This window comes from Fukomys damarensis, unplaced genomic scaffold (genome assembly GCF_012274545.1).
Source record: "Fukomys damarensis isolate Sample0158 unplaced genomic scaffold, DMR_v1.0_HiC HiC_scaffold_28, whole genome shotgun sequence".
NCBI classification, from domain to species: Eukaryota; Metazoa; Chordata; class Mammalia; order Rodentia; family Bathyergidae; genus Fukomys; species Fukomys damarensis.
Window position 1 is genome coordinate 12,310,484 of NW_022900940.1, and position 72,089 is coordinate 12,382,572.

A 72,089-nucleotide genomic window follows, 5' to 3' on the forward strand; every position below is an offset into this window, starting at 1 on the left:
ATTAGAGCCAAAATCAATGCAATGGAAACTAAGAAAACAATACAAAATATAAATGAATCAAAGAGTTGGTCCTTTGAAAGAATAAATAAAATAGATAAACCCTTAGCTAATCTTATTAAAAAAAAAGGAACGGAAAGGCTCAGATCCATTGATTCAGGAATGAAAAAGGTGAAGTCACAACAGATCCAACAGAAATACAGAGGATCATTAATGCCTTCTTACAGAACCTGTACTGTAATAAATTGGAAAACAGAAGAAATCAACAGATTTCTAGATACTTATAAATTACCAAAGTTGAACACAGATGATAAAAACATTCTAAACATCCCAATTACAGTTAGTGAAATTGAAAATGTAATGAAAAATTTACCAACAAAGAAAAGCGCAGGTCCTGATGGATTCACTGCTGAATTTTACAAGACATTTAGAGGAGAACTACTGCCTTTACTCTTCAAACTTTTCAATGAAATTGAAAGGGAAGCTATACTTCCAAATTCATTCCTGAAAGCAAGTATTACTTTGATTCCCAAACCAAGGAAAGATGCAACTAAAAAGGAGACCTAAAGACCAATTTCCTTAATGAATATAGATAAAAATCCTTTGCAAAAATCCTTAATAAGATACTAGCAAACAGAATACAGAGGATCATCAAGAAGATCATCCATCCTGACCAAGTCGGATTTATTCCAGAGATGCAAGGGTGGTTCAACATACAAAAGTCAATAAATGTAATACATTATATTAACAAAGTCAAGGACAAAAACCATATGATCCTCTCCATAGATGCTGAAAAAGCATTTGACAAAATTCAACACCCATTCATGATAAAAACCCTGAAAAAAATTGGAATAGATGGTCTATACCTCAACTTAATAAAGGTTATCTATGAAAAACCAACAGCCAACATCATATTAAATGCCCAAAAACTGAAAGCCTTCACGTTAAAATCAGGAACAACACAAGGATGCCCACTATCACCACTCCTGTTCGATATAGTTCTGGAAATATTAGCCATAGAAATTAGACAAGAGAAAGAAATTAAAACAATAAAGATCAGAAAGGAAGAAATGAAACTGTCATTATTTGCTGATGATATGATACTCTACATTGAAAACCCAAAAACTCCACCAGAAGACTCCTAGACTTAACTGACACTTTTACCAGAGTAGCTGGACACAAGGTCAACACCCAAAAATCAATAGCCTTCTTATACACAAATAACAGACTCACTGAGAGAGAAATTAGGGAAACAATTCCTTTCAAAATAGCATCTAAAAAAAATGAAGTCTCTAGGAATCAATCTAACAAAAGAAGCAAAAGATCTCCACACTGAAAACTATAGCACTCTGAAAAAGGAGATCAAAGAGAATATAAGAAAATGGAAAGATATCCCCTGCTCCTGGGTAGGAAGAATCAGCATAGTGAAAATGGCCATACTACCAAAACTGCTATAAACATTCAATGCAATGCCAATTGAAATTCCAACACTATATTTCACAGAATTAGAAACAAGAATCCAAAAATTCATTTGGAACCAGAAGAGACCTAGAATAGCAAAAGCCATCCTAGGCAACAGACACATGGCAGAGGGTATAAAAATTCCCAATTTGAAACTATACTACAAAGCCACTGTGATAAATACAGCATGGCACTGGCAAAGAAACATACCTGAGGATCACTTGAACAGACTGGAAGATACAAAAACAACTCCAGATGTACTCAGCTACCTCATCTTGGACAAAGGAGCTGACCATCCTCAGTGGAGGAATGATAGCCTCTTTAATAAATGGTGTTGGAAAACCTGGATCTCAACCTGCCAAAGATTAAAACAGGACCCTTATCTTTCACCATGCACTAAAGTGAAATCCAAGTGGATTAAAGATCTAAATATTAAAGCAGAAACACTAAACTTGCTGGAAGATAAGTTAGGCAGAACTCTTGAAGACATTGACATAGGAAAAGATTTTATGAACAAATCCTCAGTAGCATGGGAAATAACAGAAACAATCAATAACTGTTATCTCATCTTATTAAAAGCTTTTGCACTGCAAAAGAAACCATCAGCAGAACTAAGAGACAACCTACAAGGTGGGAAAAGATTTTTACCAGCTGCTCCTCAGACAAAGGACTATTATCTAGAATATATGAAGAACTCAAAAAAATCAGCCCCCCCAATATAAAGACCCAATTCAAAAATGGGCATCTTAAATGAACAGACATTTCTCAGACAAATCAGCAAGTAAATATTTGAAAAAATGTTCCACATCACTGGTCATTTGAGAGATGCAGATGAAAACAACACTGAGATTCCACCTCACCCCACAAAGAATGGCTGCTATCAAGAAATCACACAATAACAAATGTTGGCGGGGTTGTGGGGAGAAAGGAACCCTTCTCCATTGTTGATGGGAGTGCAGACTGGTGCATCCACTATGGGAATCAATATGGAGATACCTCATAGTGCTGGGACTAGGGGTTCCATTTGACCCAGCCAACGCTCCGCTGGGTATCTTTCCAAAATAATTAAAAGAATCACATCACCGTGATATATGTGCACCTATGTTTATAGCAGCACAGTTTGTAATAGCCAAAACTTGGAAACAGCCCATTTGCCCATCCGTTGGAAACTGGATAAAGAAGATGTGGTTTCTCTATAAAATGGAATACTACTCAGCCATAAAGAACAAGAAATTAGATTCATTCATAGGAAAATGGATACATATTGAGTATATACTCCTAAGTGAAATAAATAAGTCACACATGTGTAAATACCAAATAGTTTCTCTGTTGTGAATAAGCTGTAATAGTACTTAAGATCCTAATGAGATAACTGTCATTGTTAAATGGGAAGAAAAGGGCTAAAGGTTTAGGGAAAGCTGGAACTGTAGGGGAAAGTTAATAAGGGAAAAGAAAAGATGTGAGAAAATGAAAAAATGGAAATAAAGTGTTTGTAAATTGGGAGGGGAGGAGGGGGTGAAGGGAGGGCAGGGACAAGGGGAAAAAATGAGAACCAAGACCTGTCATGTAGAGGGACAAGATCCCAATAATGAATGTAACTGTATTGTACTTCTAAAATGTACCAATAAACTCAATTTTTTAAAAAATGAAGCCAGATCCAGAAAAGAGTCCTGCTCAGTGTTCATCAGGCCTGAGGAGAAAGGTAGCTTCTCCACTGTGTTCTCACAGAGTCACATCAGCATGAGGAAGGGCAACCTCTAAGAGTATCACAGGAGGGAAAATTCAAAATATATGAAGACTGTTATGTAAATTGTGGCTCATAAGTTAACATTCTTCTGAAGTTCAAGAACTGAAAACTTGTAAACTTTGCTATAAATATAGAAAATTTTTTAAAACTTTTTAATCATTAAAGAAGATAAAATTGATAGGCAGTTCTTAAAATACCAGATAGAGAAATCTCCACTACAAAATCTGAATAATATAATCTCCCTTGGAGCTTTTCTTTTGAGCGCAGGGTCAAAAGCAACTTCCCACATTAGACGTGCTTCCAGAGGTGGTGTGTTTTAAGGTAGATCTTTTCTTAACTAACTCTCTGGAATTTATGAAATGTAATTTTCTCCAGTTTTCCTCCCTCTGGCTAGTAACGATAAAAGTGCTTTCTTGGCACTTCCTTTGTGATAGTTGATGCAATGTAAATGTACATTTATGGTCTTGTCTCCACCACACTGTAATCTCTGAGGCCAGTGTCTTTTTATGGGATCACCAAGTCTCAGTTCGCTGACACTGACAAGTTATGGGGAGGGAAGTTAATGGATGCAAGGCTTTTAAGGCTAACACTAAAAAACTCCTGGGAAAACAAAGTAAAATTATCCAAACAACTTCACTGTACAGCGCTGTTTTTAGCGCACCTACTACCATGTCTATAATATAAGCTCAAAAACATGATTTGGATTATTTTGCATTTCCAACTAACCACTGCACCAATTCAAAGTTTCTTTCTGTAGTAATGACCAAGCCTTTTTTTTTTCATTTCAAAGTACACAAAGGACAAATTATACTTGCTTTTTTCCTCTGTTACCAAAATAAGAAAAGAAAAATGAGGGGGGGAAGCACAATGCATAGATGTTTGTATAGTGTATTATAACTCTGAAATAAAATACATAGCTTGAGATTGAAAGAGAACCAGAAAGTCGTTATTTGGTTTCATGGCAGATAGAGTCATAGTTTTCTTTCACAGAGGGACTTTTACATTAAAAATTATTCTTAGTAATTTTTAAGTGGATTTAATGCTGATTCTTTTACATTCCAAGCATGTCTGACTTTCAGAAACCTTCTGGAAAGAAATATTTTTTCCTCTCTGAATTCTTTTACAATTATTGCCCAAGACACTCATTTATCATAATACCATTTTAGTGACTTACAGTTCTCCCTTGCCCCTCCTATATCCTAACTGTCTAGACTCAACACTCCTGGAGGACAGGCATTATGGTTTTTATTACCTGAGCGTCTCCTCTAGTGGCTTCTAAACTCTCTGGCAAACTGCCCCCAGCGACCTCGTGCAGCCCACCTGGGGAGCTGGCACTCTACAATCCAGAAAGCTGAAATTCGCAGCTGTGATCCAACCATTCTGTGAAACTCAGGCCTAGAGTACAAAGGAATTCTCAGGAAAATGGCTGAGCCATTCTTTCTCCATAATCCCTTACTTTAAGAGTCTTTATTGGCCCCAGGACAGCCATTGCGAACATAGTGTCTATAAATCAGTCAGCCAGAGGTGTGCAGAGAGAAGAGTACACTACACACCAGCCTGGCCACAAACGCACTTCTTTTCTGCTCTGAAACAGAACACACATTGAATTTCTAAGCATGGAGAGAAAAAGCAAGATGCTGCCTGGGGAGAAAGCAATGTGTTTGATGGAAGAAACAGAATGTTGTGTCTAAGTGGATGCCAGTTGTAAGATTTAGGCTAATCAAGTTCCAGAAGTTAACCTGCAACTTCAAAAGATGAAAGTGCAATTTCAGAGACCTTTTAAAACATCCATTTTGTTTGTTTTGGTTTGGTTTTTCATTTTATGCGGGAAGCATCTTATGCAAACTTTCAGAGAGGAGAGATCAACCATGGCAAAAACATTTCTTACACCAATGTGACTTTTACACTGTAGTTTAACATCTCTGGAAGCAGGTTAACAGATGTAAATGAGCAAGTAGATCAACATCTCTCCACAGATACACGTATTTGAAACCATCAAGGGAGGAACTTGAAGCAGGAGCAACCTACGGGAGATACGCAGTGCAAACATCTTGCAACTTTTCATTTTCCTATTGGGAAGAAAAGGAAAATCCCTCCATCCAGAAGAGTCAATCAGGCTAAAGTTATGACTTTTTTAAAAATTAAAGAGAAAAAAAAAAGCACTTGAATTGCTTCGTAGATGGCCCTTCTACCCTCAAATCTAAAAACATATTATATACTTTCACTTTGCTCACCTTCATTTAGTTTCTCGTATTTTTCTTTGTCCATGACTAAATATATCACCCTTGCTTTGCGTGAATACTGAATTCAGGAAAACAAAAGCCCCATTTGTCATGCCACAGACTGAACACACCTCCAGTACAATGGGACTCTAGCCTGGGCAACTCTCATTTGTTCAGGTATCTCATCACTTCATTCCACCATTCTGTGCATTCTTCTACTCTTTATGACTCTACACTATTATCTTCACATTACGTAATTAGTACCTTTAAACAAATCCTGCTCTTGCAATTTCCTAAAATGGTTCCAGTTTATTCCTCAATCTTAGCTGAATTAATACACTCTGAGAACAAAGTCATATGCAGAGGGCAGGAATAATCAACAATAACATCCTCAAGTATAGGAGATTACAGAGAGGAGGCAACTCTATCCCAGTACATAGTTGGGTACTATTCCTGATACGTCAGCATTCATGTGTTGCTAAAAATCTCTACACCCAAATCCTTCATAAAATTGAATTACTTATGCAACATAGTACTTCACCTAATCAGATGATGCTGTTTGGGGGGTACAAAGTGGAAGTATTCTGCTTTTATGTTTTTATTTTATCTGTTAGAGCAACTATAATGAAAGTCGCAGTGGTAAAAGTGGATCCTACTGGAGTGTTTTAAACTCTCTGGAATGCCCCCGGCTTCATTTGCTCTCCAGTAATCCTCCCTGTCACTCAATATTCAGTCTCATTCAACCAACATCAGGGAGCATCCCCCTTCCAAGGTTCCAGCGGTTTGTGAGGTTCAGACTTGCTCCCTCTTGCAGATTCATTGTGCTCAGGGGAAGGGACACTGGTTACCTTTTGTGAGGCAAAGAAAAGTATGGAGAACACCCCTGACTAGGAACTCGCAGGTAAACCTAATTCCTAGTATCACTAGTTCTAATTGGATGTGAGATTTTTTAGTAAAACGCCTAGGCGTTATATTAGTCTTGGTTCTCCAGAGAAGAAAACCGTGATTTTGTGTGTGTGTGTGTATGTGTGCATCATGTGTGTGTGTGTGTGTCTGCCTGTCTGTCTATAGAGAGAAAAAGAGAGAGAGAGAGAGATTATAAAAAATGAATATATGTGATTACAGAGGCAAAGTCTCATGATTTATCATCTACAAGCTGGAAATCCAAGTGAATGATATATGTTCCAGTCCAAAGACAATAGAAGAACAATGTCCCAGTGCAAACAGTCAGAGAGAACATTCTCTCTTTTTCTGCATTTTGTTATGTTTAGGTCCTCAATGAACTGGAGGATGCCACCCACACTGGAGAGGGCAATATGTTATACTCAGGCTACCAATTCAAATGCCAACCTTGTCCGGAAACATCCGTATAGACATCCCCAGAAATAAAATTCAATCAAGTATCTGAGTACTCCTTGACTCAGTCAAGCTGACACTTAAATGAACCATTACAGCTTCTATTTGATTCCTTCTTCTGGCAAAGGAAAACTCAGATTAGATCAAAGTTTGCCAAGATGTTCTACTTGTTCCTGGAGAATAACTGGTATTAAATTGTTTTTTAAAAAGTAAGAATTTCTGTGGTGGTAGCGCAGGCCTGTAATGCTAGCCCTCTGGAAGCTGAGGCAGAAGGATTGCTGCAAGTTGGAGGCCAGCCTCTGCTACATACTGAGTTCAGTGCCATCCTGGACTACATAGTGAGACCCTACCTGAAAAAAAACAAAAACCCATAGAAGTAAGAATAGCTCCAAACATCTGCAAATTAAAATTAAAAATTTCCATGAGAAGCATATAATATACATCATTTGCTCAACATATCTGACCACTATATTAGTTAGGGTTCTCTAGAGGAACAGAATCAATATAAAATGCATGTACAATTATACAAAGGGTTTTATTAGGCAGGCTTATAGGCTAAGAAGCCAAAGAGACCCAATGGCTGTCTGCAAAAACAGAGGTAGAACAAGCCATGGTCATCCATGCCTAGGACGGTCAGAGGATCAAGTAGTTGAAGACTGAAGGCCTGTAAGCACATTGCAGTCACCAGGGAGACCCCCTGTCTGAAGGCGGAAGAGTCTGCCCTCAAAGACTGAAAGAACTGAAGACCAATATCCAAAGGCAATGGCAAACACCACAACTTCTCCACAAAGGAAACACTTCCTTCTTCTTTCTCTTTTTATTTTTTCCAAGATACAAGCCCATTTGTTGCTGCCATCCACATCTGAGGTGGCCTACATGTCAGTCATCTGCAGGTAGACCTAGAATTTTTTAATCTGCTAAGCAGATCTTATTCAAGTCAAGTTGACATATCACAATGATCACGACCATGAAACACTTTACAGGGTTGAATGTCTATGGAAAACTTTCCAGAAAATATTCAATCTTAGTCTCTAAGATCTCAAGGGAGGCGGCTTGCCAGTCCTGCAGAGGGATTTAATTTATGCCCTTTTGAACAGTTGTAAATCACGTAACAATGTCTTTTATTATGAATGAGGTGTTTAAATTATTTTCTCAGCTTTCTCTGTACACAGGCAAAAAAGTAAGGGCACTGTTTAATATGTTTAACATACTATAAATTGCAAATGTGGTCATTTCTTAGAGAAAGAAAAATTATTCCCAAAGGGTACTTAAATCAGAAGATTAATTCATCTGCCAAACTGTAAGAATGTGGAGATAAACATAATAGACAGACTTTACACTATTTGAAACTTCATTCACCATGTGATAATTCTCATCTAACCCAGATCAGCAGCACATTTCCTGCCAAAAATTCTTGCTATATTTTCAAGAACATTTTCCTCCTCACCTTCAGCTATAGAAATCTACAAAATATCGCATATATTTCTTAGTTATCCCTAGAAAATGTATTGATGCCTCTGTTAGCTTTCTGTTACTGTTTTTAAAAAATCTAAGATAACTGGCAGTATGGCCATTTTCACTATGCTGATTCTTCCTACCCAGGAGCAGAGGATATCTTTCCATTTTCTTACATTTTCTTCGATCTCTTTTTTCAGAGTGCTATAGTTTTCAGTGTAAAGGTTTTTTGCTTCTTTCGTTAAATTGATTCCTAGAGACTTCATTTTTTTGGATGCTATTGTGAAAGGAATTGTTTCCCTAATTCCTCTCTCAGTAAGTCTGTTATTTGTATACAAGAAGGCTACTGAATTTTGAGTGTTGACCTTGTATCCAGCTACTCTGCTGAAAGTGTCAATTAAGTCTAGGAGTCTTCTGGTGGAGTTTTTTGGGTCTTCAATGTAGCGTATCATATCATCAGCAAATAATGACAGTTTCACTTCTTCCTTTCCTATTTTATTGCTTTAATTTCTTTCTCTTGTCTAATTGCTGTGGCTAATGTTTCCAGAACTATATTGAAGAGGAGTGATGAGACTATAATAGTACATAAGATCCTAATGATATAATGGGCAATATGAAATAGGAAGAAAAGGGCTAAGGATGTAGGGAAAGTGGGAAGGGTAGGAGAAAGGTAATAAGGGAAAAGAAAAAATATAAGAAAATGAAAAAATGGAAATGAAGTGTTTGTAAAGGGGGAGGAGAGGAGGGGTGAAGGGAGGGAAGGTACAAGGGGAAAAAAATGAGAACCAAAACCCGTCATGTAAAGGTACAAGATCCCAATGATGAATGTTACTGTACTGTATACCCAAAACGTACCAATAAACTCAATGAGAGAAAAAAAAATCTAAGATAACTGACTTATAAATAGAAAAGTTTGGTTTTGACTCACAGTTCCAGAAGTTCAGCCCGTGATCAAATTGGCCTCACTGCTTCCGAGGTTGTGGTGAAGCAGCACAGCACGGTGGAGGTGGATGGTGGAGCGAAATGACTCACTTCATAGCTGGGAAGCAGGAGAGAGAATGGAGAGGCTGAGGTCCCAAGGGACAGTAGGGAGGTCTTCAAGGACATATCCTCAAGACCCGAGGGCTCCCAGCTGACCTTACCTCTTAAAGGCTTCACCTGTGCAAATTCTACACATTAATATCCACTTTGGCACCTTGCTTACTAAGCCTTTTTTCTTTTTTTTAATTATTTTTATTAGTACATGTTTGCAGCTCCTGATTATATTTATTGTGGGGAGTTGGCACGTGAATATGTCATGTGCACGTCACGGCACATCTTAGTTCTTTTGATCTTCCGATCTAAATGCCCATAGCCTCGACTGGCCTTTCTTTATTTTACCTCATTTCCCATTAATATATCCATATTTTTCTTATTTTCCAAATAAACTGTATGTCCATGGGAGCAGAGATAGCATCTTACTAATCTCTATTTTCTCATGGTTCTTACTCAGTGTTTGTGGAAATGAACTGAACATATGAGTCCATATCAGTTTCTGGTATGTAACAAAACATCCCAAAGCTCAGTGCTTCAAAACAGTCACTGCAAGTTAAGCAGTTTAAGATTTTTGTGCAACCATTTGGGGCACGATCATCTAGGAAGGTTAGTGTAGCATGGTCTGGGCTTCCTCGTGCATCAGCAGTAGCTACTGGTCAGGATGGCGACTGTGCTGCTAGGGGTAGAGGCTGTCGCTTGGGGTGAGTTGGGGAACTAGGCCACCCATTCCTCATCATCTAGCAAGCTGACTGAGGCTTATTCCTACGAAAGCTGTCCAGGTTCAGAGACAGCAAGTGAAATCATACCAGGCTCCTTGAGGCCAAGACTTTGAATTGGCATATTCACTTGCCTTGCTTAGGCACCACTCAGCATGCCTCTTTCATGAGGCATCAAATCATTCACCAAAGTGTTACCAAAGACAGAGTTACTGGTAATAATGGAACCACTGTGCATGGAAATCTGTGGACACATGACCTACGGACAGTTGTTAGACCTCTCTAATATAGAGTCTAGGTAAACACATTATTTCTCATTGTTTTGTTCAATCACACAACTTAAGGCCAGGAAATCATAAACCATTTAAATCAGTAATAAACTTCAGATCATCTAGTCGAGCAGTTGCAAAATGAAATGCCTCAGGGATGCAATAAGTAAGATAAATGAGTAAAACAATTTAATCAAAATGGAGCAGGAGGGACTGGCTGGTAACTGCCTCAACTAAAGACATCAAAACATTTTGCTTTAGGGGATGGGGATGTAGTTCAGTAGTGCCACAACTGCCTGGCATGCACAAGGTCCTGAGTTCAGTTTTCAGTACTGAAAAAAAAAATTGGCTTTAAAAAAAAAAGAATTGCACAGAGAAAGCAAATAAATATATGTGCAATTAAACTCAGACACTCAAGCCTCCATTTTGTCATTTCAATTTCCGCTCTCACTCAGTTATAATTTGAAAAACTAGAGCCCAGAGAGGTTAATATATTTTATTAAGGGGGCTCATCTGGTCAACAGCAGAAATAAAATCAGAATTCCAAGTCTCTTGCTGCTTGGTGGTGGCATCAACGCTGCCCAGAGTATAATTCTGCAGCTTTTCTTCCTGAAGGGAAGACTAGATTCAATCTCTTCACAAAATAGTTGCCTCATGGGTTTTGTCAGAACAGAAAAAGCTCTTTTGGAAAGTGGTTGTCTCATGGGAGTGACTTCCAGGTCAGACTTATGAAGCAACGACAATTTGATTTGTGGCATTCACCCGTGGGAGCGCAAGTATGCTTGCTGTTTCCTCTCTCTCTGCAGGCAGGAGGCTGAGGGATGCTAAGGTGAAGCAGTCAGCAAGTCCACTCTGATAAATGCCAGCAGACTGGGCATGGGCTGTGCTTGCAGACAGCCCAGGAGCCCTATCTGACTTTGCCCTTTTGGCCTTGTAGAAGGTACTACCAGGCAGAAGTAGAAATGGCAAGGCAAGACAAGAAAAGAGAGAAATCCAACAAAGCTCCAGTCACTCCTGGCTAGAAATTGATATTTTACCTGTCTTTCCCTTGATTCTGTTGGTCTGTTGAGGTTTCAGTTTTAAGAGATCTGGTTTGCTCATCCTTGTCCTCGATGAGAAAACCAACGCTTCATTCAGGGAAGAGCAGGAGATGTAGCCCGTGTGTGAAGAATGAGGAAGGATTTATTACTCAGGAAAACGTTTCCAGCAGAAAAGCACACCCCAAGTAAGTGAAGGAATGCAAGCCACAAGTCAGCCTGTGGCCGGCCTCCCAGGCATTGGTACCTTATGATTCTTTCCAGGGGCTGGCTCACTGCACTTCTTTCCCTGATGGCCACAGATGTCCTTGGTCCAAGCCTGTATGTCACCTCAAAGCTAGCATCTCTGCTCTTGTCCATGGAGAACTCTCAGTGGATATTCAGTGATGAAACTGGTAGATGAGAAATGAAATTGCTTAATTCCAATTTTATATTCTGCATTTTTAAAGAGATATTTTAATAAAACATATGAATATACTAATTAAAAGATTGGATGATGGGTGTATAAAAGTAAAAAAGAAACTGAGTCAACAAATGAATGAGTTTGGAGTCCAGACAGCCAACTGGTTTTAACCCAGACCAGCATAATCAGGAAACCTGACAGACCAAGCCTTTTCATTCTAAATTTTTTTATAGACTCTATTCAAGAAGGAATGAAAGCGTTTGCTTGTGTGGAATCCATCTGATCTAATAAGAAATATTTCAAAAGTAAACCATTTTAGGACAGGCACTGCCCCTGAGTGTTTCTGGAAATGTATACACCCAGATAGTGTCAGTTCCAATTTTTTACCTTTTGGTTGATCAGTATCCTTTAGTTGCATTTTGCTGTTAAAATGTAACCTTTTGGTGCACTTAAATGAAAAGCAGAAATGTGCCAGTGAGATGGTCAGAAGACTTAGGCACTATTCCAGATTTGCTAAGAATTGGGTCTGTGACCTAAGTCTTAGGTTTTACCATTTTTAAAATGAGAAATTTCAGCCAAAATATATTAATTCCTTTACCTTAACAGTATATTCTCATTGATTTTTGAATAGTGTTCATTCATTTACACATTTACTCATTTTTCTCATTCATTTAACAAATTTTATTAAGCCATAATTTACTAGTCCACCATTATAGGGGGAAATATAAAATAGTGAACAAAGAAAACTGAGTCTTTGTCTTCGTGCAGTTTCTATTCGAGACTTTGAGAGAGATGACAAAAAAGAGTCTAATTTGGAAGAAGGATTATTTCAGATATGCTTAAGGGATGATAACCAGGATAAGAGAAAGAACCTAGATATATTATAAATTGATTGAGGTTCTATAGGTGGACAATGCCTACATCAACAGGTAGTCCAAAAAGTCCTGACTATAGCTCCCACATGTACTCATACATTAGGAATGTGACATCAGTCAAATCTCTTTCCCTTTCTCAGCTTATATTTGTTTCCCACTGCTGCTGTAACAAAGTGATACTCATTAAGCAGCTTTAAATGACAAAAATGTCTTTTCAGACATTTCTGTGGTCCGAAATCCAACATGGGACTCACTGACCTGAAGTCAAGGTAGGGTTCTCTCTCTTTCTTAATGCTCTGTTCTGGAGAATATATACCACACTCAATCAGATTGTTATCAGAATTGAGTTCCTTGCTGTTGTAAAACCATGGTTCTTGTTCTCTTGTCCCCTGCAAGCAGAGGACCATTTTTAATACTCACAGGCCTTTATAGTTTTGGGCTCATAGTCCCTTTCTTCCATTTTCAAAGCCAATAACCACAGGTGCTATTCTAACATTGTGTCTCTCTGACCTACTCTTCTGAATTTCTTATTTTTTCTTATATGATTAGTCTGGGCACATCATGGTAATAAAGGATACTCTCCCCATTTGTATGTCCTTAGGCTTAATTACATCAGCAAACTCATTTATCAAGCGAGGCAACATCTTCAGAGGTTCTGGAGATTAGGACATGGATATCTTTGGAGGACCAATGTTCTGCCTACCACAATGCCCCACTTTCCTTTTTAATAAATGAAGTCAATGATCTAAAGTTCTCTCAAACTGATAATGTCATGAGCCTTTCTACTCTCATGTTTTGCCAAAACTGAGAGTCATATTTTTTTCCATAATGACTCATGAAAAAGTTTGTCAGAAGTAAAGACAAAATTTATTGTTTGTTGAGGGTACTTATTAGAATCAAAGATGGAAAGTAAGCTTTCATATGAAGGCTTTTGTAACACTAGACAATCTCAAAGATGGAGCTGGAGCATGTTGAGGGTTGATCTGTGAGATAAGTTCTTACTGGGGCTGCCCTATGTTCCATGACTGCTGATCATCCTCTTTAGCGTGATAAAGTGGAATCACTTTTAGAGTTATATTTACCTTCAAGGAAGCAAGACAATATGATAGACTAAAGTTGCACCTTCAAGGGGTGTACATGCAAAATTTCTCCAAGTAGTTGTCTATTCATGTATCCCAGGTGTGATGACCAGTTTTCACTCCCATGTCCTGAAAAATTAGGCCATCATAGGCTTTACAGTGTCCAGGGATGCACAGGCCCACACATCTGGAAGAATTTAATTCTTCTACTCAATAAAGTCCTGGTTGGCAGCTTTATAATTCTGCTCTTAGATGTTCTAAGAATTCTGACTCTACTGAAAAAAAAAAATTTGTGTGTTTTCTACTATATGTCTTTTTGTCTTTGTAAATTGAGAGAAACCCAAACTGGTGGGAGTGGAAACAACAGGACTTCTGACACATAAGCTGGCTACTGAGGTTAGTGGGGAAAAAAATCCAGATAATTTTTCTGAATTTCAAGTAGATTTTCCTAAGAGCAGTAGTGATCTTGTTAAATTAGGGATGCAATTTCAGTGACCTTCCCTGGCATCCAGAACGTGCTCTTAAGGGAACTGGCTGGGATTAGAACCACCATGTAAAGTTCAGCTAGTTAAGGGCTGGGGATTTAGCTCAGCAGTTAGGTGGCCTGCCTTGCAAACACAAGAACCCAAGTTCAATCCCTGGTACCAAAATAAATAAATAAATAATAAAGTTCAGTTAGTTAAGTAGTCTGCTCAAGGATTGTGGCACAGAGCTTGAGCTCAAAAACACCACTTTCATATAACTTTTGAGAAGCACAGTCACTTTTAGAAGCTTCCAAGTGAATCAGATAATTTCAGAAATTCTGATTTTGCAAACAATTAGAAAGTATATAGAGCATAGAGTTTGGAAATAAAAGATTCTACCTTGAATCTTTTAATAAGATTGCTGTATGAACCTAAATAAGTCATGTAATTTTTCAGCTTCTTCATCTGGGAAGTGGGAATTAATAATATCTACATGACATTACCACTATTAACTTCAAATAAAAGTAAGCACAAGTGTTTTGCAAGAGATAAACACCTTGCACATATTGATAATACTATTATCATTCACAATTCTTCAAGCAAAAGGAAATTGAGGGTGCTCATGAATGTTGCTTAGCTGCCACAGTTTGTAATTGTACATTCATAAGCTTGTTGGATTAATTGGTCCTTTTACTTACAGCCTCGCACCCTACAAACTCTTAAGAGTTGAGACACAGCCTCTTTTGATCATCACTGTTTCCTCAGTCTCTTATCCAGTATCTGGTACATAGTAGGTACTAAGATAGTCAATGAACAAATTCAAGAGATAGAAAGACAGAACAGGGAGAGAAGATAATGGAAGAAAGCAAGGGAGGAAAGGTAGAATTTTTGGAAAACTAGACCGTGCAATTAAAATATTATTCCTTAAATTTTAGTGAAATACTACTTTGTAGCCTAATGCTATTCTAACAATATAATAAAAATAATAATTCACAGTTCTGGTGTAAATTATATATACTTCATTATTATATTTAATTCTTAAAATATTCCCATGTGGTGATACTATTTTGATTGCCATTTTTATAGATGGAAATAGATCAAAGTCAGATTATACAGTCAAACTCTTGTACCAGATTATTCCACACTAACTTTTTTTAAATTCAAAATTTTAAATTCAAATTATCCAGAGTAAATCTGCCATGAAGATTAATGACTGACGGCAGACTATGGGACAGGAAGGAAAAGATTTTCTTTTTTTTTTTTAGTATCAGGGATTGAGCTTCAGTCCTTGTGCTTGTGAGACAGGTGGTGGAACCACTGAGCTAAATCCCCAGCCTGAAAAGGAAAGTTTTGAAGTCCTTCTCCATAATAAGTACATCAGACACTTTGATTCTTGTTTATCATATCAAAGAAACTATTCAGTATTTATAGGTGTGTCCTACTAATTTCACTTAACAGTATGTCCTCAATGTGTATCCATTTAGCTATAAATGTCTCTAGTTTCTCATTCTTTATGGCTGATTAGTCCTCCATTTTATTAAAAAAATCTTTATCCAGTCTCCAGTTTATGGACAATTAAGCTGTTTCCAAGTTTTAGCTATTACAAACTGTGCCACTATACTATAAACATGGTAAGCATATACAATTGTGGCATGATTCTTTTAATTCTTTTGGGAAGATACTCAGCAGAGGAATAGCTGGGTCAAATGGGACTTCTAATCTTATTTGTTTAAGGTTATCTCCATATTGATATTGTGTAATAGGAAAAAAGGTCTAAACATGTAGGGGCAGTGGGAGGGGTAGGGAAAAGGTACAAAGGGAAAAGAAAAATAAGAGAAAAGGAAAAAAATGGAAACAAAGTATTTGTAAATAGGGAAAGGTGGAGGGGGCAAAGGGGAATGGGGAAAAAATAAGAACCAAGATACATCATGTAAAAAGGTACAAGAGCCCAATGATGAATGTAACTGTACTATATATCTAGAATGTACCAATAAAGAAATGGACTTGGAGGAAAAAAAAAGTACATCATACAAAACAGGGAGAAGAGCCGCTTAAGGTCAATGGATAGAAGTTTCTGTAATATGCTGCTAGGCTGTTTTCAGATAAATTCCATAAATAAATTATTTTTCAAATATTCAATAAAAAAGTAGCAGGCATTATTCAAAGACATGACCAGGTAAAATGACAAATGGCATATCATTTCAGTTTCTCTCAAGCGTGCAAGTTTAGCTGAATAAACATAAAAGAAATCAATCCACATGGTGCAAATGTGAGGAAAAAAACTTCTGAAGATCTATGTCAGCAATAATAAAAGACATTTACTATTCTAAAATAGGTAGCTTGCTGAAAATGGATACAGAGACTGGAAGGAGAAATGTATGATGGGAAAGCCAAGAACCTCTCCCCGTCTGTTCTAAACTATTGACATTCAATTAAGGGCATACTCTTTGGGAAAAAAATTCATAAAAAGATTCTGCAAGACCAACTGAAAAGAAAACCCTGATCAAGACAAATTCTGTTTTTGTCTTTCTGTGGGTCACAGCAATTCCAGTTCCTAGCATGGTTTTCAAATATTAATCAGCTCTCAAATATTCCAGGGAACATCTATATTGTGGTAATACAGACAATACCTCTATGGAAAACGGACAGCACCAAACCCTGTAAGCAAAAGTTGACCAAGATATACACTGTGGAAAATCAGAGGTCACTCCAAAATTAATAACATCATTCCCTAGTCTTGGTAATCTTACTTTAGGAAATGCAGCATAAGCAAATCTCTGGTTGCTAAAATCTTTTAAGACGTTCAGTCTAGAGGTAAGCAGATCTGGTCCAGAGAAAGACTTGTTTGACTTTCATGGTGGTGTCATATTTTTGTTTGTTCGTTTTAATTTTGAATTTGTTGCTAACATGAAAATTCCAAAAGTTGAAATCTCTGGGGTTTTTTGAAACTGTGAAAGATCAAACAGTACTAGGCCCTCCTTGAGTGGAAACAATCTGCTAGACAGAGAAGGGGTGATCCTTTCCAAACAGAGCTTGTGTTTTCTGGACTGGCACAATTTCTATCAGCCCCCGGGGTCTCTGTAGCCTAACCTCTCTTACAGATAAAACACTCAGCATTACCATGGTTTGACTGAAATCAAGAAATTGGTACAGTGTTAGGTTTGGGCCTCAGACTCAACACTTCTGGTGTTTTAAACTTGGCTCAGTTTATGTGAACTCGACTCTCTTAGGTTCTTTGGAACCTAACAGTGACCTACAAACACCCAAATTATTCAATTCACTGTAATTCTATTCCTCTTACTTCTAATTTTATAATACAGTTATTTCTATGTGTTCAATTGGCCTTTTATTCATTTACTTACTTAGTAGTTATTGAATATTGACCGTATGCCTAACACTGTGCTGGTACCTGGAGATATAGCAATGAGCACATGTTACACTCCGGTGGAAAAGACAAACAAATCATACTTCCTCAGCTGCCTGGCAAACCTTACAGGCAGAACCAAATCAAACTTATGTATAGGCTATCATTAGTACAATATAAACATGTAAGTGACTAATAACGTACAGAACAAATATCCTCTTCATTTGTTCTTCACAACAACCCTATAAAGGAACCATGGCTGAAACTATCTGTTTAACAGCAAATGAATCATGGCACTGTGATTTAGTTATACGGCCAAAGTTGTAAATGGTAGAGAGATACTTGTTCATATATCACTAAAACAAACACATCTTTCTACAAAGGGTTCTACCAGCAATTCGTGCTAATAGCAATACTCTTTAAAGAACAATAATTCCTGTTAGTATTCATCGTTTTTACCTGTCATATTGGTTTTAGTTCTAGGTCAACTGTTGATTAGCTGTGTGAAATTGGTTAAATCACTTAAGTGACCTCCAGTGTCTTCACTGATAAAGTATGATTTTGGATGAGATGAAACTTGGTGCTCTTCATTTAGTAAAAAGTCTATAATCTCTAGGAAACAAAGACAGACTTTACTCTGCAAATTATAGTAGTATAATGGATTTATTCATTTCTTGTTGGCTAATCATCCTAATAAGTTCTTTGTAGGACCAGTTGTATCCTGTCACTTTAAATAAACTATAGCTAATGCAGCATCATAATCAGGGATTGAACTCAAGACCTGGTGCATGCAAGGCAGGCTTTGGTGCCACTGAGCTAAATTCCCATAGATCAATGATTTTTGACAGACACTCAACAGTCATTCTATTTTAACATAATAATGATTCCAATGTATTGAATGGTTTCATAGGAACATCATTTGAAGGAAAATATCAGTGTCTAATAATATTGTTTTCACCATGTAGATTATGGTTGAAAGCCAAATCATACTTTGACTTTGTATCATAGATAAATGGGAAATGGGAAGAAAAGGTCGAAAGGGGAAGTGGAAGGGGAGATGGGAGGGGTAAGGGGTACAAGGGAAAGGAAAAAATATGAGAGAAGGAAAAAACATAAACAAAGTCTTTGTAAATAGGAAGAGGTGGAGGGGTTAAAGGGAGAGCAGGGACTTGTGGAAAAAATAAGATCATGTAAAGGTACAAATTCCCAATGATGAATGTCATCATACTGTATGCCTAAAATGTACCAATAAAAAATGAATTTAAAAAAACATTTACTAGAGAAAAAAGAAAATCAAATCATAATTTTATTTTCAAATTTCAGAGTATATTTTGACATATAATTACAATGAAAAACCTAAATTAACCAAGTCCCTTTAATTAACTTATTGTGCATGAAGATAACTCTGTTCACTCTGAAGCTCTTGTGTGGTATCTTGAAATGTTGCCAGTTTATTGTGATGGCATCTTTGTTAATTCCCTTGGAAGCACATGAAACCAAACTTCTACTTTAGTTTAAAGCTACTTAATATTAATATTTTATAGTGACATTAGAAGGTTATACAGGCTTTGGAAATCTTAGAATCATTATATTTTACTATGCACGGTGAAACATTGATAGATGGGAAACTAACTGAAGTATCCTTAGGTCATAATTTTAGAAGGCTTTTAACTTCCAGACAATATCTTGGATCAAATCCCACGTATATACATCCCCACCCTGGCTTCTCACATGCATTTTTTCCTCTTGATGTTTCATGGGAAGAGCTTATAGAATCCTTCTAGCAAAAGAACTGATGAACTATGACTGTTGCCAAGATGAAGGTCAAGTGGTAGGAATCTAGGTGGTTTTGTGCAGCTTCTGTAGAAAAAACCAGCTTAAATTCTCCCATATTAAATACTCTATAAACTAGGCTCACAATTTTAGTACTGCTAGTTCGATGGCAGAACCTCTTCTGAACAAAAGCATATTTAAACTTTCTCAGTACCATTTTTTCATTCATTAATAATCCCTTTGACTGTCTTGCATTCTAGACTCTTCTGTTGTAACTCTAGTGAACATCCAGTTCTTTTACCATGTGTTTTGTATATCCTTGATAAAGGTTAATTTCTCTATTTCTTTGAGATTCTATATTTTGAAAATGGACTGCAGGGACCACAGGAATCATTATGAAAACAACTGTGTTCCTCATTCATGAGGTTTTCCAGTCCTGTCACCACTGCCCTAATTGTGTGACAATGTTATAAATCACCTTTATCCCTCAGCTCATATTAGATTGGAAACAAATATTAAATAATTAGTTGGCAGAAGTTGGAGATGGAAAAACTTGCAGTTCGCTCTTCTGCAAAAAGAGATAAAACTGGGTTAAGAAGAGGGAGAATGGATTAGACAGAAAACTTAGATTATAGGAAGAGTTACTACTTAACGTGGTGGAAGGATCCCATCTAGAGAAAGAAAATGAGTTGGAAGATGACTAAGTGATTAACCCTGTGGTCCAACTTAATGGCCTCTGATTACCCAGATTTCCCATCTTCTTTCTCATGTTTCCCAAGATCCTCAAATGAAAGGCAGAATTGGACTCATGACCCATCAACATGGGAGAGGACAAAGCCCATCAGATATGTCCCCTAAGGTTAACAGCACTGGTACATATCACAGCATCACTTCATAAACTACTCCCTTAAATGGTTTCCTTTCCCAGATTTGGGATTTTGCTCACAGCTTTTCTATCTATAGCATATTCATTCCAATGACTATGGTGACCCCAAATTCCAGTTTTCCCAGGATATCCTAGTTTATTCCTAATACAATTAAGAATAAGCATCTTTGTTCTATATATATATATATATCTCACAATCACAAATGAAAATAATAATATTCACAGCAGCATTATTCACAACACCCCCAAAGTGGAAGCGATCAAACATCCATTAACTAGTAAATAGAGAGATTGAAAGCAATATATTAGTACAATGGAATATTATTCAGTAACAAAAATGAACTAACTATTGATACATGCTACACCACAAATGAATGCAGAAGATATTAGCACTTTTGAAAGAAGGAAAACACAAGCACTTATTCCTTTTTAGAGAAATATTCAAAAGGCAAACATATAAATAGAAAATAGAACTGTGATAGCTGTGGATTTGGTGTACAAATACAGAGTAACTGTAATTGGACATGAGGTGATGGAAATATACTGAAACTAGATTGTGGTAGTGAGTGCGAAACTCTACAGATGTAGTTTAAATTCACTGACTTCTACATACAGAGTAACTGTAATTGGACATGAGGTGATGAAAATATACTGAAACTAGATTGTGGTAGTGAGTGAGAAACTCTACAGATGTAGTTTAAATTCATTGACTTCTACTCTTGAAATTAATGCATTTTATAGTATATAAATTATACCTCAATAAAATTGTTTAAAAGAAATCAAACTGATAACCTACTGGATCATTAAATAGTAATGTGGGAAACCTAGATGTATTTCTGTGACTTACAGATCACACTTTGCCTGAATCTCCGAATTCATGAGTGTTCCTTCTTCCTTCAATAAGGGAGAGATGCCTGAGAGATATGACGAATGCATAAATTTGGTGCTTTTTTTAAAGGTGATATGGCCTGCATATTGAGGAATAAGGAGACTGAGTTCCACTGCTGTCCATTAGTTAGTAACTGGCTCTATATAACCATGGACACATCACTTCACAGTACTTAATTCTCTCATCTTTAAAAGCAGAATAGCTTTATCTGGTTCATGGTTTTACAGTATCCAGTCAATCATCAGCTGGTTCCAAGGCAGGAACATCGTGGTGGAAGGGAGGAGTGAGGCAAAGCTGCTTGGTTCTGCTAAGAAGCAGAGTGGAGGAACAGAGCCAGAGATGAAGGAGCCAGGAACCAGATACTGAACACAAGGTTATGCCTCCACGACCTACCCAGTCACACCCAGAAGTGTGCTTTACTAAAACCTCTAGGTAGTTCTCAGTCCAGTCAAGCTGGCCATCACAATCAATGGTCAGAGAAAGTAGACCACCGCTATTATGCTTCCCCATCCACAGCACTGGAGGAGATAGCCCAGTAGCCACAAGGGGTAGGACAAAGAGTAGACATATTCATCAGGTTGAGCCAGATTCTTCTGCTAGAAATCTGGCTTTCGCACTCTAGAGAAGTAATTAGCAAATTAAGAGAAAGTCATACCAACCCCTGCTCTTAGTCCAGTATTTTGGATCTTCTATAGTCTTAGGAGTTACAAGGGGAAAGCAGTGCACAGAACACAGGAAAATGGAGGAAACCTAACACAGAGGCAAATAGATGTTGAAATTTGATAGCAAAGGCAACCTTGGTTTCTGAAAGCTATCTGTATTCCATGAAGCTGAGCAATGGATTCCAAGATATACACCTAGATTTTAGTTTCATCTAATTTTCTTGCTATAACTTTAGAAAGGCCTCTATTACCATCAACCAAAAGAATCCTGCCTAGACAAGAAGTCACTGTACTAAGCAGCTTATGCTAAGTCTCACCTTTAACACCTTCTTTACACATACACTGTCTTACAAATGGTTCATGATTTGAATTAGGAGTTGTCTTTGTTGCTGCTGTTATTGTTGTTGTTTGTTACTTTTTATGACTGTGAGTAAAGATAATTACACTTCAAATTTTGGATTTTGATTTGTTTCCTAGGCTAGCAATGTATGGTCCAATCTTCTTTCTTGATACTGGCAGATACTGTGAGCCACAGATACTAATCAGCCCTAAGAGCACTAGGAGAGTCAAGTGAACAATGTACAGTACACTGTGCCCCTAATCTTCCATGTTAAGTGGGCTAAGTGTACTAAAAGCATTAGAACTTAAGATTTTTCAACTTATGAATGGGCTATCAGGACAACCCTCTCAGTAGGCTGAAGAACATGAGTAGCTGATTTTTCCCTCCAGTGTACCCTTGCCACCCAAGTCCAGCAAAAAGGCAACAGATGCCTATTGAATGATTAATTTCCCCCACTGAAATTTACATTTTCTTTAGTAAAACCAGACTTGGTTGACCAAGCCAAAATATTCAAAGTTTAAAACTTACACAGTTTAAAACTTATCATTATTTCTCAAGTTCTCAATAAATGAGTTAACTTATAAAAAATATACTCAAAATTTGGAGTTAATGAAATCATACAAATAAAAGGTTTCTAACTCTCAAGTCACCAAAATAATGTTGGTTACTATAACTGAATGACTGAATAAAAGCTGAGGGAGATTTATTGTTGTATTCTAAATAGATATTTGAAAATAACTATAGGATGAGACTGAATTGTGTAGTCCAATTCTACTTCATCTCAACTTGTATAATTTAGTGTAAGCACAAAACTAAAACTTAAGTCAACCAAGATAAAGTGTGGGACTCCCTAGTCTCCAACAGTTAGCAAAAACAACCTCACCAATTACTCATTCTAAAGCCACCCACCAGTTCAGTCACCTCTAGTTTTTTGTTCTAGGTAGTAGTTTCTAGTCTTTATAATATCATAATACCTAAGAAGGAAGGTTGAAACTGTAGTGATCAAAATCCAACTAAGCCATTCTGTTTTACTCCCACTTCATAAAATGGATTTTTTTAAATGGTAGGCAAATGTACATTATGCCACTTTACTGAGCCTAAATGACTTTATAGGCCATCCAAGAGGGAACTAATGTGCCCCATAAATAAAGTTTACAGCCTCCATCCTGTTTACCAGACCACCTACTCTGATTTCATAGCCAGACTAGAAGTAGAGAATCAGACATCCTAATTCATCAGATAGAACTGTGAAACTATGTTTGCCATTCTGTTAAGTCCTGTGAATTTAGAATTACCACAGGTTGTGTTTTTTGTTTGTTAGTTTGTTTTGTTTTGTTTCTGGGTATCATACAAAATTACTTGTGGCAAACAACATTAGGCTTTAAATCATGATATCAATGGACTATCTAGCAAAAGTTCATTTATAAACGTGAACAGTGTTTCTCAAGAAGGGGCAATTTTGTCACCCGAGAGCATTGTTTAATATCTGGGGACAGTTTGGTTGTCAAAGTTTTGGGTCAGGAGATACGATGCTATTTTAGTGCTTAGAGGGTAGGAATATTGTTGAACATATGTCCAAAATTTGATTCCAGTGTCAAGACTGATGATGCTATACACACACCAGAAAGGTATAAAAAAGGTTATGAATCACATCATGAGGCTTTCTGGAAACCATAGGATAGTATCCAAGCCAGTTAGAAATGGCTTTGGAATTTCATTATAGTTAGATGAGGTAAGACGAAGATTCCTACCCACTGGCTGTCATTTCCTGATTTGAACTCACTGGAACCAAGAGAAAAGCACAAAACTTTCTTGGGGCTTGCTCAGATGTGGGACAAAGGAGACTGGAGATGATGGGACTTAAAATTGTCAGTGATCAATCATCAAAAATGGAGTCAGATTCATTATTGCACCTTACAACGCACCGGACAATCCCACACAATAACTTATGTAGCCCCAAATTTCAAATTTGCTGAAGAACCCTTGCTCTGGAGAAAGTTTAGTCTGATTTGAGCTATGCAGCTGCTGTGTGAATGCTACTACCTAGATCTACAACCCCTTCCCTCACCAGCACAGGAACACTCCCCTCCAGCTGTGTGAGACACCATGAGCTCACAGAACAGGTCCTTCCTGCAACCACTTTTGTCCAATGAAAGGAACTACTTCACTCAAAGCAATGCCCCTCCCCTAGGAGCATCCCACAACCAATATCAAGTTGTGTATACAAAACTCCCTCTGCCCTCTTGCTCTGAAGGGCCATCCAAGGTCCAAACTCCCCACAGCAAGCAGCTGAGACCTCATCTGTAATTATATTTCTGCTCAATTTCTTCCTCTGGCCTATCCCTGCTTGCCTCTCCTCACAGGTGTTGTTTCCGCACTGAATTTCCCAATAAATTCTCTGTTTACAAATTTCCATCTCAGTTGTTTCCCAGGAAACCTAACCTTCTCTTGACCAGACCCAGAGTGAGAAATAATTTACATAGTGACCAAGTACACAAATGCTCATATATATGTTCTTTCTATATAAATAAAATTTCATAACCAATTCTAACCATTATTATGATATCCCCTGAAAATTTATATTTTAATCTATATTATTTTCTTTTAAAATACTAGCTATGTTCAGGATAGAAGCTGCCAAGGTCTGAGCTTTACAGGTTGAAGCTTTACAAGCTTCTCTGTCTTTCTGCATTTTTAAAGCTCTCTAATTTATTTGCTTTATCACATGGACATCGTTTTGTAACTCTTCGACCAAAGCCTTCACAAATATAGTGAACTCTTCCCCTTTTTCATTAGATAAAAACAATTTCTTCTGTGCTCCTTCTAGAACCTGCTCACTTTGCAGTGCTAATCCCTGAAGCTGCTTAGATGCTGCTGTTTCAATTTCTGCGATTACAGATTCAGTCTCATTTACTTTTGATGTTAGGAGGGTAAGCTTGAACGTTTCACCGTCAGATCTCAAGGAAATATTGGACATGGAAGATGAAATAGAAATGAAAAAGACAAAGACAGATGCTGAAAATAACAAAGAATGGCTGGTGTACATTCAGAAACTTCTTTAATGACAGCTTCCTTTTGCCTCGTATTTACTAGAAGCGGCACTGGAAAAAATGAATGAGAACAGAAAACTACTTGAGGGATATTTCACAATTATGAAAGATATTAGATGATATTATGGGGAGAAATGGAGAGCTTCTTTGAAGATGTGAAAACTTTTTATGTGTTATGATTGGAAAACATATATTACAATCTTGATGCAGTATTTGCTGCAACTATCAATAGGTTCAATACCAAAATACGCCTCTGAAACTAATTCATTGCTAAACAAGTGAAAGTAATTAAGTGCATAGCCACTTAAAAGGAAATAGTATAGCATTTGATTGTTGAATATAGATATTGCCACAAATCAATGAAAACTTAAAAATGATTTTTTTCAATGCTTTGGAAGAAACTAGAACAAGTTTGGCATACACAAATGAGTCAGTATAAAAAGAAAAAGGTATAAACTAAGGACTTAATGTTTTAAATTTTACTTTAAAAACTGGACTTTTTACATAAAACTCCTATAAATACTCTTAAAAGGAATTCAGTGAACAACACATTTGTACTGTAAGGAAGCATCAAATAAAGCATGATAGATTATGGATGATCACTTAATGAAACAAACTGTGTGGTCTAATTGTATCTATTCTTATTGATATACTGGATTATTCAGAAAAGACTTTTTCTTGAAAGATTGACCATTCATGAAAACACTCCCATTCACAATGCTTTGTTTAGTTATATAAATTAACAAGGGGCTACAGTACAAACACAGTGCATACAATTAGGCTTTAGAATGTACACTGTGCTCAGCTAAATAAAGTTAATTCCTTAACAAGAAAATACCAGCTATGACCTAATACAGTGAATGCTAATCTTTTAAAGACCAAGTGCCCAAACTACAATCCAAAACACACTTATTTATTGCAGAGTGCCAACACTCCAATTAAACCTGAATACTGAGGTTTTAGTTTAGAAAAAATAACAGCTGACGCTCAGCTGCTGGGGTGATTTGGGCTTGCATGCCATGTACTGCAGAGATGCTCTGGATGCCCACAGCAGCAGGCATGCCATAGGTCCGCTACTGCTGACCTAATACACTGATTTCACGATACTCTAATGGGTCCTGGTCCGTCGACTGAAAAGCAATTATGTAAATACATAACCATTTCGGTAGAACTTACTGTTTAGAAAAATAACTAATAAGATTTTTCTACTTACTCAATTTGATAGGCAAATTTGGATTTAAAGCCCTAATTAGTTAGTTGAGTGTGTGTAGCCACAGATAAAAAAATCTCAACAATAGGCTACTCTGAAAGAAATGAGTCTCATTATTATAATACTGTATTATATAGCCAACCAAGGCTAACACATTTCTAGCCCTTACAAAAATTAGTACATTTAGTTTTGCCATTGTCACATTATCAGTGACTAACTGGCCACTACTGCAATTCTTTTAGAGTTAATTTTCTTAAGGAAGTAAAACATTTCCCTCACAAACCGAACTTAAATACCTTTCTTTACTTTAATAACCTCTTTCTTTTCTGAGTAGAGCAAAGAAAGACTCTGATAAGGTTACAACAGAGAAAGTTTTACCAGATATCATTTTTAAAGTGTAGGAAAAGTAATTAAAAAGATGAGAAATTTATATGTGTATCTCTTGCTTCATAAATGTCATTTACAAGAGCGGAGAGAAGCCATATCTCATAAAGACATAAGGCCCCTGGGAGGTGAATACATGAAAGGAAATCTGGAAAGAGCCACATTGAACGCCAGGAAAGGATGTTGATGTACAGCAAAAGTGAAGGCTATGCACTGTCCAGTGCCTTGTTTCACATAGGAAGAAACTGAGACCCAGGCTGAGTAAATAATTTACCTAAGGATACACATGTGACAAGCAGCAAATTAGGAAGAAGCAGCTAAAACTCCTGATTATCTGTCTCATCCTCGTGTTCTCTCTACTTCATTGTATGGCTTCTAGCAGTGAGATTTGCTTTTACCATAAAGAGCTTGCTCCTTATGACTTCCCAAGAGATTTATTAAACATAAGCTTAAATGAATAAATGGAGCTGTTTTCTATTCAAAATATACTTACCACAGGGCTCACTGCCAATGCGAGAAATATTTTTGACATTCCCAGAATCGCCTCTAATCACGACAGAAGTGAACTCTTCATCTGCTTTCTTTTGATAAAACCTTTAATCCCTGAATCTATTCTCTCTTCTGGATTCCCAGAAAAACTACTAACACCTACTGTGCTTCAATTTGAAACATTAACTGAGTCTTCGGCAGTGAAAAGAATTTAGCAAGATTCTGGCATAAATGTCTTGGGGATATTCTGCCTTATTTGCTCATTGTGCAGGTGTTTGAGCTGGTATAGACTCTTCAAGTCAAGATTCTAAGAAAGTTCTTATTTGAAATAGGTCTTATTTTTCAGAAGTGCCCTTTCCAAACTCCTATCTGATTTGTTAACAGGCTTTGTAAGGAAATCCTTTTATCTCTTTTGGATTTCTGGAAATCCTGTTAGTTGGGCCCATAAAAGCAAACAATTTGGTTAGGTAAATTTCAGATCCTTAGCACATACTAATATGAATATTTGCTGTTAGGACCTATGTAAATATTTTATAGAAAGAATGTTTGCCTAAAATAAACATTTTCAAAAGATCAAATGAAACTTCTATTTAGAAAATATCTTTCTCCAAGAGGTTTGCAAATGCTTTATAAACACTTGGTTAATCTAAAAGCAAGATTTTTTAAGATTGAAATTATCAAAATGTATCCCTTCTGTTGTGTGTTATGTTTGAATAGAGATTCCATTTAGGGCAAATATCCATGACATTATTCAAAGTTCTCCAGGAATTGGTTGGAAATCAGGATGTCTGGTTTTGGTCCTCACTGGGCCATTAACCAGGTAGGTGTCCTTGAACAAATCAATACCCCACTTAGAGATCTGATCTACTTAATACATAACCCCAGAGGCATGAAAAACCTCTGAAGATCATCAATCTTTTAAATCTCTCCTTGTTTATGATTAACTACAACAAGGAATTATGCAATTAGCTCTATAAAAATAAACCTCATTTAGAACAAACATCAATTTTCCATCTTTCTTTTTGCAAGTTATAATTTCAACCTAAAAGTTCAGTTCATGTGAATAATCCACAGAATGTAAGATTAAGAGAATGAAAGGTGTTCAAATGAGCAGGTTCACTAATGAACTGCGTAGCACTGAGGAAATTATCATCAGTAATCCTCCATTTGTTCATCTAAAAATTGGGAATAATAACACCAACATGATGAAGTTGTCATAAGCATAGAACATGATAGCTAAGGCCTCTGACTCATAGTAAGCATTCAAGAGATGGTAAAGGAGTCTTAAGATTTTTTGATATAAACACATTCATTTAGCTTGTGAGAGAACAGAAAACAATTATTTCCACAATGAGTTTAAGTGGGGAGAAAAGGATGGCTTCAGAAAGTGTATTGAGAGTAATAATATTCATTTTGAGAAGAAATTAGTTTAAATAGAGAGAAGTTTCTGGTAGTAAAAGAAATTTATAAATGAGGAGAAAGGTCCAATATGTAGATCAGAATAATGCAGGTTTTAACAGAATGAGCCTGATTTTGAAAATTCCTACTTGATTTGAAGAGTGGGATTATGAGTCCTCTGTAAATTCTTAGTAAATCCACAAGACACTGAAGTTGACCTTCTATGAAATGATGAAAATTTTATATGCTCCCAAGAATAACTGAGTTATTCTTTAAGTACAAAAATGAAAGATGTTGAAAATAAGTAGTATCAAATCATATTACTGCTAAAAACTGAACTAGAAGCAATAATTTTCAAACTTTAAATATTACTTATTTATCATCATAATTCTAATGTAGAACTTTGGAGAGTATACAAATCATTTGTTAGACATTCAAAGATCACCATCCATATGCCAATCTCAAAGATGGTCATAGAGAATAAAATTATGGGTAGGGATTTTTGTTCTTTAGAAATCTAGAATCGTCTATCACATGATCCCCACAGGCATAACATTTTATTCTTGTATATTTCTCCCTTGTAAAATTTGGACTATTTTGTATCCCTTGCTGTTTTTGTTTAAATATGTCATGTATTTTCTAACACCATTTTTACCCTACCCAATTTCAACCCTCTTATAAATCTGACTGCAAACCCTTCTGTTTCTTATCTTCTGTATCTCATATATGTGTATTGGACAAAACAGAGGTATAAAGAATGTCACTAGCAACCTGGCACAAAATTGATAACCACATATCAATCAACTTTTGATTTTAAATCACTACCATCTGTGGACATTTTCTTTGAGGACAGTATGTAAAGCTTTGCCAAGATGCTTTGCTCAAAGTGACAGAGTCCATATCCCACTGTAATAATCCTAACCTAAAGCCAAATGTGCTGAAGGGCATTCTGCATTTTATTTTATCTAATCTATTGTCTATTGCATAAATTTTACACTCTAAATCCTTCAGGGTTTCAATTTTTGAAATGAATCCCAGGTTCTTGTGACTCAAAATCCTTTGTTTCTTAGTACATTTTGAATCATTTCTCTGCTTTTCTGCCATATTTACCCCTTCTTTACAGCAATGAATGCTTCTGATTAAATAAGGGAAGAGCAATTTGTTGAAGGAAATTGATAATGAAAGGAAAGTATTTAAAGGAAACAACAGTTAAAAACCTCAAAACACCATCAAAATATAATATTGCTGGGTGGTTTAGAAACAACCTCCTTCACAGTTGGTTAACTTTTCATCCTGATGCAAGAATCTTACTGTACAGCATGAATTTACAGTAAGATATTCTTTGCAACTACATATAATATATGATAAAATAATTGAATAATCATGAAAGGAGCATTTCTTGTTAGAGTACACTGACTGAAGATTAATTTGGTGACTATAGCATAAAGTTAAACTTTCAAGAACTTTGCAAGACAGAAGGTTACAACTCTCTGCAAGGAAAAAAATTATTCTTATTTTATACTTAGCGCTATTGACAAATCTAGACTTCTGGAATACATTGTCTATACTTGCTCAGGCATTACCATCTGTTTGTAGATAGCAATCTATTTTTCTTAGGGAAAATCAATTATCTATGACATATGTTTGCTTTAGAAGATGATTTCTTTGAGTTACTGGAATAAATCACAATGTCCTTTTCCTATTTTTGTCCTTTCTCAAAGATTTCAAGAATAACTTTTAAGGTTTTATTTTTTAATATTTAAAGGGGAGCTATCCATTCACAAAAACCAAAATTCTATCATCAGAATTTACCAAGAAATCTCGAAAGGCCTTGCATTTCAGTAGCTTAAATAAAATAAAGCACCAATGGCAAGGCCAGTCAAAACTGGGGCAATAAATATCTACCACAAAATTACTTAATAGCTAATTTATTGTTATCTAAGTGATTGTTATCTTGATACTAGGCTTTTCATTTTGGACCTTGTAACGTAAAAATAACGAGTTTCTTGCTATATTGTAGTGTTAGTTAAAAAGCCCCATGTCAACATTTACGTACTTCCTAAAAAGTCATCTGTGGATTTAGATCTTTAGCTGTAATAAGTCTATCATATTTTTCCTATATTTAACTCACCATATATTTCAATAAAAAAAATAGGATGCCCCAAAACCTCAATCATATGTGCTTATGAAAGTGATTCATTTAAAATAGTGTCTCGCAACAGGAATGTTTTTGACATAAATTATTTTTAAAACCTCTTGTAAACTAAACCTTTTCATTGCTCTTAGAAATATAATATCACTTATTCTGGTATAGAGCAAGGAATATAAATTGGAAATTATTACATTTTAAACCATAAATATTCATTAGCAATTATTCTCTGGTGAACTGGTGCATCTTATTTTAGTTCATATTGTTTTCCTTCAATCCTTTCTGATATTTTCACTAGAAGTAAAATGGCACAGTCATAATTCTTCAGGCTTTGTATTTTTTTCTCTGCTGAAGCAAATAAATATGCACACCTTGGAAGGAAAAAAATTAGTGATGACGGAAATCCTCACTGATGTCAAATGTCTTGCTTGCTGATTCCAAATGGCAATAAGAATAAATTACTACTTTGATAACATTGCTTGAGAACTTCCGGTTTTCTGAAAATATTAGCAAAAATCACATACTATTGCCAGAGTGAATTCTTTTATCCTTTTGAATATATTTAAAGATTGTAGACCCTGGAGAGTAAACTACTTTGAATTCATTTCAAAATGTAATACATTTTTTTTTAAATATTTAAACAGAATGATAAAAAGTTCTGGATTTATTCACAATTTTCCCATACCCTTCTTCAGCACTATCATCATTCACAGATGCCAAATTTATTTTCAGGATTGGCTATTAGTTATTATAGACTAAAAAGAATAGATCTAGATTTTATACTGATTTACATAAAGTGCAATTAATACATTCAGAAATCTGGCTTACTAAAGGGAATGAATTATTTGGTTTATTCTAATAAGATAACTAATATTAGAAACTTTACAGAGTTCTAAGTTTTAAAGAAATTACTATATTAAAATTTCTATACGATTAGCAAAATTGCATTAGGTTACACTTTAAGATTTTACAGTAACTAAGAAATATCATTATGTCACTAAAACAGAGATAAACACATTCTTTGTTTACCTCAAATATTGATCGATTGCTTTTAGTTGTTAGGCTGCATGTTAGAATACCAGCATCCATCTCAGAAGCAGTCACATCAGTCTGGGAGGAGGAGAATGACACATAAATGCATACATCTAGAAATATGTAGTAAAACAGTGGCTTAGTGTAGTTCTCACCAAAAGCAGACTGTTACAAAGACATGGATACAGACCATTTTGGGGGAAAGTGATCTTAGGAAAACAAATGAGCAGGTTATAATGTGGGTAATGGGAATTTGATTCCCCTGAGGCCTTCTGAGAAACCATGCATATAAACATGCATAGACCATGCATATAATATATCAAAATTACCCTGTCAGAGATATAGAACCTGAGCATTGATCATGATCTTCTTCATTGATTGAAAAATATCCCTGGAATTTCTGGGCCATCTGGGAAGGAAAACTCCTTAGGCAGATAATAAGAGAGATGCTGAATCTTGAGGTAGGAAGCCAGTCACATTCAGGGGGATGGTCCACCATAGCTACAGATGAACTCCAAAGTAGTCAACAGATATGGAGTGTGACATCAGCAGCCTTTGCTACCGGTGTTAACATAGAGTCCACCATCATAGAATAGAGAGGCAGAAGACAAAAAATGTCAGTTCTATCTGGGGAGTCAGGAAAGATTTCAGAGTACAGATGATGCCTAAACTGAGTGAAGGTTCTCTAGGCTAATGTAGAGAGTGAAAGAGGAAAGGGTTAACTGCAAGTATATTTAGCAGGATACCAGATTACAGAAAGGTCACTGAGCATGGAGTCCTGACTTTGTGTTAACTGCAATAAAATTTATTGCTTAAATAAATACACAAGTGCTTTTGCTTAGGTAATTAGTTTCTGACCTGACTCACTTTCAGAGTCATTATAGATGTTTAAAGCTATTGATGGTATAACAGTATAGTAGTTAGCATTCCATCAGTATAACAGAATATCTGTGCTAATTAACTTATAAAGAGAAAGGTTTATTTCTCTGCACACAGTTTTGGTGGCGCTACTCTAAGCATTGCTCTGAGCCTCTGGTTGGTGTGCCAGGCAGCAATGGTGAGGAGAACATGGAAGGAAGGAAGGAAGGAAGAGAGAGAGTTCCACAAGTTCCACAGTTCCCTTCAAGTTCACACTTCCAGTAACCTAATGACTGTCCACTAGGCCTCACTTAAAGTTTCCACCACCTCTGAATCGGGACCAAGCTGTACAGGGGCCTCTGCAGCACGTTTATCCAAACTAAAACAGGTAGTTTCTTACAGGAATTATGAAAATAATTATTTTATTCTTCTCTGACTTTTACTAGTAGATATCAGGAAACCGGAAGAAGACAGTCTAGAGATAGACTATCTATAAATCTACATACAGGAAGTGGGTTTTCAGGTAGGAGACTGAATACCAGGAAAACAAAAGAGATCTTGGTCCCCTAAAAAATGAGGAAGTGGATCAGCCTTCTAGGCAGGCAGTATGATGCAGAGTGGGCAGATGAGACTAGAAACATAGTCGGAAAAATTAAGGTACAAATAATAACAGACAAATAAAACCAGATCTCATTGACTAAAAACTGAGCAGCAAGTCAGAACAAGCACATCAACAAAGGGGATCCAGAATGTACAAAGAACTCAGAGACTTGGCATCAAAAATAACTTAATCACTAAATGAATGAGAATCAGACACTTGTCAAAAGAAGTACAAAGGACCAATAAATATATGAAAAAAATGTTTAACATCCTTAGCCATCAGGGAAATACAAATTAAAACTACATTGAAATTCCATCTCCCTCTCATCAGAATGGCTATCATGAAGAATACAAAAAATGATGCTAAGTATACAGGGAGAAATGGAAGCCTTGTGCATTATTGGTGGGAATGTGAATTAGTACAGCCATTATGAAAATCTATATGGAGGTGACTCAAAAAACTACAAATAGAGCTACCATTTGATCTGGGTATACCACACCTCTCTATAGTCCCCCCAAATTAAAGTTAACATTCTATAAAAATATCACACTTATTGCAGTGCAATTTACAATGGCTAATTTATAAAAACAGCCTATGTACCCATCAACAAACAAATGGATAATGAAAAGGTGGTATACTATACACAAGAGAATATTATTTAGCCATTAAAAAAAAGAAAGTCAGAGGGCAGGGGTAAGGGGAAAAAATGAGAATCAAGACTTGTCATGTAGAGGTACAAGATCCCAACAATGAATATAACTGTACTGTATCCCTAAAATGTACCAATAAACTCAATTAAAGCTGAAAAAAAAAAAGTCCTGCCATTTGCAGGAAAATAGATGGAACTGGACACCATGAAGTTAAATGAAATAAACCAGACCAAGAAAGTCAAATATCACATGTTTTCTATCATATGAGGGATCCCGGGGGGAGGGGGATGGAAGACCTGGAGAAGGAGGGAGAAGGAGACGGGGGAGGAGAGAGAGGAAATGAAAATAGAAGGGAGTTTACTAGAGAGGAAGAAAGGGATCAGGTAAAGAGGGAGAAAGAAGGGGATAATGGAGAAATTGGTCCAATTGTTTTGTATAAATATAAGGATATGAGAAAGTGAAGCCCATTAGTCTGTGTAACTAATATACACTAATTAAAAAAAAGATGAAAGAAATTAGGGCTTCTTTGTTTCTTTATAGAATAAGCCAGTGGCAGGAAATTTACGAACATAGAACATTTTAAAATTTATAGCCAAGTTTGCCCCTACTCTATATATCACACTTCTGTAGTTTTAGAGTGGAGTCTAGGAAGAAGCATTTTAACAGGGGTCTCGCAAGTGCTTCAGATGCAGTTGGGCTGTGGACTGAGATGAAAAACACTGAATTAAGGTAAGGTTGATTTGGGTCTAGGAAGGAAGTGAGCATCAAGTTTGCCCCTACTCTATATATCACACTTCTGTAGTTTTAGAGTGGAGTCTAGGAAGAAGCAGTTTAACAGGGGTCTCGCAAGTGCTTCAGATGCAGTTGGGCTGTGGACTGTGAGATGAAAAACATTGAATTAAGGTAAGGTTGATTTGGGTCTAGGAAGGAAGTGAGCATCAAATGAACAATGCCAGAAGCAAAGTGATCCGTCCATCTCAGTTTATCCAGAACTTGCCCAGTTTGAGTATGGAAGACTCCTATCCTGGGGAATTGGCCTTCCTAGCATAAAGCGAAGGGCCACCATGGCAAGGAGCTTATTGGAGACCTAAATATGGCTACCTCAATGCTGTGCATTTCTGTAGACTCCATTCTGTGTCAGCTGCCCCACACACACACACACACACACACACACACCCTCACACACACGTCATGCTGCTACTTTCTTGTCTCAAATCTACCCCTGGTACTCAGGGATTACCTAATACTTAGAAACTCATGAGGCTCTGAGTTGAAGGTCCTGCTTATGTTACAGCTGTGCTTCAAATTCCATCACCCACATGCTTGGAAATGGAGGAAACCCAGAAAATAAAAGGAAACAAAAGAAGAGCCAATAAAAGTGCATACTAGCTTTGGGATGACTGTCTACACAAATATCATAATGTAACGCACAAAGCTGGTTTTGGGTCCCATATCTGAGTTTTATTGCTGCTCCACTACCAATCTTGGGCAAGTTACTTCTACTCTCCACTCTCTTTCCTCATGTGCAAACTGGATATAATAATAATAATATCTAATAATATCTATTCATAGGATTAAATTAGTCAAGACATGTGATGCCTCAGGACATTGCCTCATTGCCTGCTGCATAGAATTACTCCATAAATGGAAGCTATTATGATTAGTAAATCCCTATTTAGGATAATTCAAAACCATTCAGTTATTTGTGTGAACAACATTTGGCTTTCTTTGAAACCCAAGGAAATTAAGTTGTAAGATTCAAAGACATTTTAAACAAAAGCTTCTTTTCCTATCAGCAAAAACACAGTGTGGAACACCTCCCACACTGCCACCCCTGCACTTCAGCCCTTCCATGGTTCTGGGGAAGGAAGGATGAATCAGCCCCACACAGGATGTTTATGAGCACCCCAGTTGAGTGAGAGCAGTCAGTAAGCTCACAAACACAGGAGGGAGGCCTGGAAATATTTCAAAGCCTGCCGACACTCGGATTGCTTCTGATGGCTTGTGGATTAGTATTGGTGGTATGTCCTTAACCGCATACTTCACTTCCATATGTCTCAGCCCTCTTCACCTTTCCCACTGACTGTGACAATGAGAATACTGAAATCAATAAGTTCACTCTCCTTGCTCCAAATACTCAAGTGCTTTGAAATGAAAAATGGTTCAAGAAGTAAAAGCCAAGCCAGAGGCACCGAGGACACAGGTGTCCTCAGTGTAGAAAAAAGAGGAGAAAAAGCAGTGGGTTTTGAATAAGAAAACTTTGGGTTTCCCTTGATTTTGTCACTACTCAGTCGTGTGGACAGGTCATTTTAACTCAGTGGACCTTGCAGTGTCTCCCTTGCAAAAGAAAGGCAGTGGGCCAAACAAATAGCTATTTTCTCTTTGGTTCAAAAAAAAACCCTAAAAGTGTTTTATGATAAAGTTTCACACAGATGGCTTTAGCCTCAGTCATCCTTGTCATAAGCGACTCCCCCTCTGACACCCTGTTAGAGTGCATTCTTCAAATACTATTCTCAATGGGAAACCAACCTAAACATGTGTTTAACTTTCTTGCTAGACTGAAGTTCTTTAACATCAGAGACTTTTTTTTTATCTCATTTTACCCCTGGTGCTTAGAACCATGCCTGGCATGAGAAAATGTTCAGTAAGTCCCTCAACCTCATCTTCGGCTCCTCCTTCAACCCCTCCTTCAATCAGTGCCTCTATTGGCTGAATACAGCCAGAAGTGAGGAAGCAAAGCCAAGTGCAAAGAGAGTACATAAAGGTCAGCCTTCCAGAGCACTAAGTGGAATGGAAACGTTGAGGAAAGGAACAAACAGAAAACACCCAACCCACCTACACTCCCCTCCTCCCAAAAGCTTCAGGGATGACTCAGTCCATTCTGGTAATTCTCTTCTGTGCAAATACATATTTCCTCAGCAAACATGCACATACTTGTGTATACACATATTTACATGTTGTTTTATAAGAACTATCTACTTTATAGCATTTTTTCTTACCAACCAGACTGTGGAGAAAAGATGACATCTACTTCTAGACCCATCTCTAATGATTTATACTATACACATGGCACTCAATATATGCAATGCTCATGACCAACTGTAACCAAATTTTTAAATATCAAATGATATTGTTATTCCTGTCATGTTAATTTCTAAATCTCTAGAAACAGTTAAATAAACTGTACAATATAGATAACTGCCTTGTATAGTGTTTTTGTTAATGATGATCGTGATGGCCAGGTCTGACTTTGGATTTCAGTCCATAGTAGTTTGCTGGAATTTGTTCACTCAACACACCTTTATTCCCATTTACTTGGAGTAAAGTGCACACAAGGCATTATGAGAGATCAACTGGACTTAGCTTATCCCAAATAATTTAGAGTGCAGTAGGGGAGAGAAGCCATTTGTGTAACTAGGTGGAAAAAAGGAAAAGGAACCTACAAAAGAAAATGAAATTCTGTGAGAGTTCTACATAGGCAGGATTATGCCTTGAAAAACAAGTGTTTTGGGGTCATCAAGAAATAATAAAAGGAATATGCTATATGCATGTGACTAGAAACTCTCAGGGGAAAATGATCCTCTGAAAGTTAGAAGAAAGTTTCATGAAAATACAAATCTAGAAAAAAAAATGTTGGAAGATACGCAAGATATGGAAGACCTTGAATAGCAGGCGAAATCTGAACCACGTTTCTGCAGGCAGTGAGGAATCACTGACTAACTCTGAGCAGGTAGTAAGAGTTAGAATTACAAGGAAAAACAATGGCAGGCAACAGCACATTGAGAGCTTTCTCTGTCGAATACTATGGGGTTTTTTTTCTCTATTTTTTGTGGGGGTTTTTTTTGCTTGTTTGTTTTTACTGTTGCTGTCATTGTTTTGTGTTGATAGGGACTGAACCCAGTCTCCTAACTGCTAAGTAAGTGCTCTACCAATGAGCTTGCCAAGCTCTGCTCTTCACACTGATCCCTACTGGTACAGTCAATAGTCAGAAGCAGCCCACTCCAGGGTCGGGGAAGGGACAGTATTGTATCACTAACCCTGCTTAGAACTGTGTTGGCAAGATGATAATGAAAAGCATCTAGACTTCTAGTTGTTTTCACTATTCTTTCTAAATATAGAGTCTGTAATATGGACAATGCATCACCCCCTCCCTCCAACATCTAATCTATACAAGGGACAAACTGCTACACACATATTAACTCACTTAATCCTGAAAATATCCCTGTGTGGTAAACTCTGTTATTACTGCTAGAGAAGCACAAAGACAAAGTGATTTTCTCAAGATAACAATTGACAAAACCAGAATCCGAATACTATACTGGCTGTTTAATTCCTAATAACTACTCCAGCTGAGCCGGAGATTTAGTTCAGTGGTGCCACACCTGCCTGTCAATGGCAAGGTCCTGAGTTTAATACCCGAGGGCGGGGACAGACTACTCCAACTGGCCTGGCAAGATCATAATTTCTTTGAAATCAGAGGTTATCCTTATTCGACTCAACTCTATGCAACCCCAGGTAAATAGGAACTTAAAATAGTTATGTTGTGATGATTTCAGCTCTAAAAACTGGCTCATTTTTTATGTACACACAAAATTCTAAACAACTATATCCTGATTTTAAGTTGGTTCTATTTTGAGTTCCCATATACATAAATCAGGGCCTCTACTAAGAATCCAGGTGTATTTGACGGAAACCAAATAACTACAATTGTCTAATCAGGCATGTGGAGATAAGCGCTATCCTAGCCACCACCGTAGGGGCAGGCCAGAAAGTTAAAATTTTCAATGGTTAAGCGAAGTCATTTCTTGCATTCTCACTGATGGGCTATTTACAGCATTTCTTTTCAAGTAGCCACGTGCTATTGTTTAAAATGGTTGTTCTTATTATTAAACTCAGTATTCTAAATGTCAAGGACTAAAGCTCCTTGTCACACTTAGTTTCAAGCATGATTGGGCATTATAAGTGAATTTCATAGTACTATTATTCAAAACTGACATTATACCTCAGAAAAGAAACCCTCCTGATTTGTGGATTCAGTAATCACAGGTTCAACTACATGAGGCTCTCTGATTCTAGGTGCTCTCCAGCCTCCCTCCTGCCTTGCTCCCCCTCCCCTTAACCTACCCTCTCCCTTTTGTCTACTATCACTTCCTCCACTAACATCACCACTGCTGCCGTTTCCATGGGGACTGTTGACACAGCTACTGACATATGCGAGTGAGGCCCTGAGCTTGGAGCAAATACCTGCAGATTAAAATATTAATAATAATAATAACTAACATAAAGACAACCACAAAGTTTCATTTCATGCTCACCATTTTACAGGCACAATTTTATTTCACCCTGAAAACAACTTTAGGTGCAAAGCACTATTACCATCTTTATTTTTCTAGATAAGAAAAATGAGATGCAAAGTGCTTCAGGTGAAATGCACACAATCATACAGTTCATAAATAGTATATGGATTAGCTAGGACATCTACGTGACGTTAGAGGCCATACCCTCTATGCAAAGGTTTTACCCTACATTGGTACAATGAAAGGAAATAAAATGAGAAAGGGTGAGGGGCTGCCTAGAGTAATTTCTATAAGAAGTCCAATTCCTAGGATGGTTTTCTCTTTTGGTGTGTACTTTGGTTGGGAAGGGGATTGTTTTCCCTTGGGACAGAGCTGAATATGTGCATCATTTTGTGAACCCCTCTGATGTTATTATTATGAATATGGTTCCCTGATGATGACAATTTTTCTGTAGGAAAAAACAGATTCAAAAAAATTAAATCATTTTCTTTAAAATATGAGAATCTCAGATCTCTGACCTTACCCAAGGGGACTTCGGTCTATTTAAGCATACAAAATGTTTCTGCCTAACAAAGGAAAGTTCAAAACACAAAATTAGATTTTATCCACAAATTGTTAAATGAAACTCTCCAAATTAAGCCCATTTTAAACGTAATTGAATGCTAAATTTTACTTATTTAAGAGCAGTTCCATTCCACCCACTTTGTCTATTAGCATATCAGATGTTCCCAAGCACATTAATAATGTAGGGGTATTTCACGTACTCCTTTTTTCTCCTAGTCTTTTAAAACTCTTCCTCGTTCCAAAATGAACATGCTACATTTCCCCCTTGGTTTATCTCATTTTAGTCTCATTTGATAAATTTAGACTCATCTGGATCCAAAAATGCAGAACATGTCCAGAATAGCCATAAAACTCTCTTTAGCTCTTATAAATCTGCCACACAGATGCTCAGATCACCTGGTACACGTGAAAAGATAAAGAGATAGGGAACTTGCCTAATCAGTAAGAAAACTCATTAACTAATTCATCCCCTAAATAACAAGATGGCAGATAAACATTTCATGCAAGATAATCCTGAATAATTTTTAGAGGCAGTGTGGAATGTTGACTTGGGAATGTTTGGTTAAGAAGGGTTCTTTGACTCGGCCAGAGCTCAGTAGAAGAGGGTGCAGTGACCAGTTAGTGTCATCCATAGATGTAAAAGGGAGGAACAATGAACGGGGTTGGCCTAACACATTGCCTAAGATGCTGAGGGAGGAGGGATGAAGGGAGGGCAGGGACAAGGGAAAAAATGAGAATCAAGACCTATCATGTAAAGGTACAAGATCCCAATAATGAATGTAACTGTACTGTATACCTAAAATGTACCAGTAAACTCAGTGAGGAAAAAAAAAGATGTTGATATAATCAATCCAAGTTAAGCTTTACATAAGCCATTCTCATTTTTTCCCTAAGATCACTTGTGAATACACTTTCTGTCTAGTATTTTTTGTTAGATTTGTGTCACCTTGCGTACTTGGCTCCCAAATCTCCTTTCCAGTTTTCCCTCTGCATTCCCCTAACTCCTTTAAGTTTCAAGCACACTGGTCTTTCGGTTGCTCCAATGTGCCCTACTTCTTCCCATAACAGACCTTGACACACACTGTCCTTTTTGCCCAGCATTCCTTTCCTTCTCTTCCAATCCTCACCATACTTGTCAAGTTACTCTTCCCAATCATTTTTCCTCTGAAAAATCTTTCCTGGGAAGATTCTGTAACCTATCATCCAAACCAAGATACTTTGCAAGCTAAAGTGCTGCCAAAAATTAATTTGGAATCACTGACAGAAATCCCATTGGCTATGCTCATAACAACTTGAAGAGATGCATAGATTTCTATTTTGAGGGATGAGAAAGTAGGAATGGAGGAGAGAGTTAGAAGCTGCCTTGACTGTTGAAACTTAAATCACCTCCCCCATTTATATTCCCTAATGGTGAAATTCAACACAAATTGTGCCCATCATCCGGTGGGGTTTGGGTTTTTTGATTGTTGTTGTTTTGTTTTCTTTTTTGGTTTTTTTTTTTTTTTATATATATATTTCAGCCTCCTAAGTGCTGGAATTACAGTTGTGTGCTACCATGCCTGAATTCATCATCTGTTTTTCAAAGTAAAGGCATGGTTGTATCTCCAAATGTCTCATAGAAATACAAAGGAAGGATATCTTCACTATGTGGACATGAGGTAGGGAGAAATAATTAATCCTAGGAGAGTATAGTAACTACAAAATTATATAGAAGAATGTATAGAAGGATACTCATTGCAGATTCATATAATTTATCTATATACCTATAAATATATATGCAGTTAAATAAAATACAGTACATCTATACAATGAAATTCCATAAAATAATTTAAAGATAAATTGATTTATGCATATTGACAGTAAGATCCATCCAGCCAAAGCCCACCAGGAACTCAACTGTTCAATTACAGGGACCCATCTGAAATTGAGTGATTTCTTATTGCAGAGAAGAACAGAACCATGGGAAACTTAAGTCTTACTTAATTGATATGCCAGTTTTAGCTCACAAATGAGAAATATTATAATTTCTTTTTTATTGTATAAACAATACAGGTTCACTATTCCTTAAATGTAAATAAAACAGAGCAGCAGAAAGTACAAAGTAAAAGTTTTCTTCAACAGAGAGGTATTATTGATACCTAGCTTTTCTCTCTTCTATGTACTTCCAAGCTTTTCTCTTTGCATGACAAGCTTATTTTGTTGATACTTAGAAAATGAGATCACATTATGACCACTGTTCTATAACTTGCTTCTTATTAAACTGAATATGACATGGATGCCTTTGGGGAGGAATAAAAGTAGTCCTCAACATTTGAAAGTGGGTTGGCAGTATCAGCTTGACTTTAATGTTCTCCTGCTGAACATGTCACAGGAAACTGATATCATGCAAGGCTACTCTCTGACCATGATGGATCAAAACAGAACAAGATGACTCCAATCATATTTGAACACAGGCAAAACGTGAACATTGTCCAAAACACCACAAAAATATCTAGACATCCCCCTTTTCTGACTAATACGAATTATTGCTGCTTCTTTATCAATTATAGTTGTATGTTTACTCTAGTCTGTCCTCCTAGGTAAGATTTAGTAATAAACACATTCATGGAATTGGCCCCAAACTTGAAAGCATCCAATTGAGAGAAATTCCCACTTCCTTATATCCACCCCAAAACTGCCAGATGCAGGCCAAATCCCACATAATTTTTTTTCTCACACCCTCTTACTGACATATCCTACAGTTTCCCTATTTATCTTTAAATTATTTTATGGAATTTCATTGTACAGATGTACTGTATTTTATTTAACTGCACATATATTTATAGGTATATAGGTAAATTATATGAATTGGCAAGGAGTATCCTTCTATACATTCTTCTATACAATTTGCTAGTTACTATACTTTCCTAGGATGAATTGCTAACAATCTAATTGCTAAGCCAAAGATCATGCTCATTTTCATTTCCTTTTTTCTTGGCGGGGGGTGGGGTGGAATAACTGGGTTAGAACTCAGGACCTTGCACTTGTGAGGCAGGCTCAGGGCCACTGAGCTAAATCTCTGACTTCATTTCCTTCTAAAATAGATTTTTTTGAACTAATATAAATGGTCTTGGCAAAAAAGTAATAAATCAAAAGTTCAGATGAGCATAAAATCATAAATAAAAGCTGTAGTTTTTCTCACCCATTCCCCAATATCGTTTTTTACAGATATGTCCTTCCATACAAATAAAACAAGTATAGCTGTCTTTGCAAATATGCATATACATACATGCATAAGTATAAACATACATTTCTCATTTCAAAAGGACTACATTATACTTACATTCAATTTTAATTTATATTATAAAATCATCCTGTATAAGATTGTCTATTTCTCAGAATATGTTTAAAATATAGAATATTAAGAAGAAAAACTGAAGTCCAAACTCTTTCAGCTTTGATTTCCTTATTTTAAAAAGTCACCTAACAAAATCTATTTTGTGAGCCTGTTTGGTGACATTAAAGGAGATGATATATACAGAGAGTTTTCTGTATTTTGGCTGGCCCACAAAAATGCATAAATAAATGACAATAGCTTATACTGTTATTTTTATCATTACCATTTGCTTTATCTACATTGAATTTACCTCTATATGATGGATATAGTTCTAACCTTTAACATTAAGAAACTAAACATAACTTTTCTAACTTTAAGACCATAATTTACTATCTTTAATAGTAAGAGACTAGAAATTTAAATGATGTAAAAGAACTTGCCATAGTTTCTGAGAAAGAAAAATATCCTCTCCCCTATCTTCTGATCAGTCCTCTGGCTGCGATTTTCAATTGATCTCTCCCTTGGAGAATTTGACAATATTCTAATACCTAGAACTTTGGCACACAGGCACTTGATAAATGCCTCCAGATTCTATCTTAAAGAGCAATAATGAAATTTGGGTGAAAATAAAGAGGCAGCCGAGTGGAAGCTCTGAAGGATGAACAGATAGATTTCATGGGCCCACTTTCCTATTACAGAGAAAGAGATATTTATTGCCTGTAGCACAGCTGAGGGACTGCATTTGGAAATGCCATAGAAAGTGGTCTGTAGCTGCGGTCCTGGGGCTCAGCCCAGGATAAGACAGTTGGCAGGGTCAGCCTTAGAATGGCAGGAAGCCTGCTTTCCAAACAGCAGCTGCAAAAAGACACTGAGTTTGTTAAAACTTATTTTCATCTCTCACTACACGCCTTCAACACTTTCCCAGGCACAGTGCTGTCTTTGTAACCAAGACAGGGGAGCAGGAGAGGAAAAGAAAGGAGGTAGAAAAGGAGACGGGAGAAGGGAGAGAGATGGAGGGGAAAGAGCAGAGACAGAGAAAGGAGAATGGGAAAGCTGGAAAATTCACCTCTTGATAATAAGAAACATGCTGAAGGTAACACTGACGAAATGAGTTTTTCTACAAAAGAAACTCAAGGTCTTTAAGTATTCAGGCCTTTTCTCTGAATCCACTGATACATTTTTGGTATTATAATTATTATTGATATTATTGGAATCATTTATGGTTTCCTCATTAGAATTTTTGGCATTAGTTTTTGGTACTAGTTTATTATAATTATTATTGATATTATTGGAATCATTTATGGTTTCCTCATTAGAATTTTTGGCATTAGTTTTGTTGGTACTAGTATCATTATTTTTCTTGCTATTATAATTTCAATGGATAGATACATGAACATTTTAAATGGTAGTTTTCAATTTTACAGAAGAAAAAGCACAGAAATTAAATAGCTGTTCTAATACAATATCATGCCAGATATTGATGACCCAGGGGATACTGAGACATAGGTTCCAAGATTGCCAACCCATTGCTTCCTTCTGGAAACTAGTCTTCTGACTACTTATCTCTCCTTTCTCATTTGTTTGGTAGACTGATCACATCATTATGGATGTCACCTTAGTGACAAGAACAGCTTGACAAACCAGAGCTCAGGTCCTACAAATGAAGTCTCTAAGTTTGGGCTTCATCTCTTATTAGCTGTGTGTCTACAAGCAAGATCCTTACCTTTTGTGCCATGCTTACCGTATCTATAATGACAATATCCAAAATGAGAATTATAATGCCTAGCTAATAGGGTTATTTTGAGTATGAAACAAAATAATGCTCTTGATATGCTTATCATGGTATCTGACACATAGGGAGAGCATAATAAACCTTGGGGGAGGTGGTAATAGGTATTAGAAAAATAGCTTCAGATTATATATGAAGGACTTTTCAGTAACATTGTAGATCTTGAAAAAGGATTCTCATGATCTCCACTAGAAATATTTCTGGGGGAAAAAAAAGCCAAGAAAATTGTCTGAACTAGGGAAGAAAGTCATCCCAAAGGAACACATGCCAGGGGTCAAACTTTGGTATTTATTTAACTAAAGTTCTCAAGACTCAAAAGACTAAGGGTGGGAGTGGGGATTTAGTTCAGTGGCAACACTCCTGCCTTGCAGGCACAAGGTCCTGAGTTCAGGGTGGGGGGGACTAGGGGTGGAAGTTGCCCTGAACACTGTACTTCACCAGGGCAACCCCAGGAATCACTCAATGCCATAGAGAAAAACTAACCCATAGTATTAACAGTTTTTACTTCAGAGGAAGATAACATTCTTCAAGATTCTGCTCAAAGCTATAGAGAAAACTGGACAAAGATGCAAAGTTTTGTTCCCAGTTTTAAGAATTAAAACCCTATATAATACCAAGCATGCTTTGGTGGAGGAAAAACAGATAAAAAAATGTATTAGACAAAAATAGCCTTGCCTTTTTGGATTTTAGGTTTGCAGCAGAGTGGAGTTTTGATTCTAGATTATTCTCCCTGCTGACTTGCTGCTTCAGAGTGTCAGCATCTCCTGTAACCTACTTAGCGGATAAAGGTACACATGCATATTAGGTCATAAGTAGAAAAATAGGACAGAAGTAGGGGGAGGAGATGCAGCACATGTGTAGGCAAAAATCTAGAACTTCTTTTAAATGATTCCCCCTTCAAATCTTTCGCATGATATGCAGGAACAAAAAACTAAAACCACCCTGGATGGATTTACAGGAACAAAGAAAGGTCTTTTCTAGCCCTGTGATTTTGTACTGAGAAAATTCAATCTTGTCCACATTGTCCATGGGGCATCAGTCGGTCTCTATAGCTTTGAAGGCAGCAGAATTATTATTTATTCTATGGAAAATATGGAACCACAGTTGTTCTCAGGAATGTCTTGCTGTTTAAATTGAAATGTCACAGTTATCTGATCACATACAGATACCAATAGGTCAGGCAAAAGCTAAAAGCCAGAAAGGAAAAGACACGAAGAAGTGACCGAGATGGCCACATAATAGATTTCAGGATGTGAGAGACAAAAAAGACCTTCAAGAAGAGTGACTCAGATTTAAAATAAGGCTTCCATCTACCAGTTCTCTTCCTTCTGTTTGTTCAACTAGGGCAGCCATTCCCAGTCTTAGATGACAGCTCTTCCAAGTATCCCTGGGCTCACTCAGCAGTAAAGCTCTCACCCTCCATTTCCAAGTGTCTGTTTCAAATAAATACTGATCTATGGCATCGAAACACTTGGGTCTTGAAAGAAGCTTCTGTTCTGCAGTCACCTAGAGTTAGCCACTTTAGATGAAGCAGGTTAGAAGGATTAAGCAAAATGGCCAAATTAGATTTCTCCCTCTTTCTCTCTTTTTAAAGTAATGAGGTTTCATTAGCTCAGGTACTCTGTGTACACACAGTAACTAGAATTAAGCTGACAAAGTGTGCAGAGAAGCAACTCTGACAAATAGATAAGGTGTTTTATAATCAGTTATTTATGTACATCAGTTATTTATGTACAGATGAATTTCCTAAAGGGTTTGGTGATACTTTGTGTCATTTAACCTCCTACAAGCCTGTTCTGCACCATGGTTAGCAAATCTTCTTTTATCCATGTAAAGAACAAAACTTTCTTCCATCCAAATCTACTCCCACAATTCTGAATTAATAGGGTCTATGTGGTTCACAGTTTAATATACATGAGTTTCTTTCTATCGCCTAGTTTTATCATCAGTCTTTCGTGTTCCTTAAACACTTCGAATTTGCAGTCCTCCACAGCAAGAGTCCTCACACTGGGGTACTTACACACGCTGATGCACACGCATTCCAAATATTGTTAGCAGGGTTTAGGGGTGCAGAGGGCTCCTTTTTCAGATCTTTTTTGGTAGATTTTTGTTGCTCTAAACAAAGAATTAGACAGGAAATGAGAGGCACTCATAGGGTGAGAGAGTGACTAAAACAGTGAAAGCACAGTAGCCACAAGTTTAACGGTCACTGTTTTTTGTATCCCCCCACTCAGGCTGAAATCAGATCTAGTTCATCCTATCCAAAAACCTGCTTGATTTTTGGCCAGAAGAGTTGCATATAATATTTTTTATTAGTCCCAAGTCACTCCCTCTTACTCAGCCAGTTTGCCACATTCTAATCTCCTGCCTTAGTATGTAGGCACAAACGGTTACAAGAGAATGTTTCCAAATCATCTGTGCCTGTAGTAAGCAATATATCAATTTTCTTTTCACTTTCCATCCCAACCTTTTCTCCCTTTAATTAACAGACAAAACACATAGCTCTCACTCATCCTGATGCTTGGTGTGGTAAGATCATCTAGTAATCTTCAATTCTTTGCTTTCAACAAATTTGATGAACAGTTTAAGGAACCTGTCCACTAACATTATCATTAAAAATTACTTTGATGACAAATTTTTGTGTCATTTTGGGCATATATTTATGAAGGTGGTCACAGGATTCAGTAACATTACTCTTAAAAACAGAAAAATCACAGAATACATGTAGAATCATTTCTTATTCCAAAAATAAGAATAATAATAGAAAACCGGTCCCAGTCATCTAAATAAAAGATATATTTCCAGGGCCAGGGATTTAGCTCAGTAGTCCACTGCCTGCCTCACAAGTGTAAGGACCCGAGCTCAATCCCCAGTACCAAAAAAGAAAAAAAATACATTTCCAATTTCCAATATGTTATAGTTTACATCTAAAATGCCTCCCAAAATTCTCATGTGTGTGAAAGGTGAATGGACCATGAGGGTGCTAAATTCATCAATGGATTCAAACATTGAAAAGCTGAGTAGCTGAATGCACTGTCAGCCCCTGGAGCTAAGTTGAGGTGAGTCACTGCGAGCGTGACCCGGAAGGAGTATTCATGTCCCTGGCTGCTTCCTAGTGACTTGGGCTGAGCGAGCACCTTTCCCTCCACCATGCCCCTCTGCTCCTGCCTGGGACCCAGCTGATGATGGGATGAAACTGTGAGCCAAAATAAATCTCTCCTCCTTTACAATATGAGTGTCTGGTACTGTGTCTAGTGACAAGGAAAATGACTAAGACATGATATAGTTATTCTGTGTTTAGAGCTTACTAACATTTGCATCCTGTCTTACTTTGATCAGTTTTCAACTATTGTAACAAACAATTTAATCCAGAAGAAAATTTCAATAATTAGAGCTTATGAATAGGAGGTCTTAATTTTTGTTATGGTTTGTGTCCAGATGTCCAAAGCCTCATGCCATAAATCTTCGCAGAGGTGGCTTGATCTGGTGTGTGATTGGTTCATGGTGGAGCTAGGCCCACGGGCACTAGGATTAAGGGTGTGAGCACTACCCCACCCTAATCAGCCTGGATAAGAAGAAAGGGGCAGAAAGACCCAGTGAAGTTCTCTCCATTGCTTTTGCTGTCTTCCACTGCCATGAACTGTTGCCCCTCTACCACCCTACCTTGGAGCCAGCTGATTATGCACTGAAACCGCTGTGAACTGTGATCTATAAACCTTTTCCTCTTTAACTTCGGGTGTTGGGCATTCTGTCTCAGCAACAAGCTAAAAGTAACTAACAATTTTTGGCTCCGATTTTTAAATTTATGTTCTCCTAAGTTCCAAACATTGTTTTGATTTTTATTTTTACTAGTACATATTTGCAATACATAATGATTTACATACATCATGGGGAGTAGGTACATGTACAGAATACATTTTAATTGTTTTTATGTCCCCTTCTCCTCCTCCCTTTCCCCCTCTTCCATTTCTTGGTCGCTAGCCCAGTTGCCAAAGATTTATATCCTTGCTTCCTATTATCTGTCTTTTATTTTGCTCTTTAATTTAATTATTAAATTTTTAAACTTTTCAAATCACATGGCTATTTTGTGATAGTTAATTGATGATCAATAAAAACTTTCAACACAAATAAGATTTTATGGGAAATAAAATTTTATGGGAAATTTTTATGGGATAAAATTTTGTGGGAAATGTAGGATGACAATATGAGTTCAATGAGAAAAAAATTATGTAATTTGGAGGGAAATATAAGAAAGTCTTATTTAAGTCTATTGTGAAATAGCTGATAATGAGAATCAAATTACTATGATTTATGGGCCTATGAGTACTTTCAAAAGAAAGATGTCACTGTTTTATTTTAATATACAAATAGTGAAAAGAAACTGGAAATTTTATTCTTTTAACAGTTCAAACACAATGAGAAATATTACTTGTCAATTTACACATGCAGAAGAGGGTAAACTTTTCAAAATTATTTAAGTGCTTCCAAAGTGAAAATATCTGAAGAGTGCTGATCCTGGACAGTCCCCTAAGTGCTCCAAGCGTGGTCCTGAAATCTTATTGACATCGTCTGGGTGCTTGTTAGAAATAAGATCTTAGACCCAGTCAGTTAGAATCATTTAAATGTGATTTCTAAGTGACCCATATCCCACTAAAGGTTAAGAAGAATTGCTTTATGAGTTTCTTTCACCTGGATAGTGTCTCAAAGTTAATCTATTATATCCTAAACTTTCAACATTTCTTCCACTTGTTTTCATCTCCTGGTTAATGGAGTCAGCAGGTAGTTAGCCCTTGCTAACTATCTCACAGACATTCTTAAAGCTTCCAGTTCACCTACTCCAAGCTCCTCACATCCAATTAACAAAGAAGTCCAATCAAGTTTACTCCTTTCATTACTCACCATGTACTGAAAGTTCAGTAAGATACAGTACATTCCAGGCTGACCTTAAGTAACTTTTCTAAAGCCTTCTCTGGTAGATAGACTATTGAAAAGTAAACTGAAGAAAAATAAATAACATTTTAAAGAGTTTATGTTAGCAAACAATGACTCAAGAACTCACGGTAGCTCCCAACCAGAAGTGGCCAGGGGTTCCATCTGGGGAACCCAGAGGAAAAGCTTTTACTGGCAAACTCAGCAGTAAAGCAAAGGAAATCTTTGACGAGTTACAGTTGCTTTCCAGTGATGGTGGACCTTTTAGAGATGAGCACCCAAATTGCAACCCAAACCCCACTTAGTTACTACAAAGTGCCAACATGGCAATTAAACCTGAATACTGAGATTTTAGTTTAGAAAAAGACAACTCATACATTAACACCTTTTGTCTTAAAAGAAAAAAAAATAACACATATGCCATAGGTTCACCACCACTGCTTTGCTATTGTAAATTTATAAGTTTGTTTACAAGACTGCCTGTGATTGCCTATGTTTCAATTCTATATTTCTTTAAGTTAGGCATTCACAAGAAAAAGCTCAAGTTAAATTTCACCATGTTTGCAATTTAACTAAGGTTATGGTCACTTATGAGGCATAACTGGCTTTGTCCACTCAGGGATTCTTTGGGTCTATTCTTCATTTTAATTTGATTTAACTCCCACTAATCCCCACCTTCTGGTGTTCATACTTACATAGAACCTCCCCTCCAAGAGTATGTGTGTTTGAGGGAGGTGTAGATTTGTGACATGCTACTAATGAACACAATATGACAATATAGATCACTCCTGTGATGACTCCTGTACATAATGAAAGATCCCTAGCAGACTTGCTCTGGAGTTTATCATTTTCTGACCTTAAAGAAATGAGCTGAGATGATATAAACTATCTCTGGAGAGAGCCATGTGACAGGAAAGTAATGAAAGCCGTAGCTGACAGCTGAAAACATACTGAGCTCCCAGCACTACACCTGCACAGTAAGTAAATTCTCTCAAGAATCTGACAGAGCTTGAAAGCAGGTTCTTCTCCAGTGAAGCCTCCAGAAGCAAGGGAGCTTTGCTCACACCTTGACTGCAGCCTTGTCAGAGATTCTCTACTCAACTAAGACAGAACTCAACTAAGCCATTCTTGAACTCTTCCACTATGGGAACTGTAGCTAATAAATGCATGTTGGTGGAAGCTGTTAAGTTTGTGATCATTTGTTAGGCACTACAGAAAACTACACAGGCTCTGACAGTGCACTACAGAAAACTACACAGGCTCTGACAGTGCCTCAGCTGGACAGCTTCAAGAAGACCTCGACTACTGCTTTGTTATCCAGCCTCTCTCCTTCCTTTACCCAGGTTCAATACTGCCAGGACAGTAAAACAAATTTCACAACAAATTTCACATCAGATCTGTGTTGTAACATTTCAAGGGCCTAAAAGCAATGCTTAGCACATAAGAGGTTTTCACCAGGTTTGTAATGAAATGAAAATGTATTAGAAAAAAGTTATTTTTCATATCTGTCATTTTCTATAATACAAATCCTCTTTAAATGCCTAATATAAATATATTTTAACTCCATATCACATTTTCAATTTCAGGAGGAAGAGAACTTTCAATTTACTGAACACCAATATGGCACATGTCCCACATGTACACTTCCTTACATCAGCGTAACCTCTACTTTTCCCTCCACTTTGGTTTGTTCATTCATAGAGAGCTTTGAGTGCTGCTAAGTCCAAAGTGTACTGCTAAGAGATATACTTTCCCTGTGCATAAGGAGCAAGAAGCAAACACAACTTGCTAATGGTTTCACTACTGACTCACTTATCACCCTTGGAAGACACAGGGTTGTTCTGCCTCTTGGTTTCCCGAAATGGTAATTGGAAAAAATTAAAATGACTGATGTTCTGTGCAAGGATATGTTTCTACTCATTTGCATTGTGACAACACAACCCTAGGCAGTGGCTTGCGGGCCTTACCTTCTGTCTTTCTTCTATCCAGACCTTGCTGCACCTTGGTTAGGCGATCATCTAGCACACCTCTCTTCACCTCTCTGCCTTCCACTCAGGCTAAAGCCCTTCAGTGATGCCCCGGGGCATTAAAGAGCTTTCAAGCTGTTTAATTCAAGTCTTCTAGGATTGGGCTTATCTTTCTGTTGTCCTTCTTAGGCTTGCCTTGCAATTCCTTGTACCTTATCCACCTGGTTCACGAGTTTACTCACACTTTCTTAAACCACCATTTTGCTACTGCCATGATGCCTGGTTTAGAATGAAGTCCTCCGAAATTTCTGTCGGATGGATTTTTCCCATCTTTTAAATCATTTGCAATGACTTTCCTGACCCTAACAGAAGTAATTTCCTCCTCCCCAAATTCCTATGATAGTGTACTTTTCTTTAAGAGAGATTTCTTCACTTAGTGGATACACTATTGATGGACAGTTTTTTTATCCAAACTTTTCTACTGTGCTACCTGATTACAGACACAATGCCATTTACAGTCATATCCCACATAATAAAATTAGGTACTCAATTTGTTTACAGAATAATAATGGCTAACATCTGATGTCATGTTCTATGCTGAATATATTACAGGCATTATCTTATTTAATCATCTTAAATAACCCAAAGAGGTACTGGCTTTAATCCCATTTAACAAACTAAGAAACTAAGGTTCTAAAAGATTATAAACTAGTTAGGGTCCCAGTCAAACAGTGGTCAGTGGTCAAGCCAAGAACTGAATAGAAATTTGTATGACTCTACCTTCTTTCTACTTACTGCTATTGATGTATGAGTATTTGGATGCCTAAAGAAAAAGTTATAAAAACTCTTCAAATGATAACTACCATATCATTTATAATTTTCTTCCAGGCAATCTTACTACTGATGAGCGCCTACTGCTACAGCTGCTTCCAGGACATTTGGATACTATTTCCAAATTTTTCCATATGCGTTTCATTTGAATAAGTTAGAATTTCATTTGAGAGGACACAACAAGAAAAAAATGTAGTAGTCAAATAAAATTAAAAACTTAGTTCTGTTTTATTAAAAGAAACCCAGGGGAAAGCATTTCCAAGGTATTATGGTGGCTATAAATTATCAGGAGAACAGGCTCCTCAAGCCCTGCTGCTCCCTTGTGTCCTTAGCATGTTTTCTCATGACCCAAGTCAGCTTAAGATGAGTCAGCATGAAAGAGGAAGGAACAAAGAAATATTTGCCTTTTCCTTAGGACGGAGATGTCTGCAAAGAGTTAGGAACACTTGAACTTGTATTCATTGGTTAAATGTAAGCCGCATGTCTGTACCTGCCTACAAATGAGGCTAGGACAAGTTTAACCTTTTAGTTCACAGCACTACTCCCAGGAGCCAATGTGAGATCGTGTTTATTAAAGACGCAGGAAAGAATGGATAGTGAGAGACAACTAGAGATTTCTGCCTTGCATCTAACACAGGATTCCCATTTCTAGAAACTACTCAAATAGGTATCAGAGATACATGTGCAAAGATAATTACTGCAGCACTATTTTAAATGAGAGAATATAAATTTTCCAAAATCTTTAAGGATTGTGTGAATAAATTATGATATGCTAGTAAAATGTGATAATGTTCTACACATATAAACATTAAAATAGTCAAGTGAAAAAAAACCCAGAAAAAGGGAGTAGAAAGCATCATGTAAGTGTTTAATAAACATATATATGAATAAAATTAGTTCATGTTCTACTTTGCATTCTAATGTATTATTTTAAATATTTTTACCAAGGAACATGTATTACTTTTACTACCATTTAGTTTAAAATTAAAATTTTATTTATCAAACAAAGCATCACTAACTAAGGATCTTTAACATACTTTTCATTGGTTTTCTTTCTGCTTCTGTCTCACTTGTTAACCCCAAGGTTCCCCCTGAGTACTATAAAAGGATCAGGTTTTGTCTCAGGCTCCCTTTCCTGTGGCCAGCTCTAGACTGTGCCACTGCAGGCCTAGGAAAATGTTTAGATTCACACTTCCACACTGGAGTTTTATTATCAAACAACTTTGGGAAATGCTAATTTAAAGTAATAAGGATTTCCTTGTTTTGGGATATTTAAGAACCTTTAATAGTAAAAAACTATTATGAGTCTTTAAGGAAAGAATGTGCACTAATATGCAGCACTTAGAAAAAAAACTTCACAAGAGAGGATATTTCAATTTTCAAAAAGATTTTCACCTTGCATGATATTCAACCTTTACCCAACTATTCCAGAGAAAAACCTGCACAAATCACCCAATATACAGAGGCTTTGAATGGCTCATTACTGCCTTATTCAGCTTGGGATGCTAAAATAAACTATCAAAGACTTGGTGACTTAAACAGCAGAAAACTATCTCCCACCATTCTAGATGCCCGAGAAGTCCAAGGTCAGGATGCTAGTATGGTTGAGTTCTAGCAAGGGCCTTATTCCAGGTTGGAGACTGCTATCTTTGTGTCCTCACAAGGTGGAAAGAGCTACGGAGTTCTCCACCTGGGCCTCTTCGCCCCCCCCCCACTATGAGGAATCAAACTCAGTACCTTGCGCTTGCCAGGCAAGCACAGCATCAATGAGCTACATCCCTGGCCCCACCTGCACCTCTTTTAAAAGGGCTTTCATGAGGCTTCCATCTCATGACTTAATCACCTGTCAAAAGCTCAGTTTCCTAATACTATCACCTTAGCAGAAGGATTTCAATATAGTTATTGGAGTGCATTAGTTACCTTTCTATTGCTGTTAAAAAATACCTTGGGAAAATAACAAAAAGAGGAAAGCCTTATTTTGGCTTATGGTTTCAGAAGTTTCAGTCCCTGATCAACTGGTTCTGTGGTTTCTTCACTTGTGGTGAGACAGAACATCATGGTGGAGATCATATGGAGGAGCAAAGTTACTCACATCATGAAGACCAGGAACCAGAGGGAGCAAGAGGAGAACAAGTCTGCAATATGCCCTTCACAGGTACAACTCAAATGACCTACCTCCTCCAACTAGACTTCACCTACTAAAATTTGCACCACCTGCAAATAGCTCATTCAGGTACAAATCTATCGTTGGATTAATATGTTGGTGAGGTCAAAGCCTTCTTGAGCCACTTACTCCTTTAAGGCCTCACCTCTGAACCCAGCTATACTGGGGATGAAACCTCCAACACTTCAGATTTTGGGAGGCATTTCAGATCCAAATCATAACAAAAGGAAAGACATAAACTTTCAATCCATTGTACTTGAGCCTGCCCCTTTTGGGCATGTACACATATGCTTGGTGCATATGCTTGCAGAGAGAGTAGGGAAAGGAATAGGGGCTTTCACGGCTCTTCTTCTTTTTAGAAGGGCATTACTGCCATCATGATGGTCCTATTCTCATGCCTCAGTCTAATCCTAGGCACCTCCATGGCCCCACCTCTTAATACTGTCACATTAGGTATTAGGGTTTTAATACATCAATTTTGGGTGGGTACCCAAAATTTGTTCAGTCAATACCAGATACTGTGAACCATCAGCCATGACTAGTTTATCCTTCCTCTTTCTCTACCTTAGAAAACTCCCAGAGGTTTTCTGGATATATAAGCAGGTTTTTGTTTTGTTTTGTTTTGTTTTGCTTTGCTTTTTGTACTGAGGAATGAACTCAGGTCCTTGAGCTTGTGAGGCAGGCAGTGGCACCACTGAGCTAAATCCCCAGCCCTAGAAACTATCTTTTATTCCACCCCTGCACTCTTTTCATTTGACAAAATTTTTACTTTTCCTTCAAATCTCTACTCAATTTAGCCCTGAGGAAGTCTTCTTTGACCATTTTTTTAATCTCTCTCTCCTGTCAAGTTCCTTCATAGTTTTCTATACTTTGATCACAACACTTGCCATGTGTGATATCTAACAGTTTTCACATAGTATAGAGATCGCACAATGATAACACCTTGTGAATCACTTGCTTTTGTATCTTCAGAGCCTTAAACAGTGCCTAGAATATAAGAAATGGCATTTTATACTTTTGAATAAATGGGCAAGATTTTTTTAAAAAGTGTTCCTACATGATAAATTTCAAAGCAGAGAAATTTACCACTATTTTCCAACTAGTTGAAAATTTGTTGTTTTAAAAATCTGAGTTCTTTATTATGAAGGAAGTTTCATGACTAAAAGCACACTAAGATTTCAGAATTTCAAGTGACTACCAAGAAAGATAAAGTAGTACCTCTACCTTTACTTGAATGTTTATTTCTAATAAATTTGGCTATATTTTCCCATCACAATGTAAAACATGCATCTACTAATATAAAATTGTTATCAGAAAATATATAGAGATATTGTTCTGGATTGAATTGAGGGCTACCAAAGTAGGTTAAAGTCCTGCTCTCCAATAACTGTGAATGTGACCTTATTTGGAAAGAGGGGTTTTTCGGATATAATCAAGTTAGAAGGCAGTGATATTTGTCTGGTGGGGGGAGGTGTTGCCCTCATCTAATAAGACGACTGCCCCTTTTTATTTTTTTTTTTTTTTTTTTTTTTTTTTTGCTTTTTGAGACAAGGTCTCGCTATGTAGTTCAGACTGGCCTTGAAGTCATTATGTAGCCCAGGCTAATCTCATACAGCAATTCTCCTGCCTCAGGCTCCCAAGTACTGGGATTACAGGCATGTGCCACCACTCCCAGTTTGCCATTCTTATGTGAAAAGAACACACACACACACACACACACACACACACACACACATACACACACACCAGAGAATACCTACCTCTATGTGAAGATACGGGCAGAGATTGTAATGACATATCTAAGTGACATCCGGAGTAGCTAGCACCAGAAACTGAGGGAAAGGCCTGGGACATATCCTCCCCTGAAGTCTTCAGAAAAAAAAGATGTCTCTGCTCACAACTTGGTATCAAACTTCTGGACTCCAGAACTGCAAGAAAATATATTGTTGTTGTTTTAAGCCACCACATTTGTGGTGGCTTGTTATAGCAGGAACCTGGTATAGATTATTTATTGCTCCATGCAATTTATTTAAATGACTCAGATTTGTGTTTCCATGTTCTGCCTCTATAGATCTGGGGTAAATCCTGGGAATGTGTGTAGTTAATAAGCTGTTCGGGTAATTCCAATACTGGTGGATCAAGACAAAATTTTACAAAATGCTGATTTAAATTGTCATTTTTCCCTTGACTTTACTCCAAAGCCAAGCTCTTTCTTTTGTGCTTTTTCCCTCATAGACTGGAGAATAGAAAATAAGCATATGTATCTAGTTCAGTACTAACTTGAAATGGTCAACAATTTTAATGATAAAGCAATGTTTAGCTGAGCTGACATATCATGTCCCAAATTATATACCACAGGGAGTAGAGTCAGCCAAGTAACTTTCCATTTGAATAGAGAGAATATGGAAATTATGACAGACCCTTATCTTGCACCGAAACAGCAGGTGTTACAACAATGTAAATAACATGTGTTGGCAAAGCCATTGCTCTCTGGTGGCTCATTTTGGATGTCTTAGTGCGCCCACCTGTTCATAGTACACTCACAGCACAGCTGGCAGGGCAGTAAAGGGGAATGGGCCTTGGTACTTGTGCTGCTACGTCTTGGAAGCTCCTATGGTTTAAATGTGTCCTCTAAAATCCGTGTGTGGAAATTTAATTGTCAATGAAACAGTGTTGAGAAGTGGGGACCATTAAGAGGTGATGAGGTCATAAATGCTCTGCCCTCATGAATAGATTATAGTCATTACTGTGAAAGTAGGTTTGTTAAGGTAGGAGATTTGGTATAGCACTGAATTGGGCCCTCTTTCACTCTTCATGTGCTTTGTTGCTATGTGATGCCTCCCACCATGTTATGATGCAATAACAGGCTTTCTTTAGGTGTGGCTGCTTAACGTTGGATTTCTCAGCCTCCAGAATGATCAGCCAAATAAATGTCATTGTTTATAAAGTATCCTTTCTCAAATATTATTGTATAGTATCACAAAATAATGACTGAAGCTTAACGAATGATATGCATAAAACTCCCTACTTATAACTAGTCAAACTGATCAGAATCTTAAGAAAATGAAAATCACATTTTGGTGCAGTTGACTAAAGCTCAGTGCTAATGGTATAAGAACCTGAATCTTAGTACTAAGTGTATCAGTCAATGCTACTATCAATTCTGGTGGATAAGTCACAGGATTTGGATTTAGAACTCATTTCAGCCATGTCTTTAATTGGTACAAGAGTGGGACCAAGTTATTTAACTTCTCTGAACTTCAGCAGCCCCATCTATAAGATATGATCTAAATTTATGATGAGTGTTTACATTTTATAAACTTGTATAGCACATTGCTACTGATCCCTTTCCCCCACATACACAGTGATTTGCTGGATTTGAACACACTTATTCCATTGTTGTGGCTACTTTCTGGAACAGTTCTGGAAGTCCACTTTTGTGAGTGTTTTCATTTTTGCTGTCGTGGCCACCTGTATGTACTGAATCAACTCAAAGCATTTACTTCTCATGGTCATAGTGACTTTTGGGAAGAGCCAGAAGTCACATGCTGCCAGATCCAGTGGATAATATTTGTTTGAGCCTCCTTCCTGTTGGATGGCACCTGGACGTAGGAGTCACCATGTCTTTTATTGTGCCTCGCAAAGACTCCTGAAAGAATTCCAGAACTCCTTCAGAAAGTGGCAGGAACAACTTGGATGAGTGTGTGCCAAGTGAGAGGGAGTATTTTGAAGGGGATTAATAGCCATATATATTTTATTGCTATAAATTTTCAAAATTTAAACATTCACCCTATAAATTGATCACTGTTTCTGTGAAGCTGGTAGTGATTCCTACATTCTACTGTGATCCTAAGGGTTACAGTGATTGAACAAAGAGTATATGAATAATTGTCCACAAAATATTAACTGACATAGGAAGGTGTCCACACATATGCGTTGGTCATAGCCTGCACCCTGAGGCCTAAGTATTCACTTCACAATGTGACTCAATCAATTCCCAGTGAGAGCTGTTCATTATCCTACCTGCACAACCCACTGCCGTCACTGATCAGTCCCTGCACATGATGTGCACAGTGGGCCCATCAGCTATTTTGAGAGGAAAAACACAGACAATGGAATCCTTGTGCCCTTATCCACCATAACCAGATGGATAATTTGTCACATAATAGAAAATATCGATTAAATCAGGAAGCCCTTTCAAATGATGCATACATAAATAAAATATATCATAACTCTAAAGTGTATTAATTGGATCCATTCCTAGGCTTCAGTGGAGACCAAGATTTTATTTTTAACATTAAGTTGGTACATGTATGTAACACATCTCAATTTGTTTTTCCATCCCTTTCCCTTCCTTCCTCCCTCCATGCCCACATCCCTTGAACCTCTTCCTTGTTTTTGTACATGTTTGCAGTACATAATATTTACATTCCTTGTGTAGAGTTGGTATACGTACATAACACACCTCAATCCCTTTTTTTCATCCTTGATCCCGTCCCTCCTCCCCTCCAACTCTAGATCCCCTTCCCCTTTGAGATTGATCTATCTCCCTGCTTTCTACTATCTATCTTTTATTTTGCTCTCTGTGTGATATTTAACCTTATTTCACTTTAACATTATGTCTCAAGGTATACCCGTTTTCCTACAAATGACTCAAACGTGTCTTTCTTTATGGCAGAGTAGTACTCCACAATGTGTAAATGCCACATTTTCTTTATCCATTCATCTGTGGATGGACATATAGACTGCTTCCGTAAGTTAGCTATTACGAATTGTGCTGCTACAATCATGGGTGTGCCCCTTCTAGGTATCTTTACAGACGTTAAAGAGACCAAGGTTTTGACTACACTGGTCTAAGGATCAGAGTGCAAATTGCATTTGTTATATAAGCAACTCAGTTGCATCGTGATGACAAGGATTTAGAAGCTTGCTTCCTCTAAAGCAGAGAGAATACAAAGAACCTGTGTAACAATCTGAACACAGATTCTGTCTGGTTTGTATGATCGCTTCCATCCTGAGGCTTTTACAGTCATCTCACCCACATCTAATTCAACAAAGCTTTTAAGCAGCTCAGATTTACTCTTTGCAAAACTGCACAGAATCACCAACTCTTTTTTCACTTAAGTTAAATCTGTTTATGAAACATTTAACTGCAATATATAATTACATAACAGAAGGGAAATAAATAGAAATGGGGAGCAATACAACTGGCTCTTGGCAAGTAATCACTGTACCCACGTGATCAAGAAAGACCAGAATGAAACAGAGTTGACCATGAGTTGGGAGTAATATGTATTCTCTGAGAATTAGGCAATGTATTTTATACAGGAGATAGAAAGCATTGGCTAATCCCTCATTCCCTGGTTAAGTTTCTGATGCAGCAACTTGTTCGATAAGAAAGCATTAAGCTATTAGCAAAGAGAGGCGCAGGGCTAGAAGAATTAATATGATCAAAGGAAGCCTAGTGCAGAGCTGCAGGTTTGAGAACAGTTATTAGAGGACAGACATACAGCGGTAGGACTTAGTTTCTAAATTCACTTTAGGAAACAGTTTCTTTCATCACAGCCCCTTCAGTATTGAGAAATGTAGCTTCTGTCTATCCCAACCTAGGAAGAAAGAAAGCTCCAAGAATTCTGAAAAAAAAAAAAAATCTCACAGTAAAAACTATGAATGTCAGCAGACAGCTAAGCCTCTCTCCAGGGCAAAAGGCCCAGCAGGAGTCCTCTAGGGGGCCCCCTGGTGGAGGGTCACAGCGCTGACTCCAAACTCAGCCAGACCAGGGCTCTCAGGACAACTTCTTCAATAAGTATCACTGCCATTAACAGCAACAGCAGCAGAGACTAACAGATATAATGCTCTTTCTCAGAGCCAGACACCACACTAAGTGCTGTAGTGACATAATCTTATCTCTACATTGAAACTTTTCCATCATGCCCTAAAAGGATGTCATTTAGTCCCTTTTTATAGATAAGAACACTGAGTCTCAGGAAGTTAAAAACCTACTCCTGAGCACACAGCCAGTAAATGGTAGAACCTGTATTTAAATGCAAGTCTGTCTTACACTGAGAGAAAGTCATTCAGTCATGAGACAAAACAAAGGGAAAAGGGGAGTCATCATTAGTGTGGGCATTCATAGGAGCACAGTGTGATTCTAACAACAGTCATGATCAAGAGGCACCTGATGATTGAAAGGAGCCTGAACTTTTAACTCAGCAGCACAGTGGCAGCAAAAAAGACTTTATTTTGTCTTCAGCGAGATAAATGTCAACATCATTAGCCTGCTGAGAAAGTCCACACTAATCTGTTAGGGCGATGATGATGCCATGATGGGGAACGATGTTACAAGAAGAAAAGGAATTGAAAGGAATGCAGCACTGCCAAACAGTGGGCAAGCAAGCAGTGCTTCCAATCAATTGACTGATTGATTTATTGACTGTTACTGAGGATTGAACCCAGGGCCTTCACACATCTTTTCCTAATCATACTGTATGCTCCTGTGAATCCCCATACCTAGATAGGATCTGCTAAGTTGCTAAGTTATTCAGGCTGAGCTTGAACTTGTGATCCTCCTGCCTCATCTTCCCAATCTACTGTTTTATATCATTCAATCTGCCTAAGAAAATTTCATCATGAAATATTGCTAAAATGCCATTTATGCGGCAATCCAAACTTTGACCAGTAAGAATTTAATAGCATGTGATACTTATCTCCCAATCTGATCCACAGGTAAATTTTTGTCCCTCACATCACACAAAATACTTTTTAAAATATTTGGGCCCTTTAAAAGAAAATTCACACATACATCACTTCTTTCTCCAATGTTCCTCTGTGATTAGGAGGGAAGGAATTAAGTCAGAGTCTCAACGTCAGCAAAGGCAAGATTTGCTCAAGGTCACAAAACTATTCACAGATACTAAATCCAGTGGGTTTTCATGGTACTCACTTTGGTAGAAATGATACAGGAGGACACCGCAGGGAGAAAAAGCTGATCAAAATGAATATTTCCTGATGAGTTCCTTCAAAATTAAAACTAGCCTTGAATAATCAAGAGAGGACTGCATTTACACTTTGAGATACTTTCTATAGAAAATGAAAGTCTCATTTCTTTCATCTGTCAGAAAAATGCTTTTTTTTTTAACCACTGGCCACAATTTCTTACCTGTCCATTCTGCATTGCTCAGCTTGTAATGAGGTCAAATTCTTTAAGCCAAGTCCATAGCTAGCCTGCAAAGAATCCACTAACCTCCCGAAAGTACAAAGTTGAGGTTATTTTTGTGTTTATTTTTCTAAAGAATAGATCATTGGCCTTTATTCATTTCTCAAATTCTTAGCTTTAAAAGTTAATAACCAATAACATAAAGAATTATGATTAGAATTAAAGAATATATAAGGAGTTATTATTCATGAAGGGTCAACCTCCTCCTGACCTGTCTGTCCATCCCTCCTTTTTATCTCTAGTCATATTTTATGTGGCGAATCCCCAGTATCCATTTAGGTGTAATGGTGTGGTATTTGCCTTGTAATCTCTAAAGGACTATATATAAATAAGAGTTAATATTATGGCCATTACTCTTCAGTTTGCAGTTGACGCCTCCAACTGTTATAAAGGAAAACAAATATTGAATGACCAAGTAAAGAACACACCACACAAGTCATTTATGAAGTGAAGAAGGTCTTGATGTGTTCAAGCTATTGTCTTGGACAGTGAGTTGGATTTGTTTTCTGTTTTCTGTCTTTATTTCTTTCTATCCTGCCTCCCTGACTGAATTTCCTATTTAAACATATAAAGCCATAGGGAAAATTTTTAAGATTTCTACAGATTTTTTTAAAGTTATCATTAATTCCGTGTATCTTACAATGATATTAGCATATCCTGAGGCTAAACAAGACCAAGACATTTTTAGGAAAATAATAAATATATAAAAATGCACTTCCTCAGAGATGGAAATAAATGCTTAGGTTCCAAAACCCTTCTAGGATCTGAGGAAAACAAATGTTTTTCATCATCAGAACCCCAGGCGCAATGATCAAATTGCATCTTGAATTGCACAATGCTTGGCTAGGTTTTATTCTCCTCTTTATTTTATGTACACACAATAAAAAAGTCTCTGACGAATTTAAGCAAGCACTGTCAGATAATTGCAGCTTTTGAAAACCGACGCCCAAACACACACACACACGCACACAGGCACACACAACACTCTGCTTTCTCAGGCATACACTTCCAGGCTGCTTCTCCTACAAAGATGATTTATTGCAAAAAACTAATTGCACTTATTTTGACTAGTCTTGCTTTTAAGACAGTTTAGTTATATTTGTTGCAAAAGCTTTCAAAAATAATGTATTTGTTTTCTCTATCCCAGCACACACTATCAATTCATCTTGCAGTTATGAAAGAAATAGACATCCCCCAGGACTCCTTCGTTTTCAAAATCAGGTAGGTTTGTAATATCTCTAAGCTTTTCAGGACTTAAAGCAAAGTATATCTAGAGAAAGTGTTCCTGTCTTCCTCTGCTGTTAAATTCAAAGGAAACACGATTATTTGGCTTTGCACAACATGAGCATTTCCCTTCCCCCGATAGTTCTAGTAATAGTGCCCGGGTGAGAAGTAAAATCCTCAGAGCGTAAAAATCAAATTCTATATAATCCGCTTATAGGAGAAGGAAATTAAAAACTCTTTGTAAGTTTTTATCCCAACACATGGTCTTCACCATAAATGGAATTTGACACTCAATCTCTTACTACCAATGATCTGAGGCACCTAAGTCTGTCAAGAAGCTTAAACTTAGTCAAGAAGTTCACTCAAGCAATGGACTACCCAGTCAAAATTTAAGATATATTTGCTTAAGTTTTCTAAACAAAGCCTGCTTTCTATTTCATGTTGGTAAATCATTTCCCTGCAAATCACTTAAGCATTCCAGTTTTTTGTATAATCTCAAAAATCACATAAATTTCAGTCTTCCTCTCTTAGTCATAAGATATTACAAAGTCTATTCTAAGTCAGGCCCCCAAACCTACCTGAAAGACGATCCGTTGAGAGGTCATATTTTTTTCTGTATTGTTACCCACACCCACTCTTCGGGGGAGGAAGCAGATGGACTCCTCCACTTCACAATAACCTTCTGCAAGAACACTGATAGATTTCTAAAAACTAGACTTTATGAACATGAAAGGGGAAGTATATGCTTTCCTTAATTTTACTTTAGTTTCTTAGTACATGTGTGTAGTACATAATGTTTACATTCCTTGTGGGAAGTTGCAATGTGTACATAACGCACCTCAGTTCCTCTTTAATCCCCTTTCCCTTCCCTCCCTCTCCCTCTACCCATCTCTGGGTCCATTTTTGTCTTTAATGGTACATGTTCACAGTGCACAGTGATTACACTCCTTGGGTAGAGTTGGTACATGTACACAACACATCCCGGTTCTTTTTCATTTCCATTCCCCTTCCCTCCACTCTAGATCCCTTTCCCCCTTGAGGCAGTTCTACCTTTCTACTTCCTATTATCTATCTTTTATTTTGCTCTTTCTGTTTACGCTGGGTTGCTCATTTGAGAGAAACCGTGTAATATTGAAACTCGTGTTTCTGATCTATTTCACTTAATTTTATGGTCTCAAGGTGCATCCATTTTCCTATAAATGATTCATTTATCTTTCCTTGTGGTACAATAGTACTCCGTGGTGTGCAAGTACCACATTTTGTTTATTTATTCACCTGTTGATGGACATATAGTCTGCTTCCAAGATTTGCCTACTATGAATTATGCTGTTATAAACACAAGTATGCATGCATTAACTCTTTTTTTCATTATTGGTACTTTTTAGGTATACAATATGATGGCGCTCATCATTGGGAATTTGTACCTTTACCTGATGTATCTTGGTTCTTATTTTTTCCCTGTCCCACTTCCCTCCCTTCACCCACTCCACCCTTCCATATTTACAAAGACTTTGTTTCCATATTACCCTTTTCTCATAGTTTTCCTTTCCCTTCTTTCCTTTCCCCTGCCCTTCCCACTTCCCCCTCCCTGCTTTGACCTTTTCTTCCTCTGTCACATTATCTGTTATACATTTTGGTCCTTATTTACACTTTATAAAGTGCAGTACTACTCAGCCATCAACTGAGAAACTAGAGCTATTTATAGCTAAATGGATGCACATTGAGGCCATACTCTTAAGGAAAGTAAACAGGACACACATGTGTAAATACCAAATAGTTTCTCTGGTGTGAGAAACTGAAAGCACATATTAACTCATAACTCTTTTGGGAAGATATAAGAAGAATAGCTGGGTCAAACAATTTCTAGTTGTAGTTTTTTGGGAATCTCCATACTAATTTCCATAGTGGCTATGCTACTTTACATTACTACCAACAGTGCAGAAATGTTCTTTTTTCCCCATAACCTCACCAGCACTTATTATTTGATTTCTTGATGATGGCCATTCTTTCTGGGGTGAGATAGAATTTCAGTGTTGTTTTTGCATTTCTCTAATGGGCCAGTGATTTTGAACATTTTTTTAAGCCAAGTGGAAATGTACCTGGGAACATTCAAGATTTAATTTCAGTTATCTCATTACATACATACTAATGGCCAATGTTTCTAAGTAGCACAGCCTATTGGTTACAAGGGCAAATTTTATGACTATATAGAATGTGTTCAAATCTTATCTCCGGCACTAGTTGACTGTGTAAAGGTTATTAACTCTCACTGTGTATTCTTCTACTTAGTGATGAGAAAATAGCAATGGTAACCTTCTCACAGAGTCATTGCAAGAACTAATGTTACAACCCCTCCTTGGGCTGCCTTTGAAAATTCAACATTTACCAGCTTCATTACACAGAACTTCAGATCTTTGTGTTTTTGCCTTTGACCCATAAAAAATGGGGTGCAGTGAAGACTTCACAGAGAAGCCATTAATCTAGGCATTTCCCCAAATACCATAAAAGTAATTCTCTTTTGAAAAGGAATTATATTTGTGGCTTAAAAATTATGCTATAGATCAAAGTATCAAGCACAGCAGAGAGCCCAAAATAAGTTCTTAGCAACATGAACTAAATCTATATCTTCACCTTTCTCACTTTTGTACCCTCAAATTCTTGCATCAAAATCTTTTAACTATTACTTGAAGAGTAAGTTGGCTAGACATCTGTCTTCCTATACCTTTTCTTGGGGATATGCTCTTGATCTTGCCTTAGAACATTCCCTAGCCATAATATCTCTACCATATTTAGGGTTTTCCATTTTTCTACACCTGATGCTAGATGAAATCATATAAGTAGAGAGCAGTGTAAACAAAGGACCTGTGTGGGAACTGTAGAAGTGCTCTGCTGATGGGCAATGGGACATGCACATCAATGCATGGTACTAATCCCTCTAGTATTCAAAGCATACACACTCCTCTGAGTGGAACAATTGCATCTCCAATATTCCTGTCTTTGTGATGAATGTGAATCAATATGACAAAGCTATAGATTCTCAAGATGTCTTGATTGACTCTTTTCCCTGAAACCCAAAGAACTTACTGCATATGCTCCCAATGCCTGGGCACCTACCATGAGAAAGATGGTGAATGTCAACTGGCATACATCCTTTTTTGCAGCACACTATTTTGTCATGCCCCAATATGAAAACAAGCACCAAATGAGACAGAGTCATGAGCAAAGATAACTCATATGATCCTTGGGAGGAATCCTCTACTTCCAGGAATATGCTTGCATCAGTTCCCAAAAACAGTCTGCCATATGGTCTAAGTTGCCTCAAACAACAAAGATCCCCACACAAAAAGACAAGGGTCCCACCCTTGATGAGTTCTTGGGCCATTGGAGAAGTGGACTTTGCTTTAACTCATCAAGACTTTTACCTCCTTTACCTCTTAACCACAACCTTCTGGCCTTTGAACCAATGGTTACTTGTTAAAGTTGGCACATTCCTGCCAACTTCACAGCTCATCTGCTTATTGGGAGGCAGAGATCATGGCTGTTTGGGCATAAGTTAACTACTACACCTAGAGTTCTCCATCTTTCTCATCTCAACCATTAGGTTTCTGTTTCCATTTATATGTTCATTTATTGACTTTTTGAGCTTCTCAATAGGCTCATCTCAATATGCTGACCCACTTTTTAAATTTGAGTTTATTGGTGCAATCTAGGTATATAATACAGTTACATTCATTACTGGGATCCTGTACCTTCACATGACAGGTCTTGGTTCTCATTTTTTTCCCCTGTCCCTGCCCTCCCTTCACCCCCTCCTCCCTTCCCCATTTACAAACATTTTATTTCCATTTTTCATTTCCTCCTATTTTTTTTCTCTTCTCTTATTACCTTTCCCCTACCCTTCCCACTTTCCCAACACCTTTAGCCCCTTTCTTCCTATTTCACACTATTAATTATCCCATTAGGATCTTGTGTTCTATTATAGTTTTTCACACCAGAGAAACTATTCAGTATTTATACATGTGTGACTTGTTTATTTCACTTAAGAGTATATCCTCAATATCTATCCATTTTCCTATGAATGACTCTAATTTCTCATTCTTTATGTCTGAGTAGTATTCCATTTTATAGAAAAAAACACATCTTCTTTATCCAGTTTCCAACTGATGGTCAAATGGGCTGTTTCCAAGTTTTAGCTATTACATACTGTGCTGCTATAAACATGGGTGTGCATATATCACTGTGATGTGATTCTTTTAGTTCTTTTGCAAAAATACCCAGCAGAGGGATGGCTGGGTCAAATGGAACCTCCAGTCCAAGCTCTTTGAGGCATCTCCATATTGATTTCCATAGTGGTTGCACCAGTCTGCACTCCCACCAACAATGGAGAAGGGTTCCTTTCTCCCCACAACCCCGCCAACATTTCTTATTGATTGATTTCTTGATAGCAGCCATTCTTTGTGGGGTGAGGTAGAATCTCATTGTTGTATTCATCTGCATCTCTCAAATGACCAGTGATGTGGAACATTTTTTCATATATTTACTTGCTGCTTTTATTTCTTTGTCTGAGAAATGTCTGTTCATTTCAGATGCCCATTTTTGAATTGTGCTGACCCACTTTGACACTTAGAGCCAAAAGAGCCTGAAATTTTCACATGACTTAACTGGAATTTGGAAGATCTAGGTTTTAGCCCAGGATCCATTCTTAAATGATCTTGATAAACACTCTCTTGATATGAAATCACTTCCTAAATTCTATGGATGCTCTAGTTTGTTAGAATTTCCATAACAAAGTGCCACAACCTGGGTGACTTAAATGATACAAATTTATTGTCTCACACTTCCAGTGGTTAGAAATTCAAAATGATTCAGGGTGTTGGCAGAGTTGGTCCCTTCTGAGGGCTCTGAGGGACAGCTCTGTTCTAGATGTCTGTCCTAGTTTCTGGTAGGCCACAGTATTCCTTAATTTGGAGAGAGGACACAACTCAGCTTATAACAGCTGATAACTCCTGCTTTATTTATTTGCCAAGCTGTAGTAAGAGAAAATGGATAGAAAAGCATTCTATAAACTGTAAAGTACGACATCAACACTAGGAATTAGGCCGGGGATTTAGCTCAGTGGTTCTGCTGCCTGCCTCGCAAGTTTAAGGACCCCAGTTTGATCCCCGGTACAAAAAAAAAAAAAAAAAAAAAAAAACACTAGGAATTAACAAGACTTAAGCATACTTAGTTATTAAAGATTATTTTTTGAGCCTTACAGCATATGGTCATATTATCTATATCTTAAACAAAGGAACTATCTAAAAGTGGTCTTGCCACTTACTTCGATAAAAGTTCACCTATTTTTCTCGAAATGCTGTTTAATTTATTGATTTGCATAAAATGCCACGTCATATTTCAATGTTTATGCTATGGGGGTTCAATAATGCTTAATTTCCACAAAATAAAGGGGTACATTATATCTTACTACAAATAAATCCTCTTTTTCCAAACCATTCGCATTTCCATCTCTCTAAAACCAAACTTATATAAGTAGACTAGTAGCATAGAAAGAAAACACTACCCTTGCAGAGGAAAATCTGATAAGAAAAAGGGCACATACTCTGAAACTGAAACTTTTCTGAAATAAAATTTTCTTCAAAGCCTTAATCAATCCATGAGCAATTAAAAATCAAACTAGCAGAAGTGATAGTCACTATTTTCCCTAAGGAAGAAAGAGTGAGGAAGGCTTCTAATTCCATTTAGATGATTATCCTAAATGTTAGCACTGGATCTATCTTTTTCCCAGAGGAGCCTGATGACAATAATCAAAATTGTTTTCATAGAGAGTAGCAACAGAAATATTTTTACTACCTTGGAAAATTATTTTTTAATTACATGATGTATTTGTTTCCTGTAGCTGCTATAAGAAATTACCACTCACTGGTGACTTTAGGAAAAATAGAAAATAGAAAATTCTCTCACAGTTCCAGAGCCTAGAAGTACAAATTCTAGAAGAATCTTTTCCTCTTCAGAGCCTCTAAAAAATAGTCTGTTCCTTGCCTCTTTCCACACCCGCTGGCTGCCCCAGCACTCTCAGATTTGTGGCAGCATTACTCCACTCCTTGCCTTGTCTTTTGTGTGTCTTTGTCCCCTTTTCTGTCTGCTCCCTCTTGTGAAGACATACGTGATGGCATCTAGGGCCAGTAAGCATAAACAGGGCAATCTCATCTCAAAATCCTTAAACGCACCTGCAAAAACCCTTTTGCAGAAGGTCTGAGTCACAGGTCACTGGTTCTAGGAACCTCATGTCGATACCTTCTAGGACACAGAAAAGAAGACAAATTTTTTGAGACAGGTTTTCACTATGTAGTTCAGGCTGGCCTTGAGCTTCCTGTGCAGTCCATATTGGCCTCAAACTCATAGCAATCCTCCTGCCTCAACTTTGCAAGTGTTGGAATTACAGGCATGCAAAACCATATCTGGCAATATTGTTTAGATTAGCTTTAAAGCTGTTTCCCAAAAGCCTCAGGGAGCTAAAGTGGAATATCAGGAGTTACAAAGAACGGTAAGAAGTAACTGAGTCCGGAGGCCCTCCACCTCTCCCATCACAAGGCCTGCAAATAATAACAGACAAAAAGTAAATGACCTTTTGGGTATAAAAGTACAATTTTGGAGAAAACTGAAAAATCATGATTCATCTACAAATGTAAAATTAAAATGTGTTAAAGATTTTAAAGATAAGTTTAAATTAATTTTATTGGTATTTTTGACATACATAATGATATCATTCATTAAATGAAGGAACAAGTAAAATGTAAAAAATAAGTACATAAAGGAATTCACAGAACCCAAACATATATAAGCAACCAGGAGGGCCAAAATGAATTTGCTAACAGATGCATCTGTGTAGCCATAAAAACTTCCCAGGACAAGCATCATTTGTATTACTATTAGTTTTCTATCATTTATAAATTTGTAAAATAATTTGGTCTAAGATAATAAGTGGCAAAGACTCCTATAATTTACATAACCCAAAAGGGTGAAAAAGTTACTGCCACATATTCAATTAAAAGGGCACCTAATTGTCTCTTTGGACTATGACCAAGTCTCTTGATTTTTCCTAACAGTGGTCAAATACTTTTGAGAAGTACTGAGTTCAGCAAAGTTACTAGTTATCTGTCCTCAGAGTATTAAATAGATAATGAATACATTTAGAATCAACATCAAGGGAACAAGTACAGTACGGACCATTTCCCAAGTTTCTTTCTTCATGGGACCCTTTTTCACAGAATTATTTTAAAGACATTACAGGTCATCCCTACTCTGTAAACATCTATTCACAAAACCCTAACATCACTTTTCGTTCCTTAAGATCTTGGTGGCTTTATAATACTGAGTAAGCAAACAGCTTTTCTAGGTTTCCTGCAACTTGTCCTGATCTTTTTTCTCTTTTACACCCTCTCCTATCCTACTACGTAGTACACAACATACTTTCAAAATAGCACATGAAAGGCTGAAAGGATTAGAGAGGAAACTATTCTTGTCCCTTAGCCCACTCAGACCCAAATTTTTATATCGACAGCTGTTACTTGTGGCTAGCATGCCTTGGGTTCCATTACAGATGGAGACATTCCTCAAGAGGAAAGAACTGTGGCCAAGATACACCTGCCACACATTTGTGCCTGTCAACTTAGTAGTCTATTTGGATCATATAAGGACTCTCACTAAAGAACAAACAACTGTTTTAATGAGTACTGGGTTGTTTGGAGACAAAGATATCTTCTTCTAAAACAAAGGCAACAAGCAACTGGAAGTAAATTCTTTCTAGGATAAATATAGCTTCGAGTCATTCTATGGACCACTGGGCAAAGCTTGGCATTGGAAAAGAGAAGACATAAATTCAAGTCTTAACTTTTATACTCACTAATTGTGTAAATTCGGGCAAGTAATTTACCCACTAAACTTCACTTCTTCACCTATAAAACAAATGTAAAAGAAACTTTGAGGGTAGAGTACTTGCCTTGTATGGACAAGGGGCTTGGTTCAATATTCAATCCTCAACAAAAAAGGAAAAAAAAGAAAAAAGAAACACTGAGTCTGAAGAGTTATTGTGAGGATCAGACTATTCACTGAGATAGCACATGAATCATATAATTAATAAACATTAATATCTGTCCTGACTTACTTCATTGAAGTTGATACAGTAAGGCAGTATTATTGGGAGTTCAGACATAGGGTGTGCTGTTCAGTGGTACAGAAGATAATTTTACACGGTAAATATACTTTTTACATGTATTATATTAAAAATGGCTCCCCTTTGAACCAAATTTTTTAGATAATTTTGCTTAAGACAAAACTAAAATGCCTCAGTTTAAAAATAAAACAGGTCAACCAAAAGAAACATGTTAAATGGATAATATTACAGGTTGGATACAGATATAAATGAAGTGCAAAAGTAGAATGTGAATGGCTGAGTTGGAAAAAATTCACATATATGTTCTGAATGGTCCAGAAAATATTCTAGAAACAAAATGTGGGAAGTTCAGGAAGAACATTTTGCTATGGGAGCATTTTTTAAGATAGCTAACAAAAAATTCCACTGGCCAAGGAAAATATTCTATTGCTGGAGACATTCAATCAGAGATTAGCAGACCTCTTTCTAGAAAACATGGAGCTGGTGTGATGGTTAATTTTATGTGTCAACGTGACTAGATAATAGGATGCTTAGACGTCTAATAAAATATTATTTCTGGTTGTGTCTATAAGGGTATTTCTGGAAGAGATCAGCTTGTGAGTCAGTAGACTGAATAAAGATGACTGCCCTTAGCCAATATGAACCAGCATCCTCTAATCCACCAAGGACCCTGGTGGAAGGAAGGGGAGGAAGAAGGAAGACTTCACTTTCTCTGCTTGCGATGAGGCATCAGTTTTTTCTTGTTCTTGAATACTCCTGCTCCTGGTT

General features: G+C 37.1%; 1 long non-coding RNA gene across 1 annotated transcript; it reads right to left on the reverse strand.

Moving 5' to 3' along the window:
- Positions 1 to 9,185: 9,185 nt before the first annotated feature.
- On the reverse strand, positions 9,186 to 56,611 carry LOC117283619. Its single transcript, XR_004514647.1, has 3 exons — positions 56,469 to 56,611; positions 11,543 to 11,687; positions 9,186 to 9,277 (listed from the first exon to the last, which is right to left on the reverse strand). It is a non-coding gene; the product is annotated as an uncharacterized LOC117283619 (long non-coding RNA).
- Between the last annotated feature and the right edge of the window lie 15,478 nt (positions 56,612 to 72,089).